The sequence below is a fragment of the Theropithecus gelada genome, chromosome 17 (genome assembly GCF_003255815.1).
Source record: "Theropithecus gelada isolate Dixy chromosome 17, Tgel_1.0, whole genome shotgun sequence".
Lineage (NCBI taxonomy): Eukaryota > Metazoa > Chordata > Mammalia > Primates > Cercopithecidae > Theropithecus > Theropithecus gelada.
This window is the reverse complement of record NC_037685.1, coordinates 32,216,555-32,288,643: the sequence shown is the minus strand read 5'-3', so window position 1 is coordinate 32,288,643 and position 72,089 is coordinate 32,216,555. Positions and strand designations below refer to the sequence as shown.

Here is a 72,089-nt window from a genome sequence, read left to right as displayed (position 1 = left end):
TTGTCAACAGTGGTTATTTTCATTTATTGTAATAGCCACTCTAATGGATGTGAGGGGATATCTCCTTGCTCATTGTGGTTTTGTTTTGCACATCACGAATGATTAGTGATGCTGAGCATATTTATGTGTGCTTGTTGGTCATTCATAGATCTTCTTTGAAGAAATGTCTGTTCAAGTCTCTTGCCCATTTTTTAAATTGTGTCATCTGTTTTTTGTTGTTGTTGAGTTGCAAGAGTTCTTTATATGTTGTAGATACTGACTCCATTTCAGATGTATGATTTGCAAATATTTTCCCACCTTCCACAGGTTGCCTTGTTGCTCTGTTGTTTCCTTTGATGCCCAGAAGTTTTAAATGTTGATATAGTCTCATTTATCAAGTTTTAATTTGTTGTCTGTGCTTTTGCTGTCAGATTCAAGAAATCATTGCCAAATCCAATGTCTTAAAGGACATCTATTAAATTTACCTTTTTTACAGAATCTAGAACTCATGAAATACTTGCTTGTTGAGCGACTGAATGATTTCAAAATTAACCACCAACGAAATCTTCATAGTTTCCCTACTACAATTCCATAATCTCTATGCACATTTTTTTTATTGTAAAAACTGGGGGAGTCCTTTTCTTCTCCTTCTCAAAAGATCTTTCACTCTCTGCTTAGCTATTGTGTTCTTTCACAAGGTACATACTCTTTATTTTCATTTAATCTTACAAAACTAGTGCAGCTATTTTGATTAAGGTGTCTCTTTATGCCAGAAAAATGCACCTGATACTATCGTGTAGATGTTAATAACTCAGTCGAGTTTGAATCCAAAATCTGTCACTATGTTAGGACAAGGACTATGTCTGTCTTTTTCACTGCCTGGCACAAATCAAGAGCTTAATAAATATCTGTTGAATTAATAAAGGTGTAAAATGGATAAGATGCTTAACTCATCTAAATCTTAACCTGTGAAGGGACTAAAACTATCAATCTTATGGGTAAAAACAAGTTAATTATACTTATCACCTAAAATTTTGTGAGGATTAAATGGAGAACAAAATGTATTTGTAGGTTTAGCAATGTTTGACAATAGTGATTCCCCAAGAATTATGTTGATCAATTACTGCTTAATAAGAAAGTAGACTTGCAGGACCCAGAGAGTCCTTAAAAGTTGCAAAACTGATGCTAAATATATGCATGACACTGTTAAAAAGAAACCATGTAAGGACGTTACACTCTTCTTGGGAAGACAAGGTTAGATAAAAATATGTACATAAAAAGAAACATGATCATTGGTGAGTGAAGCAAATATTCATGCCTATTGGAATTCCAAAAGAGATTACAATGGAACTGAATAGCCAGATAAAGCTTCCTAGAGATGATGAGCTTGAGTTGTTTCTTGATAGACAGCTGAATTTAGATGACTGCACAGGAAAATAAGGACATGCCAGGACAGGGAACATTTGAAGTGTAGTTTGTCCATCAATTTGTCTTCAGAGTGTGAAAGCCCTTCAATGTCATGCTATGGATTTTATATGTCATCTTCTAGACCAGGGGTTGGCAAACTTGTTAACTTGTTCTGTAAAAGGCCAGACAGTAAATATTTTAGGCTCTGCATATTCCTCTTTGCTTTTTTCTTACAGCTATTTAAAAATGCAAAAACCATTTTTAGCTCCCGGGTTGTATAAAAACAAGCCACAGACTGGATTTGGCATAGTTCACCGACCACAAGGCTCTATTAAAGATTTTCTAGCATTTACTTGATATAACTAGAGGTACATTCTAGGAAAATGGCTGAGGGAAGCGAGAATCACCTTACTTATCTTTCTTTATCTGGACTTTTTTATTGTCAGAGAAAACATGTTTTACGATTTAAATACAGGGACAAAACTTCATATTTTCTTGTTGTGTATTATACAGAAGAGAATTCTATCATCACCAAGAAAATTATAGTATACAGGTTATTTAGGACAACATTTTCATTGACTTACACTCTCTTTTTGCTGGTTAGAGTTGGTATCATAATTGCTATTAATAACACTACAAATGGGTACATTGTAGACACTTAATGGCTACTTTAAGAATTGAATTTAGGAGGTGAAAAATGCTTTATGAACTCTATAATAAAGAAGTTTTATGGGAGCTAGTTAAGAAACAAATGTTATGAGAAGTGAAAATTCTTCTAGTATGCATCATAAAGTATGACAGTCTTTATGCTAGCAACTTAATTCTACAAGCCTTATGTGTTTGTGTTTAAAGATATTTCCATCAAAATCGAGATATGGAGCCAAAGATATATATTGTCCATTTACTAATCTCCTTACCAATGCTATAAAAGAGAATTGTTTAATTGTTTGTTTTTTGAGATGGAGTCTTGATCTGTCACCCAGGCTGGAGTGCAGTGGCACGATCTCAGCTCACTGCAACCTCCACCTCTCAGGTTCAAGTGATTGTCTTGCTTCAGCCTCCCTAGTATCTGGGATTACAGGTGGGTGCCACCACGCCCGGCTAATTTTTATATTTTTAGTAGAGACAGGGTTTCGCCACATTGGCCAGGTTGGTTTGTAACTCCTGACCTCAAGTGATCTGCCTGCTTTTGCCTCCCAAATTGCTGGGATTACAGGTGTCAGGCACTGCACCTGGCCTAACAAAGAGAACTGTACCAGCCTTACAGTAAGGTTGATTATGTTGTCATATGAACAAATTTAAGTTTCTTCATCTTTTAAAGCAGTATAGGAGAACCCAAATGCTGGGAGTGTATGATGGTTAATGTTATGTGTCAATATGGCTAGACCATCAAACATCAAACATTATTCTTGATGTTTGCGTCAAGATATTTTAAAGAAGAGATTAACATTTAAATGAGCAGAATTTGCATAAATCAGTTTATTCTCCATAATGTGGATGGGCTTCATCCAATCAGCTGAAGGCCTTAATAAGTAAAAGAATGACCTCCCAAGCAAGATGGAATTCTACCAGCAGACTGCCTTTGGCCTGCAACAGCAACTCCTCTCTGTGTCTGTAGCCTGCTGGTTTATCCTGAAGATTTTGGACTTGCCTCCACAATCACATAGCCAGTTCCTTAAAATCTCTCCATTTCTGTCTCTGTCTCTCTGTGTGTGTGTATATATATATATATATGCACACAAATATATGTGTCTTGTTCACCGCCTGGCACATAGTAAGAGCTTAATAAATATCTGTTGAATTAGTAGAGGTCTAAAATGGATAAGACACTTAACACACCTAAATCTTAACTTGTAAAGGGACTAATACCATCAATCTTACGAGTGAAAACGAATTAATTATACTCCCCACCTAAAATATATGCATATATATATACACACACATGCATGCAGAGACAGAAGCAGAGAGACTTTATGTATGTATACATCTATATGTATGTACATACACACATACATGCATACACATCCTGTTCTGTTTTTCTAGAGAACCCTAACACTGTGTGTGCATGTGTGTGTGTGTGATTGTGGGTGTGTGGTGTCCGTGTCTAACTTGAAATCTAAGTTGTGCGGTATGCACAAAGTTAACTTACAGCAATAGGTGAATGAGCTGGTAGGTAAGAAGGAATCTCCCAGCATGATTGAAATAAAAACCCACTGACATGCATTCTGTATATAGAAACAAATGGACAAAAAAATAACCATTTCAAATATAAGTCCTTCGAATGAAAGCCATGTGAACAGATGCGGGAGCATTACAAGCTTTGATATGACACCAGGTATTTTCTCATGGAGGGTAACTAAGCCATTTGCTCTTCAGGGAGTACTGCAAGGACTTATTCATTCATATGTTGATGGTGAATGACTCTCCAAAGCCATCTGGTAAACTTAAAATTTTTACTTTTTACATTAACTAGTCGTAATCAGGGCCAAGCATTCTCCTTCAATTATACACAACTATGGACTAAATTTGAGGTAATTTAGATAAGTTCAACTAACAGTTATTGAGTAACTACCAAGTGTTTTTATTAGGTACTGTTCAAAGATATGTAAGAGGCTGTTCCTTCAAGAAACAGTGTCATCGGGGTTAACAACAGCTCCTAAGGTCTTAAAAGAATATCAAAAGAAAGAAGGAAAGAGAAGAAGAAAGAATATGTGAATAAAGAAATAACATGATAGTGTAAATACATTATCTTTCTTGGAATAAGGGAGATGCTTATTTTGATCCCACTGTAACATAGATTTTGAAAAAGAGTGCATAAAAGAAAGTCACTCAAGGTGGAATATTACTCTCTGACATGTTCTGAGGAAACAAAATTTAGGGCAGGTACGCTTTCACGAAGAAGAGCGACAAGTAAGGATTTAACAAAATGGCATGTTCAGAATAACAGAGTGACAAGATCCATTATGGGGACACCAGGCAGATAGGAATGGAATTAAGTCCCCAGACTTGTGAAGGAGCAGAAATAGGTGAACAAAACTGCTTCTGGAGATTTTGCCTTATTTGTGGTCTTGTCTAGAGTCCTTCAAATAGTTTTAATAAGCAGCTACTTGATGAATGCCCAAAATATCTCAAGTGTAACCTAACTTAGAATATTAAAAATAGGAGGGTTTTTGTTTTCTGCTACTTGTTTCCTTCCAAACGGTCTCTGTGGTTATGATTTTCCAAGTGTTATCTATTCTTGCTTCTTAGGTTTTATAGTTTTTGTTTTTTGGTTAGAGCAACTAAATTTCACTGATAGGGTCTGGAACACTTAAGGATATTTACCCATAGAACTATCTTTTATATAATAGCCTGAAAAGAAGTAACAGCATTCTGGCATTTTACATTGTGAAAGGAGGAGCAATTTTATTTATTAGAACATCTAAGCTATTGGCTTTCACCACAATCTAAAATAAACTGTCTTGCTATTTAAACCATGGGTATGATGACCTATTTTCTACTTCTGTTCAGAGAAAATTCAGATAATTGTGAAGAAAAAATATTGAATGTCAAAGTGCATTTGCCTTTGCAGAAATAGTATGAGGTGTTATTAATGAGGATCTGCAGATAACCACAATTTTGCACTGTTCAACATTCATAAATAACTACTGGCTAAATCAAGGGAGCAATTTCTGCTCCTATTGTGTCTTGCATGTGAAGTGTACGTGTTATCTCAACATCAAAGTGTGTGTAGTACTACCAAAGGAAGGAATATGATGATAGAAACACTTTGAGCCACAAGTTATCAGCAGATCGCTTCGTGGTATGGCAGTGTTCCAACCAGGCATAGTTTCTTTTGTGATACAAACAAAGGCTGTTCTTTTGCCTGTGTTTGAAATCCAACCTGATATACATGATTTGTTCCACTAGACTACTGGCTGATTTAAGTAGGTACATATTTCTTTTAATTAATATTGTGAATACATAAATTACAAATATATTATACATTTGTATATATTACCATATATTACTGGGAAAAAATATATATAATGGTCTAAAAGTTTGTGCTGCCCCAAATTCATGTATTGATATTCTAACTCCCAAGGTGATGGTATTAGGGATAAGGTCTTTGGGCGGTGCTGTGTTCTGAACGTTTGTGTTTCTCCAGAATTCATATGCTGAAATCTAATCCCCAATGAGTTGGTATTAAGAGGTGAAGGCCTTGGGACGTGACAAGGTCATGGGGGTGGAGCCCTCATTAATTGGATTTGTGCTCTTAAAAAGAGACCCAAGAGAGCTTATTTGCCGCTTTCACCATGTGAGCAAGAAGCACCATCTTAGAAGCAGAGTGGGCCCTCACTAGACACTGAATCTGCTGACACCTTGATCTTGGACTTCCCAACCTTGAGAACACAGAGAAATAAATTAATAAATTCCTGTTGTGTATAAATTACCCAGTCCAAGGTATTTTGTTCTAGGAGCCTGAATGGACTAAAATACACACACACACACACACACACACACTTACTTGTTTTTTTAAACCAATGACTTGGAGATAACGGTACTTTTCTGACTGTATTCAGAAATCTAGTTGGTGAGTGGTTGGGGATAGATTTCTTTGTATTAATCAAATATTGATGATTACTTGTTAAATTATCCTTTTTTCATATTTATATTTCGATGTTTCAAGCTGGAAATTAGCAAACACTAGCTGCCATTAGTTAAAATGTTCCTGCTGATGGCCTAGGTGACATCAGTTTAACTCTCCAGCAAATATACTCAGCCCAAAATGGTTTAAGCACATACTTTTTTGGATGGATTCTTGATAGGACCAACATTTGAACTTGAGTGAGATCTCAGATGCTGAAACTGTAATTTTTCTAATCTGAAGTCCCTTTACAAACAATGGTTTTTACTTCTGATTTATTTTTCTCTGTTTTAATTTGTACACATTGTTTTCCAGCTTTCACCGCCACTACTAATGTGGTGAGAAGTTGCTCGAGGCACAGGCTGTAGATCATTGAATAATGTAATTATAGTCTGTTGGCTGGGCTCTTAACTCCCACTGAACAGAGTCTCCCAAAAGTGATGACTCACAGCTATAGCGCAGTACAGCGGACTGTAGAAGGGTGACAATTTGCTCTTAGTATTTGTAAAATACTAAATATTTTACTTCCTAGTATTGTTAGTATTTGAGCTAAGGCGTCTTATTCTCCAGTAAAAATTCTTAATATTTGAACTTAGATTTGTGATGAAACTCAAATTTGATAAGTTCTATAAATAAGAATTACAGAAGAATTGAAAAATTGTAGAGCTACAATGTGATGTCTCATATTCTAGTATAATTGTTTAGATAATTATAAAGCACCAACGAATATTTTGATAATGAAAGATATGATATTTTGGATAAAAATATATTCTCTAGAAATTCTTGGTAAATTTTTTGGAAGTCATAAATGTTCTTTAGTAGTAGCTTGGATATATACTGGCAACAGTGATTCTGAATTCTACTCCCTTCCTTTTCTGCTTCTTAGGGATGAACTAAGCTTTATATGATTTTCCAACTGCTTTTTCCAATCATCATCTATTTATGAAACTATACGGAATAAACTGTAAACTATAAACCAAGAAAGGTATCCATGTAAGAAGTTGAATTGGGTAGCCTTTAGGGAGAGTAAACTACAATATTTTTAAGTATATAAATACACATAAGTTACATTGTAAGTGGCCTACTTTCAAGTAAGTCCCATGTAAGCATGCATAAGTGTCCTGTAAGGAGAACTCAGCTACAGGGACTAGTCAATATTAATGACTGTAATAAAACTAAATCTAATTACCAGAGAATCAAGAGTTTAACTTTGATTTAAATGACGTTTTTCCTGTTATTCAGTGCCATAGATATTTTAATCTCCAACCCAACACACTACCTACTAGCACACAAAAGTAGGAATCAGAAGGGCCATGCTATTTGTACCACTTCTTCAGTGTTCCTTAGGTGTCCTACTGTTTGGTGGAAAACTTTTTTTTTTACTGATCTTCCACAATACATTTCTGTGGAGATACGTTTGTATATACATATCAACATTTATACTATAGTCTTTTTATCAGTTACCTTTCTAGTCCTTTTTATTGGTTCTTCATTTCTTCCTGTGCTGGAAGCATGCACTGTGATGTTTAGTGTGCCACTGATATGAATCTAGTCTGATACTTGTCCATTAATAACAATACTTTAAGGATAGTAAATTGACTGAAAAGAGACAAAAAACAGCATGAATAGGAATCTCAAAATATTCTTAACTTAAAAAAATATTGATATAGTTTGGATTACTTATGCAGGCCAATGGATTTACATGTGATAACTTCTAAGAAATCCTTTGATTCAAACTACCCAATGAGTTGCTAATTGTGTGCTTTAAAAAAGCATAGCATAATCTAGAAATTATTGGGCTGAGTGAATATGGCTAGAATAGCTTCAGAGTTGATTTTAACACCTAAGTTACACTTCTAGGGTTGTAATAGAAAAAGGCGAATTGAGAACATTTAAAGAGCATGATTTGAATGAGATCATCTAAGAATGGCTCAAAGAAAATCAGAGAGCATTGCGTGGTGATTGTAGAGAGAAAGAATGAAATAAAGTTTAGACTATAAAATAGACCTTGAAGTGGATAGCGACTGTACCCCTTAGTAATTTGAGGTTGAAATCTAATGGACTTTAAAATTTGGAGGTCTGCTTTAATAGCATCAGTCTAATATAATTTAAAGGAAAGGGAATAGATAAAATTTGTAAATCTTTTTTATTTTTATTTTTAATAATCAGGACGTTAGACTAGAATAGGCAATGCATGAGTCTTCTTTGCATCCTTGTTTAGGTGCACGATATGCCAATCAGGAGGGAAGAGTGTGAGATTCAGGAAAGAATTAGGTCTTCTCAGGAAGCTTGTGTATCTTTTTTTTTTTTTTTTTGAGACAGAGTCTCGCTCTGTCACCCAGGATGGAGTGCAGCGATTTCGGTTCACTGAAACCTCTGCCTCCCGGGTTCAAGAGATTCCCCTGCTTCAGTCTCCCACGTAGCTGGACTACAGGCACGTGCCACCATGCCCAGCTAATTTTTTGTGTTTTTAGTAGAGACGGGTTTTCACCATGTTAGCCGGGATGGTCTCAATCTCCTGACCTCATGATCCACCTGCCTCGGCCTCCCAAAGTGCTGGGATTACAGGCATGAGCTACCGCGCCCAGCCATCTTATTTTCTTAAAATGAGACAAGTAAATGTCCTTGGGGAAAGTTTTTCTATCTTAAAGATCATTATTCATCATTATAATCTCTGCCTGCATGGCTCAGTACATAAAATTGGTTTTTGTTTTTTTTGGTTTTTTTAAAAATTTATTTCAGTTCTTTCATCTCTGAGAACATTCCTTCTTTCAGGGATTCACAGATTCTGATTCTCTGTGACATATATCATCATCTATGCTAGTTTCATGTGTTTGCATGCTTTGGCAGCGAGAAGTCATCACCAGCTTCTCAGAGGTATCCATGGGCCCCTTACAGAACTCTGCTGTATAGGACACAGATATCTCTGAGATTATCGAAGCTAACATAACTAATTACTTTCCTTAATTGGCGTCCTGCTTTTATCTGTTTCTTAAGAAATTCAAGAAAGCTTTATTATGGCTTCTCAATCTTTGGTAACCAACTATCTCATAGAATAATTATTCTCAATCAATAGACACATTTGAATTGCCCTGAAGACTTAAAAAAAAATATTCCCTGGGTCCCATGCCCAGAAATTCTGAATGAAGTTGTATGTGGGGAGGTGGCAAGTGAGGGACAATATTGAATATTTTTAAAAAGCTTCCCTAGATGATTCTAAAGTTCAGCCAGGGTGGAGAACCACTGGCTGAAAATGTTATGGAGCTTCACATTTTAATTAGTTATGGTAAATTGACAGCAATTTCAAAAATTAGCATGAAAATGTCTTTCTATGCTACATGTAGTGCTCAGATTTGACTGGGCAGATAAAGAGGAAAAAAAGTGAATGAACCAGGTTATTGTATATATCTGAATGGTTAATACCTACCTAAGTCATCTCCAAAGTCATGGTAAAGCTCAGGAAATATAAGGAACTGTAACTTTTCTTTAGTAAATCCTTTGTAAGTAATTAAATTACTGACTACAGGACAATTAAATACTGACTATAGAAATTTGATTGTTTAGAAGAACCCAATCTAAGCACAAGCATTGAATCATGTATGTTGTTCACGAAATATTCATCACTAAAACACAAGCTTCCCATCCCTTTCTAAGGAATCTGACCTGTTTTAAAATTAGGTCACTGATGCCTCTACTACAGTTATTTTGAGATTTTAAAATAATATATTTTAAACATAAGTTTCTTGAAATGTAAATATATTCTTTAATTTCTCTAGTTTTAGTCTAAATTCCCCTCCTTCCAGACCTTATGCAAAATCTATATTCATTTTTAAAATTTAATTAACAAGGATTCCTGCATTATATGAAGGATATTTTTTCCTCTACCTCATCCCATTTCCATTTTCCTTTGATTTTTAAATCAAGATTCAAACCAAGTCTTACTCATTGATGAGCTAAATAAACTGTTCTCTAGCAAAGAGGATGCTTTCTAATTAGCTATAGGATACAATTAACACATGCTCTGGGCCAGTAAGAATTGGATTTGCCAGATGCCAGCATCTGATAATCCAAGCAATATTAATGGTAACAGGCAGAAGAGTGAATGAAGAATAGGAAAAAGAGAAGAATGTCCTTACTTCAAGGGGATGAGGCTGTCAGCATTTAAGTGTGAAACTTTCTGACAACTTAGTCACTTGTGCTATTAAATATGTTAAAGCTTCCATTTTCAATATGCAAGTCTGTTAGAGCAAAAGGAATCGTGGAGGATTCTGCATCAATAACCATGTATTATGGCAATTAGTCCATGAAGTGCAAAGCTGCCATAGATATAAAGCATCTTGGCTGAAAACCAGAATCTTGGCTCTACGTCAAAGTTTAATTTTTGATAAAAGCCTACAGTTGGCTTCAGAATTTGTCTAGCACCAGGGCACCATGATAAAATTATATTATTTCTTATTAAGAAACCAGACCATGAAATACTTTAACTCTATCTCATTTTCATGAAGTTCCAATTTATCTAATCCAATTGCAGACACATGTACATGGACCCCAATGAAGATCTAAGAGCTTTTTGTGCTATTTGTAAGGTCCAAAAATAGAAAGCAGCATATTAGATTTGATTCTGAAATAAAAATACATTACTTACAAATAGAACAAAAAGTTTCATGTTTGACTAAATCCTTTCAGAAATCTCTTGGGAGCGGAAATGTGATATAAAAAGGGGCATTGCAATTTTATGTGAAACAATCCCTAAGGCCCTTCACATCCATTTTACTTGATCTTTGTATCACAAATGGGGAAGTAATAGTTACTATGAATCCTTCAAAATATTCAGAGTTGCCTAGCATTCAAAGTAGAATAGCAGTATCAAAATGTGTAGGAAGCTTTATTAACTCTACCCCTACTAATGTGAAATCTATAAAAATGAATTTATTCAATTCACATCATGTCATTTGTGAATTCTGGATAATCATGAGGTTTTGTCCATATATATATAAACTTCAGTTAGGAGCACTGTAATGTAGGCAGTTATAATTCCAGTATTCTGCATAATGAACTAAGGATTATTCAAATTGAAAGATTTGAAAGTGATTCAATGTAAAAAATGATTGAAAGAACTTACAATGTTTGTCTTGAGGAAGAAAAGACTAGTTAGACCATAATAGCCATCTTCAAATATTTGAAGGACTTTCGCATGGAAGGAACAGTGAGTGCTTAGGCACAGCTAAGAACAGTGGTGAAAGTTTGAAGCAAGGATCTGAGACTCAGGATGAACTATCCAATCTAATCAAGATGGGGTTGAAATATAGATTGCTTGAATATGTTTCCCAACATCTTCATTTGCTAGTTGTGTGAGCTTGGAAAAACTGCTTTACCTCTCTATGCCTCAAGTATGTAACCATAAAATGGGGCTGGACTTGCTAGCTAGTGGAGGCTTTGTGAGGCTCAGAGTTATTACTGCACGGTGGACAGAACTTTTGCCTACCATATGATCAGTCCACAGTAGGTGTTCCTATCTTTTATTATCATGCAATTTCATTTGACTACCTTAAAAATGAGAAAACCCCATCCTAGAGAATTTAGGGATTGTCCAAAGAACACCCTCCACTTTCTACAACTGTGTCCCGTTATCTTGTATAGTAGTGTTATGGTGTGAATTATGTCCCTCAAAAGATACACAAAGTCCTGACTCTCAATATCTAGGAATGTGTTCTTATCAGAAATAAGGTCTTTGCAGCTGAGCTCAAATTGAGATGAGGCTGGTGATTAGGGTGAACCCTAACTCAATATGACTGGTGTCTTTTTAAGTAGAAGGAAATTTCGACACAGACGCAGGAGGGGTAAATATCACATAAAGACACACACATAAGGAGAAGGATGGCATGTGACCATGAAGGCAGAGATTGAAGTGCTGCAGCTGTGAGCTGAAGAATGCAGAAGAATGACTAGCCAACCACCAAAGCTAGGAAAAGGAAAGATTCTCTCCTATGCAGAGGGAGTGTGTCCAATATCAATACCTTGATATTGGACTTTTGGCCTCTAGAACAGTGAGAGAATAAATTTCTGTTGTTTTAAGCCATTCAGATTGGGTAGTTGGTAATAGCAACCTTAGAAAACGAACACAGGGATATTTAATAAACACCTGAAAAATGAGAACCTTGTTACCGGAAGGATTTGTATAGAGACTAATACATCCATCAGTCAGGAAGGTTATGGGAAAAGCCCCACACCCGATGGGAAAATAGACTAAATCTATTCAGTGCAATGCTTTTTTGTTGAATGCCCAAAATTAGGGATACAATGATGAAGTCATTGGACTTGCCCATAATTATTTCATAGTTTAGATGATTTCTAAGGTTCTTATAAATCTAAAACACTTTCATTATTTTATGGTGATTAAAGTGTATTAAATGTAGAAAATCAAACAGTTTGTCCAAGTGCAAATACATTTAACAATAAAACAATACAAAAAAGTGCCCAGTAGAATTAGTTTGCTTATCAAGATAGAATTATTGATCCTAAAATAAAATACTAGGTTATTAAAATTGAATCTATAAATGTAACTTTTCTATATCAGAACAAGGTCCCTTCCAATACAAAATTTGATACATGTCATTTTATAAGGTAACATTTACAATATAGTAAACAGTGTTTACAATGCACAGTTTATACCTATGCAAACATATTGTTTTACTGTTCATCCTTGTTTAAAGAAAAGATTTGTGTTTTCAAACTCTGTTAACTGGAAAATTGTACATACAGTATGCAGTAAAGTTCAGAATGTAAGTTTTAGAAAACTAATCATTGTAAATTAAACATGCTTTAACCTGTTTCATGTAGATTATTTTACTTTTCAATTTTTATCATGAAAATTTCAAAATATGCACAAAATTAGAAGGAATAATGGAATCAGTCCCCATGTACCCATCACCCAACCTCAACAATTATCAACATTGTAAAATATTTTAAATGGCCACTTTGATTATTCAGCTATGGGCCCAACATCAAAATGATAAAACAAATTTTAATAAATTTGTTAATACTTCAGTATTCCCTTACAAAGAACAATGATGGACTCATGGTAGACTCCATATTTTCAAATTAATAATATTGATATAATTCAAGTGAGGTTTTTATTTGCTTATATTATTTATCTATTTATTTTAGAGATATGACCTCTCGCTCTGTCCCCCAACCTAGAGTGCAGGGGTGTCATCATAGCTCACTGCAGCCTCGAGCTCCTGGCCTCAAGCAATCTTCCTGATCCTCCTGCTTCAGCCTCCCGAGTAGCTGGGACTGCAGGCATGAGACACCACACCCAGCTAATACTTTTTTTTTTTTTCTTCAGCTATGGGTCTTGCTATGTTGCCTAGGATTGTCTCAAACTCCTGAGCTCAAGTGATCCTCCTGCCTCCGCCTCTCAGGTAGCTGAGACTATAGGTGTGCATCATTGCACCTTGTTTATTTTTGCATTTTAACACTGTAATGTAGAAAGTTAGGACAGACTGTAGAAAAGCTGGCATTGTGATTACATTCAAAGATCACTCACAAATATAATGCAGTTTTTCATCTTAGCAAAATGAAAGACTGTCTTTTTTAGGCAGGCACTTATTCAAAGTATGTTAAAATTATGTGGAACTTTTAAAAAAAATACCTTTATTTTAGGTGCAGGGGTACATGTGCATGTTTGTTATATAGGTAAGTTATACGTCATGTGGGTTTGGTGTACAGGTTGCTTCATCACCCAGGTAATAAGCATAGTACCCAATAGGTAGTTTTTTGATCCTGTCCCTCCTCCCATCCTCCACTGTAGAGTAAATCCTGATGCCTGTTTTTCCCTTGTGTTCTTACCTACTCAATGTTTAGCTTCCACTTACAAGTGAGAACATGTAACACTTGGTTTTCTCTCCCTGCATTAGTCGGCTTAGGATAATGACCTCCAGCTCCATCCATGTTGCTGCAGAGGGCACCATCTTATTCTTGTTATGTGGCTGCATAGTATTCCATGGTGTACGTGTACCATAGTTCTTTATCCAGTCTGCTGTTGCCGGAAATTTAGGTTGATTCCATGTCTTCGCTATTGCAAGCAGTGCTGTGATAATCATACGTGTGCATGTGTCTTTATGGTAGAATGTTCTATATTCCTCAGATATATACCCAATAATGAGATTACTGGACTGAATGGTAGTTCTGTTCTAAGTTCTTTGAGAGGTCTTCAAACTGCTTTCCACAGTGGTTGAGCTAACTTACATTCCCACCACCAGCATATGTGTTCCCTTTTCTCCCGCCAGCATCTGTTATTTTTTTTACTTTTCAGTAATAGCCATTCTGACTAGTGTAAGATGGTATCTCACTGTTGTTTTGATTTGCATTTCTCTAATTATTAGTGATGACGAGCATTTTTTCATATGCTTGTTGGCTGTGTGTATGTCTTCTTTTGAAAATTGTCTACGTCTTTTGCCAACTTTTTTAGTAAGTTTTTTTTTGCTTGCAAATTTAAGTTCCTTATAGATTCTATATATTAGACCTTTGTCAGATACATAGTTTGCAAAGATTTTCTCTCATTCTGTAGGCTGTCTGTTCACTCTGATGATAGTTTCTTTTGCTGTGCAAAAGCTTTTTAGTTTAAGTCCTATTTGTCAATTTTTGTTTTGTTGCAATTGCTTTTGGCATCTGTCATGAACACTTCACCAGGGTCTATGCATAGAATGGTATTTCCTAGGTTATCTTCCTGGGTAGTCATTGGTAATTTGATAGGAATAGCATTGCATCTATAAGTTGCTTTGAGCAGTATGGCCATTTTAATGATATTGATTATTCATATCCATGAGCATGGAATAATTTTCTACTTGTTTGTGTTTTCTCTGATTTCCTTGAGCAGTGTTTTGTAGTTCTTGAAACAAGACACTCTCATCATTCCTATTCAACATAGTACAGGAAGTCCTAGCCAGAGCAATCAGGCAAGAGAAACAAATAAAAACCATCCAAATAGAAGAGACAAAGTCAAACTATCTCTCTTCACAAACAATAAGATTTTATACCACAGTCTGCCCAAAAGCTCCTGGATCTGTTAGACAACTTCAACAAAGTTTCAGAACACAAAATCAATGTATAAAAATCAGTAACATTTTATACAGTAACAACATCCAAGTTGACAGCCAAATCAATAATCCAATCCCATTCAGAATAACTACACAAATAATTAAAATACTTAGGAATAGGCTGGGCACGGGGGCTCACTCCTGTAATCCCAGTGCTTTGGGAGGCCGAGGTGGGTGGATCTCCTGAGGTCAGGAGTTTGAGACCAGCCTCAACATGGAGAAACCCTGTCTCTACTAAAAATACAAAATTAGCCAGGCATGGTGGTGCAAACCTGTAATCCCAGCTACTTGGGAGGCTGAGGCAGGAGAATTGCTTGAACCTGGGAGACGGAGGTTGTGGTGAGCCGAGATCGCGCCATTGCACTCCAGCCTGGGCAACAAGAGCGAAACTTTGTCTCAAAAAAAAAAAAAAAAAAAAAAAAAAAAATAGGAATACAGCTGACCAGGGAGGTGAAGGATCTCTGTAAGTGGAACTTTCAAAAGGGCCATTATTTAAAAAAATCCCTCTTCCCTTCAAAAAATTGTTCATTAACTTTTTAGAAAAAAGTATGTGAGTTTCTATGTTTAAAAAAAATTATATTGAAAATTTTTCTCTATTATCAAAATTATTTTCAGGTTGCATAGTTTTCCATTGTATGAATCAATCCTTATTTGAGGATGTCCCTGTTGTTGGCTGTTAATTGTCTTTTCAGATTTTATCTACTATGTAGAAAACTGTATTAGTCCATTTTCATACTGCTATAAAGAACTGCTTGAGACTGGGTAATTTATAAAGGAAAGAGGTTTAATTGACTCACAGTTCACCACGGCTGGGGAGGCCTCAGGAAACTGACAATCACGGCAGAAGGCAAAGGGGAAGCAAGCACCTTCTTCGCAAACCATCAGGAAGGAGAAGGAATGCAGAAGGACCTACCACACACTTATAAAACCATTGGATCTCGTGAGAACTCACTCACTATCGTGAGAACAGCATGGGGGAAACCGCCCCTATGATTCAATTACCTCCACCTGGCCTGTCACTTGACGTGTGGGGATTATGGGAATTATGGGGACACAATTCAAGGTGAGATTTTGGGTGAGGATGAAGCCAAACCATATCAAACACTGCTATGAAAGTCTTTATACATAGATCTTTCATTGTACTGCTTATTATTTTCTTAAGATACGTTCCTGGAGGTGTAATTATAGGACCATTGACCATTATAAGGCTCCTAAAGCATTATGCTAAATTTCTTTTCAGAAGTGTTACAATACTTTCTCCTCTAACTACCACGACTCAATAGGTATTATTTTTAAAAAATTTAAGGGAAAAATCTATACTTTTTAATGTTTTAGTTCACAGTTTTAGAATACTAGTAAGATAGAACATTTTTTCGTGTAAATAGAACATTTGTATTTATAATATGTATTTGTTTTTAAGTTTCTAGGCTACTTTTCTCTGGATGTTTTTTAAAATTATTGATTTATAAACAACATTTAGATAATAAAGACATTCACTCAAAGTGTTATTCTAAAGATATTTTATGAGTTTTTATTTTATTTATTTGCAAATCATGAAGTCATTGTATTGCCATCAAATTAGTATTCTATGGAATTACCTGTTCATGTGACTCCTCTGGAGTTCCTATAGTGGGTGGACCCTGAAGTTGCCTACTCAATGTCTATCTCACTCCCTCGCCTTCCAGCCCCACTACCCCTGCCCCAAGTGTGACATCTGAGTGATTAAGTGCCACCTCCCACTCCTGGGACAGCCCTGAAGTGTCTAACTCGATCACAGTTGTCTCATCCTCCTTTCCAGTGATTGCTTCAGGAATCTAGATCTGAGTCAATAAGGACATTGATCTGATAGGAAGAGTTAGTTGTGGAAAGAAAAGTCTCAGGTGAATTAATTTGAGCAAGTGAGATGTGAGTGGGAGTTCCCTGGAGGCACTTGGAATTGATTCCTGAGTCTTAAGAGTGACATACACACTTTGGGAGGCCAAGGCAGGCAGATTGCCTGAGGTCAGGAGTTCACGACGAGCCTGGGCAACATGGTGAAACACTATCTCTACTAAAATACAAAAAATTAACTGGGTGTGGCAGCGTGCACCTGTAGTCCCAGCCACTCAGGAGGCTGAGGCAGGAGAATTGCTTGAACCCAGGAGGCAGAGGTTGCAGTGAGCTGAGATCGTGCACTTCAGCTTGGGTAACAGAGTGAGACCCCGTCTCAAAAAAGAAAAAAAAAAAAAACAGTTGCATACAGGGAGACCATTTCCTTTGCCCTGCATGCTGGACTCTGTGGTTGTGAAATCTGCAACAGCAGAAGCTCCTTAACGTCCAGTATGAGGATAGAGCCAGGATATAGCAAGGAGCCAGGATGGAGCTTCACGCAGCATTGTCATCCCCATAGTCCATCTGATAGTTGGACCTCCAGGTACTAATACATTCCTCAGTGTTTAAGCTTGAGTTGGATTTTCTATTACTTACAAAAAAGTCTTCTAAATAATATTAATATTACCCATTAAATATCATTCATATATTTACCTCAGTATTCAAGGCCAGTCTTATTTCTACTATTATACTTCCTGATTTATTTCCTGTATACTAGCCATGTTATGTTAGAATACTTACTACACCTTCATGTTTTGATTGTCTAAAATGTGGTTCCTCAATTATATGTTACAAAAGATTAATTATTCTTGAAGTTCCCATTCCAATCTTACCTCTTTTATAGAGTGGCCCATGATTACTTTAGCTGGAACTAATCACATGCACCTTTAAATTATGATACCATTAATTATATTTTTTTCATTCATTCATTTTCTTTTTTATTCAATGCCTGTTGTTTGTTCCTTGAGGACAATAGTATCCTTTTATTTTCACATCTCATATAACGTTTAGCAACAAGTAACCTATATATTATTTTCTACTTGTCAAGGATTTCCATACATTTTAAAAACTTTCTGTGATATGAGTGTAGCTGCTTTCTAGCTTCTGCTCTAGTTCTTAACATCACAATTCCTTTCAATTAGTTAACTCATTCATTCATTCATTCATTCAATAAATAGTTACCAATAGGCCATGATGTACTAGCTACTTAGCTGTGTGCTAAGTGTCCAAAATGAATAAGGCACCATTTCTTCTCTTTAGGAGCTCACAGTGTAATAAGTGAGGCAAATGTGTCAACTGCTAATGTAAGAAACCCTGAAGTCTATGCTATTCTGCCTCACTGCTAAGGGCCACTAATCTCTCATAAATTACCTCTTTAACCTATTGGTTTTTCTTTCCCTTTCCTCCCAATATATTTATGTCAGTAACTATTAAACTTACATCTATAGCCCCGACCTCTCTCCTGAACTCCAGACACAAACTGTGTATTCAACATTTCCAACTGGATGTCCAATAGACACTGACCATTTCCAATTAGAACTCCTGAATCTTCATTCTCCCAACCCCAAACCTGCCCCTTTCTAGTCTTTTGTATCTCAGCAAATGGTAATTTTACTAATTTAGTTGCTAAGGCCAAATATCAAGCCAATTTTGACTTCTCTCTTTCTTATATGCGTTATATCTAGGAAGCAAATCATGTTGACTTTACTTTCAGAGTATATTATGGTTTTTATCGCCACAACGCTCATCCAGTCCTGGACTGAGAATAAAGCACCCCACATGTTTCCTGCTTCAACTCCTGATGCCCATGGTCTTTTCTCTACCCAAAGACCAAAGAAGTTCATAAAAAAATAAAAAGGTCAAATTACTTTTCATCTTGAAATGGTTTAACTGCTTTCTATATCCCTCAAAATATAATCCAAGATCCTTAACTTGCTTGAAAGGTCCTCATCTGACCTCACGTTATCATCAGATCTCATTTTCTTACTGTTTGCATGCTGCTTTGGCTCCAGCAACCAGCCTCCTTGCTCATCCTTGAACAGAGCAAGCCCGAGCCTTTGCTGGGGCCATCTTCCTGGAATAATTTCCTGACATCCTTGCAACTTACTTTCTAGCTTTATTCAGGTCTCAGCACAAATATCAGCTGATTACATATGTCCATGATCATTCTGTCTAAAACAGCATCTCTCCTCCCTCCTGATCAATATGTTCTGCTTTATCCTGCTTAGCAGTTATCATCAATAGAAGGGTATATATAATTTTTAAATTTTTCTGTATTCTCTTATAAAAAATATAAGCTCTGTAAGAATAGAGACTGTGACTGTGAAACCATCCTTATAAACTTTATAAAATTGATCAGGAGGAAGGGAGGGGAAAAAAGAAAATAAGCCAAGCTTGCAGCACACTCAGCATTGATCTTTAGGCAGCTGGCTCTCTGACCTGCGTCCTCCTAGCTGTTTGGTCCTCATAGCTGTTTGATTCTATTGCCTCGGAGTCATGTAGCCCTGTTACAAGATTAGAGTTCTCCATAACTGTTTTGCAGGTGACAACTTGAATGTTATAAATTATGAAGTTTTCCATTTGAGATATTCTTTCAAGACCTGTGTACCAGTGAAACTACTGACGTCAGCTGGTCTGAAGGACGCCATGAGAATCTGACTCACTAAAGAATGAAGTTTCCACATCCTGATGATTTCATCCCTCTTTCCCCAACCAATGACCTCAATTTACCAGACTTTCATCCTCTATGATTACCCCAGCCCCTCTGGGAGATGGATTTGAGGGTCTCCTCCCATCTCCTTGGTTGACTCCTGTGATCATTCAACTCTACCTCTGATGCACCCCTGCTGTCTGAGGGTGTTGGTCTGTTCCTGAGCAGTGGGCGTATGGACCTGTTGGTCCTATAGCAATGACAACTTCTATGAGTCAACTTGGCTAGGCTATGGCAAGCAGTTTTTTAATTAAACATGAGTCTATGTATTACTATGAAGATTTTTTTAAAGATCTTGTTAACGTCTATATTTAATTCACTTTAAGTAACAGAGACTATTCTTGATAATCTGTGCAGGCCTCATCTAATCTGCTGCAAGTTCTTAAGAACAAAACTGGGGTTTCCTTGAGGAGGAAGAAATTCTACATGTGGACTTCAGCATCAGATTCTCCTCCAGAGTTTCCAGTCTGTAAGTTTATTATAAATAAATTGTATTTATATTAATTTATACTTATATAAATACACTTAAATTACATATGAATATCAATTATATATATTTATATAAATCTGTGTGTGTGTCACCATCCTACTGCTTGTTTCTCTGCTGGATCCCTGACTGATACACACACTGTGCAGCTCTTCACTATATGCTATGCCCCAGCACTGACCTGCAGTGACTGTATCAAACTGGCCCTGTTGCCTTCTAGTTGGAGTTAGCTAGTGGCAAACATTAACAGGAAATTAAGAGACTGCGGCAGGGGCCTATTTATTCACCGGATTTCCTCCTGGCTGGTTACTACAAGTTGACTGTGACTTTCTGCTGAAGGCTTCATCTCTTGTGAGGCAGCTCTTTTCCTGCATCTACTCCCTGTGAGTTTCAGTAACTTCTCCCGCCCACTGTCCCTTCAAATCTAATCTAGAAATATTAACTGCTTTCCACTATTGCTAGCCATACAGCATTATACTATCCTTTGCTGGTTTCCCTAAAACCCACTACCATCTTTGTAAACAAACCTTTTTATTATTATACTCTCCTCTTACTCTGTTTAGGTATGCCATGTGCTTCCTGCTGGGGCCATATATAAAATAGGAATTTTGTCTTTCTCTTTCTTTCCTTCTTTCTTTCCTTTCTTTCTGTGCTGTATCTAGCATAGTAGGATTTCTGTAAATATTTGCTGAATTGATAACCAAATGAGCATGTAGACTTCATTTTGCTCACTAGCTTATAGCTATCTTGTACTACCTCAGAAACAGCCTATGCTTAGTCCTGCATACCCCACCTACAACGTCTCTCCTCCTTCCCTCAAATTGTTTCCCAACCACTGAGATCTAGTTTAACTTTGAACTTATTTAAGAAACATTCCCAATTACTCTCAGCAGCAGTTATTCTTCCATCTCTTCTGATTTCTCATTGAAAGCAGAGTCAGTCCATAAAACAGAAGTTAGTGCTTAATCATGCCTAGTCTTGCACTATTAGTTTTTGTTTGCAGGGAATTGTTCTATCCTCCCTAAATGACTGTAAGTTCGTTGAGGGCAATAACCAGTTCTCATTCGTGTATTTTATAAAACTTGAATAATGCTGATTGTTCTTTCAAAATGGATTAGATTAACACACCGGGATGTCATTTCTAAGTACATGAAAATGTTGAAATTTTCCCTGATCATTTTGTCAAAGTAATTTATTTTCTCTTGTATTGAGAATTTAAAAACCTTCTATCTCTTGAATATACATTTTCCTAATTTATATTCAAGAACTAAATTTTATATTAGAATCTAATACTGCATTACACATTTTTATTGAGGTCAACTGAAGTCTTACCTGGACTTACACATCTTTCTGTAGTAATCAAACAACAAAACAAGGAGGAATGAATAGAGTGAGTTGAGGGCATTGACTAACAGTGAAGATAAATCGCACTGTCTCTCCTTTACCATGTGAACTATTATTTTATGAACATAAGAGACTACATGGCCTGAAGCTTAAAGGGCTGTAATCTAGATTTCTGATTTGAACTGAGCCACTCAATTTTGATGTGATCCTCAAAAAGTCATTTAATCTTTTCTGTGTTTCCATTAATTTAGCAAGAGAGCATAAATATCTCTCAAAGCAAGAATCTGTTATACAAAGAAAAAAACCTACTATGAGTTAACAAATCTATTTCATTAATCTTTTAATAAAATTAAAGCCTTTAACAGCTAACCATTATGGCATTAAAATGGTGGTGTCAGAATTTAACAGATAAACAAAATAGGCATTCTTAAATGTAAGCTCATATTCACACTGAGTAAATAAGGCTAGGAAAAAAATGCCCTTCTTGTTGATAGTCTAATTTTTTCCACTGTGAATAATAAAATCCCTTCTCCCTCGAAATCATCAGAAGGACTAAGTGCTATGGGCTGATTTGTTCTTTGCAACATGCTTCGAAGGAGAGCAAATGTGCTTTGTCAATTAGCTAGTTACTGCCTCTTTCCTTTTAAGAAGATCATCTTGGTCTGATTAGAAAACTAGAGAAAAGAAACTTTAATGGCAAGATGAGGACATGAACACCAATGTTGCAGAGAACCAAATGGAAAGCATTAGAATGCATTACTGATTGCTCAATCTGGAAAAAATATGGTAATTACTATGAGAATAGCAGAAAAAACAGACCGAAATGTCTACTGTGTCTCCTCAAGTTCTTATCTAAGTCTCTCAGATCTTATCTAACTCTCTCAGAGTAATAAAAATGTGAGTGATACTTTCAGGTAAAATTGGAGGCATCCATATCTATGATGCTTGAATCACCGAGGCTGTCAGAAAACAGCACACAAACTCTCTACCTTGGCCACGTAGCTTACACACTTCACACATCTGGTCTCACAACTTACAATTTAATGCACAACTAAGTTGAACCTAGTGAAAATCTAAATTATGCATTTGAATACTGATATAGCTGTTTGAAAGTACACTCAAATCAGTTATATTTCTACCTGACAGTCTAACTTGATACAAATATTTCCACATCCATCCTATTTCTTTTTCCCTGTTTGTCACCAATATAAGGATTTTAAAACTTTCAGAAAAATACTGTATATTTCTGAACACTGCATTTCTATTTCAAGGACTTGAAATGTCTTTCTGAAGATCTTACATCATTATCCTGTTAGATGTCATTTAACTAAATGGATGTACCACTAACATGTATTGCAACATTTCCACTTGCAAAATATTTAAGATGTCCAAAGAAGACATTATCAAGGGCTAAACTTCAAATGCAAATTTCTCCTTGTAGTTTCTTCCATAGAAAGCAATCTTTTTCAATAGTTTGTTAGCACATTTTTCTATATGAAGATGAAAAGCTAAATTGTTGGAAACTAACTGATGTTGGGAAAAACGGGGAGTGCATCTTACTGGGATAAGAGAAAACATTATTTAAATTTTAGTAAAAGAGATCACCAAATTCACTGCAAGCTATCCAAAATAACAATATCCATAGTTTGAGAGAGAGGTTGACTTTGGAATGAAAGGTAAGAAAAGAGAAGAGGAAGAAAACAAACAGATAAGTCCCATAATCTTGGCAGGTCCACAGAGTGATATGGAAAATTCTCCTGAGCTGTAGGGCTTTTAGCCTGACAGCCCTGATATGTCATCCTTCTGAGTATACACATCCTAATTGGAAATGTGGCATTTTATGCATACGCACGCATGCAGTCAGCATAAAAGGGCAATTCATGTCTTAGAAAAGATTCATCTTACAGAGATAATAAGCGTAGGGACGAAGTTGAGAAAATCACACCACAAATCACCTCTTTGTAGTTCTATGAGTGAGAAAGAAAATCTTCTAATATTGTCTACTGAGACTGAAGAATTTTTGTCCCCTCCCCCATTATTCACCTTTAACACCCATCACTTTATTAAATGAACAAATATACTTTTGAAAAATATGTAAAATTAGTTTTATTGTAAAATGGTTCTTGTCCACTGACATATTGTGCTATCTTTTCAGTACAGCATATCTTACTTCCCATTCCTTTTCCATATTGTTTTGCACAAAGAAAGCTGCAATGTGCTGTGAAAGAACAAAGTTAACACCCTATCCCGGTGACTTTGTTCACTGTCCAGAATGGCATCTGGACATCTGGAGTAGGTGACTGTGTTAGGCTGTTTTTGTGTTACTATAAAGAAATACCCAAGACTGGGTAATTTAAAAAGAAAAGAGGTTTAATTGGCTTATGGTTCTGCGGGTTGTACAAGCAAGGCACCAACATCCGCTTGACTTCTGGTGAGGGCTTCAGGAAGCTTACAACCATGGCAGAAGGTGAAAGAGAACACGTGAGTCACATAGCGAGAGCAAGAAAGAGGGATTGAGGGGAGGTCCCAGACTTTTGAACAATTAGATTTCATGTGGACTAACTAGGCAAGAACTGACTTATCACCAAGGGGATGGTGCAAAGCCATTCCTGAGGGATCCACCCCCATGATCCAATCACCTCCCACCAGGTCCTACCTCTAACATTAGGAATCACATTTCAGCATGAGAGCTGGAGGCGACACATATTCAAACTTTATCAGTAACCAAGGGGCTGGATGGTGAAGTCCTAACATTTTACCAGAATCTTCTTGTACAAATGTAGTTATGGCAAAAACCTTGAGGAGGTTTTCTTTTATCTAAGTTACATTGCCCCACATAAAGGGTCCAATTATGGTAGGAGGAATAGGGCTTTTGGTTGTAATGCATGCCTGTTCCAATGGTCTTTCCCTCAACACCAATGCTGTCACCAGTAATTCACTTTAAATAATTTGAGAATCATTCCATTAAGACTTAGTTTCAATTGAATTGAAGATGTGCCCTTAAAGTAGAATACTTTTAAGAAATGTGATTTTAGTATTATGTTCTGGGCTCTGGTCATGAGTGTTGTTTTATGAGAAAAGATAAGGTGGGAGTTTAAAAATAAAACAATTACTCTAAAAGCAAAATTATGAACCATCTGGAGAAAGTTTAGTAATATAGGAAAACAATGATTCAAATTACACTGAAAAAATATGTTTCAGGCAAATTAGCATTTTTGCTTTTGTCTGAATATCTGGATACTTGTCATACTCTAGCCAGAATTAATCACTAAAAACACAGTCAGCTTGTATTTTCGTGATTAAAACTTTCACTATAATAGTTGCTTGTCAAATGTCAAAATCAATCTGGCTTATTTGCTGACTTTCTACTTTTATGTACCACTCTTCTTTTGTTATATTAATTTTTAGACATGCTCATTTAGATCCACAAATTCATTCCAATGTTAATTCATTCCAATGTTACACTCCTGAGATTATTTTCTCTGAGCCTTGTAAAAGGTCTTCTTTCTGCTAATTCAATCTCCCAAAAGCATTTTCACAATCAACAAATATGAATCATGCTATAACATTTTGCTAAATCTAATAATCTACATTTTCTCAGTCTTGGATATCACTCACCTGCAATTACCCCACTGAAATGGACTTTTGTAATTTTTACAGAACAAGATAACCAGATTATGTTAATTAAAGTTGGAAGGCAGGGGCCATGTGTTGTGAGCTACAGAACTTGGCTATCTAGAAGATAATATGTTAGGGGTTGATTATACTGAGGCTTCCTCGAAACCTTCATAAAATGTGGAAATACTATTTTCCCACCCTGTGAATTTTGTGATAAAGCTGAAAAAGTCCTGACCTCAGAATACTAGACTTCTTTCCTCGTGGATTTTTTTTTTAACTTATGTCTATTTTCCCCAGTTGTTATTTTAAGGTATCATAACTTATTTTATTGAGTAGATTAGGTCTTGGAAGCCATTGGTAATTTTTCTATGTGAAATAATTATCCTCACTAATCTTCATTTATTTAAAAAGTCTTTTCTAGGATATTTTGTTCATAAAATATAGAGAAATTCATTTTGTAGATCTAAATATTTAATAGTTACATATTTAATGAGAAAAAAACCTTCAATATATTTTCCTCACAAATAAAGGTAATGCTATAATAAATCACAAAATACCAAAAAAAAGCAACTTGGATTTTGATTTGGAATTATATCTTACATTTTTGAAGGGTGAACACTGACAACTTAAACAAAACATTATCTTTCACTGCTTGAATTCTGCTTCCTGGGATTTTGTTAAGGCTGATGGCTTTTTGTGTTGAAAAGCTTGATCTGGGCTTTGTATTGAAAAGCTTGATCTATAAAGAAATGCAGAAACATAACAATTCAAAGATAACAATTCAAAATATTCCAGTAAAGGATAAATTTGCCAGTGTTTTGCTAGAAACAAACAACAAATGAAGGTGGTGTGTATTTTTAGAAATATAGTTTGCATGCATTCAACATTACACATTTTCTATACAATATGTGCTAGGTAGGCACTGGGGATAAAAAGATTAACAAAAATCGGCTTCTGCTCTTATGGAGTTCAGACTTTAACTCTGTGTACTTGAAAGGGCAGGACCTTTGCGTTAGTCTCACCTGAAGTGTTTGGTAAAAATGCATTCTGTATTTGAATCTCTGACAGTAAAGCCCTGAAATATGCATCATTGATATGTTGTAACAAACTTTTTTTTTTTTTTTTTTTTTTTGAGACGGAGTCTCGCTCTGTCGCCCAGGCTGGAGTGCAGTGGCCGGATCTCAGCTCATTGCAAGCTCCTCCTCCTGGGTTTACGCCATTCCCCTGCCTCAGCCTCCCGAGTAGCTGGGACTACAGGCGCCAGCCACCACGCCCGGCTAGTTTTTTGTATTTTTAGTAGAGACGGGGTTTCACCGTGTCAGCCAGGATGGTCTCGATCTCCTGACCTCGTGATCCGCCCGTCTCGGCCTCCCAAAGTGCTGGGATTACAGGCTTGAGCCACCGCGCCCGGCCAACAAACTTCTTTGGCAATTCTTTAGTGCCCCAGATTAAAGAAATATTGAAGAGATCTGAAATACTGCTGAGGCTGGGGTTAAAAGTGCAATCCACAGGCCGGGTGCGGTGGTTCACACCTGGAATCCCAGCACTCTGGGAGGCCAAGGCAGGCAGATCATGAGGTCAGGAGTTCAAGACCAGCCTGACAAATATGGTGGTCTCTACTAAAAATACAAAAACATAGCTGGGCATGGTGTCACGCGCCTGTAGTCCCAGCTACTGTGAAGGCTGAGGCAGGAGAATCGCTTGAACCCAGGAGGCAGAGGTTGCAATGAGCTGAGATCGCACCACTGCACTCCAGCCTGGGCAACAGAGCGAGACTTCATCTCAAAAAAAAAAAAAAAAAAAAAAAAGCTGCAGCCCATAATTCCAACTGACCAGGATAATGTTGAGAGCATCACTCTGCCTTTCTTAGCATCAATTTTCTACTCCATAAAAAGAGGGTGAAGGAACTTGACAGAGATAGTATCTAAGGTCCCTTGCCACTGAGGCCTCTCTCAACTAAGGGATGTTGTTTTATTATGGCACTCAATGCTGGGCACAATAATACCTGGTTTCCCCTTTTTCTATCAGCATTTTATCTTCCTGTTATTACCTCTGGGAAGAGATGGTACATCAAAAATACAAAGATAATTAAAAGAATCAAATACTTAATATCTGAGCTTCAAAAGTCAACATCCAGGCAGAAAACACTATATTTAGAATATTTAATGAATTAGAGCTACTATTTTCTTGAACTCCCTAAATCAAATGAACATTTCATGGGCCATAGGATAGAGACCAACTTACTCAGATTAAACCACAGTACCAGGGTCAAAAGAGATACATTTGGTTACAGAAAAATGATACTAAGTTTTATATATCTTGCATTTGTATCCTGGGATTCACGATTGCTTGTACATTACAAACATACTTGCTTGCAATGTCTTACTCATCCTTCCAGACCCAGGTTAAGAGTTCACATTCTTGTGGAGTCTTCTAGTTCTCCTCTAACAAAACACAGATATTGTCCGTCTCTATTCCCACTGCAACTTGTATCTATTTCTGTTACACTATGTACTTCATTTTCTGACACACTATGTACTTCATTTTCTGACAATTGTAGCTTGGATGTCTGACTTGCTGTGAGTCTCCAAGAGCCTCCATCAGGATCTTGAATCTGACTTTCGTTCTCATTCAGTGCCACGGATGACCACATCATAACTGCTTAGCAAACATGCCTGGGATTTATTGCCTTCAAGTTTGTAAAGTGTTTTGTCATGTTGGAGAGATAAAGTGAATTTTTGTAAAATGAAAACAAGGGCAAAATGACAAGAGATGGGAAGCAGAGAAGGCTAATGAAGTTATGGCCATAAAAATCACTTAGCTTCCTGGCAGCCAGAGTGAAAAGACAACGGTGCTGAGCTCAGTAATTATCGTTTGATATAGAATGCTAAATTACTAGAAATGGCCAATATGTCCTAGTTCTGAACTCAGAAGAATTTCTCACATGGCAGGATAGAAGTTCATAATAAACTCTCTTGATATATTAACAAGAAATGAAGCAAAATGTCTAAGGTAACATTATTTCACACACTTCTCCAGATACAAGGCAAAGTACATTTAAAAAAAATAAATAAATAGAGATGAGGTCTCACTATATTGCCCAGGCTGCTCTTGAACTCCTGGCCTCAAGTGATCCTCTTGCCTTGGCCTCCCAAAGTGCTGGGATCACCAGGTAAAATATTTAATTGTAGTTCTGACAACACATTGCTACAATGGAAGAATTAATGTAATATAGCATGTGCGTATCTTTTTCTTATGATCAGAATGAAAAAAGGTGAAAGAGAATCTCAGGAAATAAATGACTAGCCTGTTCTGATTCTTCTGGAGAAGAAATTGTCTCCATAGGTTTTTCTAATGGGGATCTGTGAGGTGTAGATGGTTCTGTCTTGTTGATTGAAAGGCAACTGACTTGCTTTAGAATTTAGGCATTTAGGCAGTGAGGCTGACATCTGATAAAATAATTAGAGCTGAGCAAGTGTTTCTTATCCCTGGAGGTCTGCCATAGTTAATACCTTCAGGCAGGGCCAAGACTTTTCTAAAAGAGGCCTTTTAGAAAGGCACACATGCTTTAACACAAAGTAAAATAAATCTTAGTGTTTCCTATCATTAAGAATGGACAAGATGAATTTAGCCGAGGGGACCGGGGTATCACAGGTTACCAGAAGGCTGCCATTAGCAATACTGTGACCTCGGTAGAATGTTTCATTCTTCACCACAATTGCATCACTTATGAGTCTATGAATCAGCCTTCTCAAAGATAAACTTAGTATGCAGTAAATTTGTGTATGTCCACGTTTTTACATAAAAGTTCATGTCGTTTGTTCTCAAGCAACCTCTTTGCCATCAAATCTGTATCTCATTTCTACAATCACAAGATTTTATTCCAAATATTTGGCCCATTAAAATGACACAACATTCACAGGCTTATTGGGTCACAGAATAGTGAGGATGTTTTTATTCTTACATTTAGTCACTGAGGAAGAAGTTAAATAGGTTTAACTGCAACAAAGATCCTGACCACAGACATTTAGGCAAACAAAAAGATACAGAAAATATTTTCAATATTATTCTTAAAAACTTCCCAATTTTTAATATTTAGTGGGCAAGCAAAAATAAAAATGTATTTACTGGGAATGAGGATTTAAAGAAAGATTTTTCATGAAAATATAGAAAATCTTTTATTAAAATAGAACAAGTTGGTGGGGCATGGTGGCTCATGCCTATAATCCCAGCACTTTGGGAGGCCAAGGCGGGCAGATCACTTGAGGTCAGGAGTTTAAGACCAGCCTAGCCAACATGGCGAAACCCTGTCTCTACTAAAAATACAAAAAATTAGCCAGGTATAGTGGCAGGCATCCGTAATCCCAGCTACTCAGGAGGTTGAGGCAGGAGAATTGCTTGAACTCAGGAGGTAGAGGTTGCAGTGAGCCAAGATCATGCCTTGCACTCCAGCCTGGGCGACAGAGCAAGACTCCATCTCAAAAAAAAAAAAAAAAAAGGTACAAGTGGCATTTAGTGATTTCTACTAGTTTGCTGTGAGTCTTACAACTAGTTCTTATTTTATTCCTCAAGCTTATATCTGCCCTAATTTTAAAATTTTTGCCCTTTTAAATATATTTTATTTTTGGAGCAGTGTTACGTTCACAGCAAAATGGAGCAGAAAGTATAGAGTCCCCGTATACTCCCAGAACCCCCTCCACGGGCAGGCCCAGCCTCCCTCACGATCAACATGCTGCACCACAGTGGTACATTTGTTGCAAACGGTGAACCTACGCTGACAGTCATGATCACCCCAAGTCCATCATTATCACCCCAAGTCCATAGTTTATACCCCCGTGTTCACTCCTAGTGTGCCAGGCCAATTCTCCCTGACAATCACACACACAGGCCTGCATAGCACTTCAGTTACACAGACAAATTTCCACAGCACTGCCTTAATGTTGAGCAAATAGTTAAACCTAGGAAATCAGTGCCCAGACATCAAAGCTACAAATAAAATATTTAGTCAGTAGGAGCCTTGAATGGGCTTCTCCCTAACCAGGAGCAAGCCAAAATAATAGAGAGTCTTATATTCACAGTGCCAGGACCCTTCTTGGGTGGACAAAATCTGAGACGAGTCAAGGTAACAGAGGCAGCTGTTTGAATAGATTCATTGTGGAGTCTAAGGCAGCTCTCCGGACCAAGCTGTAAAGAAGATGAATTAGAAATAATCACTCCGGTACCACAGTAGACAGGCCTTGAAGGTACTGGGCCTCACAGCTTAATCCGACTTAGCAACCATTTTTTGGCCTATGACCTTCTAGTTAAAGCAAAATTAGTTACCTATAGACAGGCGAATGCTATACTACAGGTAGGCACATAACGCCAACCTATATAAGCACTAAGAAAATTGTAACACTTTGAGTTGGTCTGGTGGAATTATCTCCAGCCTTCTGCCTGTATCCGGTTACAGCAATAAATTCCCTTCTTTCCTAGTTTGTCTGCTTCTCATTATTGGGCCTGGAGAAAATGCGGCTGGACCCGGCTTGGTTCTCGGCATACTAGTGTTGTATATTTTATCGGCCTTGAAAATGTCTAATGACATATATCCACCATTGTGTATCATATAGAATAGTTTCAATGTACTGAAAACTTTATGTTCTATTTAATCATTCCTCCCTCCCCTCTATCCCCTGGCAACCACTGACCTTTTTACTGTCCTCATAGTGTTTTGTTTTTTTTTTTCCTAGAATGCCACATAGTTGGAACCATACCTTTTCCAATCAGCTTCCTTCACTCAGCAATACGGATTTCTGTTTCCTCCATGCCTATTAATGGCTTGATAGCTCATTTCTTTTTGGCACTGAATAGTATTCCGTTGTCTGGATGTACCAGTTTACTGATCCACTCACCTACCAAAGGATATCTTGGTTGCTTCCCTGTTTTGACAATGATGAATAAAGCTGCTCCAAAGATCTTTGTGCAGGTTTTTGTGTGGACATAATTTTTCAGCTCACTTGGGTACATACTGAAGAGCAGGATTCCTGTGTCATAAGACTAAGTTTAGTTTTATAAGAAACTGCTAAAGTGTCTTCCAAAGTGTCTGTACCATTTTGCATTTCTACCAGCAACAAATGAGAATTTTTACGGCTCCACATCCTCCCCAGCATTGGTGTTGTCAATGTTTTGGATTTTGGCCACGCTAACAGGCATGTAGTGGTATCCTGCCCCATTGTCGTTTGTATTTGCCTAATGATGCATGATGTGGAGCATCTTTTCAGATGCTTATTTGCCTTCTATATATTTTCTTTGGTGATATATATGTTTAGGCCTTTTGCTTATTTAAAAAATCAGGTTGTTTATTTTCTTATTGTTGACTTCTAAGATTTCTTTGTATATTCTGAAGAACAGTCCTTTATCAGTCATGTCTTGTGCAAATATGTTCCCCTAGTCTCTGGCTTTTCTTCCTATTCTCCTGACAGTGTCTTTCACAACATAGAAGTTTTTAATTTGAATGAAGTCCAGCTTTTTTTTTTTTTTTTAACAGGTTGTGCACTTGGTGTTTTATCTGAAACATCATAGCCATAAACGAGGCCATACAGCTTTTTGCCCATCATCTTCTAGTTTTGTGTTTTACATTTAAATCTATAACCCATTTTGAGTTCATTTTTGTGAAGGGTGTAAGGTCTGTTTCTAGATCCATTTTTTTTCATGTGGATGTCCAATTGGTCCATCACCACTTGTTGAAAAGATTTTTCTTCACCGTATTGCCTTTGCCCCTTTGTCATATACCAGTTACTTATATATTATGTGGGTCTATTTATTAGCTGTCTATTATGTTCCATTGATCTATGTTTCTTTACTTTTGCCAGTACCACTCTGTCTTTATTACCATGGTGGAATATTTTTAAATGAAAGGAAAAAAGTTATGAGGACACCATAAAACAAAAGCCACTTCTGAGGTAGAATGTTTTCCAAGTGTTTGCAAATGTTAATATGTAGTTGAAGTTATAGATGTGTATGTAAATAACCTGCTTGGTTTTTTGTTTTTGTTTTTTTGAGACAGGATCTCACTTTGCCACACAAGCTGGAGTGAAGTGGCATGATCTCGGCTCACTGCAAACTCCATCTCCTGGGTTCAAATGATTCTCCTGCCTCAGCCTCCCGAGTAACTGGCATTACAGGTGTACACCACCACACCCAGCTAATTTTTGTATTTTTTGTAGAGACAGGGTTTCTCTACGTTGGCCAGGCTTTTCCCAAACTACTGGCCTCAAGTGATCCACCCCCATCGGCCTCCCAAAGTGTTGGGATTACTGGTGTGAGCCACTGGGCCCAGACTAGAGTTTTTTTTTTATTTTTTTACATAAAGAGCAAGAAATTATACAATTCCCTTCTGTCTTATTCACAATTCTAATTCTTCCCTCTGTCATACCAAAATTCCATAAAAGGCACATGTCTATACTGTCGACTTCCAATTCAGCTCTTCCATTCTTTTTTGCTTTCCCAACAGTTTATTTTAAAAAATGACAAAATAAAAAAGCTGGAAAAATTGTGCTCTCTTGCTCTCTCTCTTTTTTAAGACGGGTTCTCTCTCGCTCTCTCTCTTTTTTAAGACGGGTTCTCACTCCGTCGCCCAGGCTGGAGTGCAGTGGCACGATCTGGGCTCACTGCAAGCTCTGCCTCCCGGGTTCATGCCATTCTCTTGCCTCAGCCTCCCGAGTAGCTGGGAGTGCAGGCTCCCGCCACCACGCCCAGCTGTTTTTTCTTTTTCTTTTGTATTTTTAGTAGAGACAGGGTTTCACCGTGATAGCCAGGATGGCCTCGATCTCCTGACCTCGTGATCTGCTGGCCTTGGCCTCCCAAAGTGCTGGGATTACAGGCGTGAGCCACCGCACCCGCCCCGAGTTGTTCCAATATTTTCTTTTTTAGGGGACTGGGGTGGGAGACGGACTCCTGCTCTGTCACTCAGGCTGGAGTGCAATGGCACCATCTCAGCTCACTGCAACATCCGCCTCCCAGGTTTAAGCCATTCTCCTGCCTCAGCCTCCCGAGTAGCTGGGACTACAGGCGTGCACCACCACACCAGGCTATTTTTTTTTTTATTTTAGTAGAGATGGGGTTTCACCGTGTTGCCCAGGCTGGACTCCAACTCCTGAGCTCAGGTAATCTGCCTGCCTTGGCCTCCCGAATTACTAGGATTACAGGTATGAGCCACCACGCTCGGCCGCGTTGTGCCAATATTTCTAAGAGAAGGGGTGATCAAAGAATCCAACTGATCAAGATAAGGAAGGAAGAGATAATCACCTGGGACTATAACAGCAAAGTTTAAAAAATGATGTGCCTCCAAGAAATCACAAGGAACACCCAAGACTGATTTGAGATTCAAGAGAACGGGGCCCCCGAAAGAAATTAATTTAATATATAGGAAAATAAATTTATATTTGTTGATCATGGGACCTTATGGACTAAGATTTTTATCAGCTACCTTTATCACAATTAAAGTATCAGTTTATTAAGGAAAGTAGATACAAGTTTTAAAAATTGATAGTCAAACATCCCAATAATAAAGGAACTTTTAACAGAACTCATGTCTCAAAATCTCACTATTCTGCTCTGATTTATGTTTTTCAGATTGTTTCCAGTTCTTGAAGACGTCCACATATAATTTGACAAAGATGTAAACATCGTGCAGATACTGCATTGAAACCTGATTTTTATCTTAGCTTTATATTGTAAACATTCTACATGATATACCGTTTTTAGATTTATATTTTAATCATTGTATGCCAGTCTGTCACATATCAAAATCTACTTCAATCGCATTTTCCAATTTTTGGATGTTTGGAATTTTTTTGTTTATCTTATAATAAAGAATGTTGCAAAGTACATTTAGGGCTCTAAAACATTCATATGGCTTATCCTTTAGGAATTATCTTCAGCTTAAATTCCCAGAAAAGAACATTCTCCTGATGCTGATTGACTAATGTTACGGTTACTGATTTGTAAAATACTTGGCTTTATTTTTGTCATTGATATCGTTAGGGTAGTTATGTTTGCACTGAAAAAACGTCAATAGTAAGCATTATTGTTTTAAATGTTTCCATGTTAAGTGAAAATCTTTAAACTTTGAAGAAGCTTAAAATCATGCTACACAAAGATGCCGTATTGGTCACAGTAAAATAAAAAGAAGGGTGTAGATGAAAAAGCAATGGGTGAACAATATTTTAAGGTAAGGAAAAAGATTAAGGCAAGACAAAATAAAATGAATTCAAATGTATGTATTTGTTTTCTACATGACAATATAAGAATACCTCCTGCAGGTCACAGTGAAGATTTTTGTTGCCTTTTAAAAACAAGTGTTTGCCAAAGACTTCAAGGAATATGGGATTATGTAAAGTGACCAAACCTTTGACTTATTGGCATTCCTGAGAGAAGTAAAAGTAAACAACTATTTGAGGGAATAATTATTTGAGGGAATAATTTAGATAAATCTCCCTAATCTTGCTAGAGAAGCCCAAAATCAATGCTAAAGAAAACAATCTTAAAGACAGCTGGAGAAAACGGTCAAATCACCTATAAAGGAAAACCAAGCAGGCTAACAGCAGACTTTTCAGCAGAAGTCCTACAAGTCAGAAGATTGGTGGCCTACTTTTGCCCCTTTAAAGAAAAAAACATGCCAAAATTTTAGAACGTTATATCCTGCCAAAGTAAGCTTCATAAATGAAGGAGAAATAAAGTCTTTCTCAGACAAGGAAATGCTGAGAGAATTTGTCATCACGAAACTGGACCTGTAAGAAATGATCAAAGGAGTTCTAAATATGGAAACAAAAGGACAATTTTTACCATCAGAAAAGCTTACATATGATGGCCAAGTGTAGTGGCTCATGCCTGTAATCCCAGCACTTCGGGAGGCTGAAGGGCAGGCGGATCACTTGAGGTCAGGAGTTTGAGACCAGTCTGGCCAACATGGTGAATCCCTATCTCTACTAAAAATACAAAGGTCAGAGATGCTATAAAGCAATGAAAAACTCCAAACACAATCAAAACTACAGAACAACACTACGACAGTAACAGAACCTCACATATCAACATGGACCTTGAATATAAAGGGCCTAAATGCCCAGTTTAAAAGATAAAGTGACAAATTGGATTAAAAAGACAAGATCAAACCATCTGCTATCTATAAGAGACGCATGTACTGGCTAAAGATACATACAGATTCAAAGGAAAAGGATAGAAAAAGATGTATGATACAAATAAAAAACAAAAGTGAGTAGGAGTAGCCATTCACTTATCAGATAAAACAGACTTCAAACTAACAACAGTACAAGGACAAAGAAAAGCTTTATATAATGATAAAGCATTCAATACAACAAAATTTAGCTATCCTAAATATATATGCACCAAACACCAGAGCACCTAGATCCATAAAACAAATACTATTAGACCAAAGAAAACAGATTGATAGCAATCCAGTAATAGTGGGGTACAATCAATATTTGGGTGATGGGTATACTAGAAGCCCAATCCCCAGCATGATGTATGTAATACCCATGTAACAAATACATGTACCCCACTGAATTCAAAATACAATTAAAAAAATATAAACAAGTGTTTTTATCTTACCTCAAAAGTCATTTGGCTCTTGCATCTGTAGAAACAAGGAAAATCCAGTCAGTTGTTTTTTTCCTTATTTCTAGGAAGAAAGGTTTATCTTTTATAGTATTTCTCAAGAAAAACAACTCAATAAACAGACAAGAAATAACAATGCTGTCTCCAAAATTCCTCACTCTGAAATTAACTAATGCCCAAAGATTAGAAATAGACATTGTATGTATGTTATACATACATATCATATCTATACATATTTTGCACACAAAAATGTGCAAGTTTAAAAATTTCCCAATCTTGCATATTAGTTGATTCATATTTTTCAATATTTTTTCTTGAAGTGACATTACTCCATTACCATATTAGAACATTTTGAAAGATAATCATATTTTTTTCCTTGAAGATCTGAGACCATGAAAATTATGGACCTTATCAGTTTAAATGGTTCTTTAATGAATTAGTGATTCAAAAGAAGATTGCCTAAGAAGAAATCAATACCATTGTTGATCATTATTTGATTTTCAGTTATAAAATAGACACTTTTAATGATGTGGATGCTTCCAAATATGTATGTGATAAATTGTTTGCAATTTCCTCAGCATTTCAAAAGTGAGTGTCTTCAGATTACAGTTTCTAAATATATCCCTGTTCAAGGGGGGAAAAAAACCCAAGATGTCTCAATTTTCTGATTTTGGTCCATATCTGTTGGATAATATAAAGGGAAGTGCACCTGCTGCCATGTGGCTATAAGTTTTTATAGCATATTAGAGAGTCAAGCAGTTTGGTGTGGCAAGCTCACACAACCTCGTGGCAATAACTCAGCAAGTGTGATCAGAAAGGCAAGAGGGTGCGCTTAGCATCAGTGAGGAGAGTCATAAATAACCCAATGCCAATCCTTTGAACACTGACCCAATGCTTTAATTTTGAACAGTAAAATGCAACTACATATCTACTAGACGTACCATCCAGTCTGGAACCCTGATTCTTTCTTCTCCTCAGAAGGAAGCCACATTTCTTCTGTGAATCACTGACCCATGTTGCTAAAGTAAAACATAAGAAAAGCTGTTCCTGCATCGAATCCCTGTTGGCCACATCATAACCCATGTGATTGTGTCTATGGAAATAGGAGTAAAAGCCAGTGGAATGCTCTTTCCTATTTCAAGGAAAATGTGTTTTCTTGGGTAGTATTTTCCAAGATAGTAAGTTGAAAACAAATAATCAGCCCTCATCCCATTCTTTATTCTGAAACTGATGATACCAATAAATGTAAGAAATAGTTACTGTTGAATATACATAATCAAGTGCATTCATAGGTGAATATTGTGCTGCCACATAATCCATCACCTGCTTTACTTACTCGCCAGGACAACATATATTAAATTTGCATAATTTTTTTCCTGAGAAAATGGCAAAACATTAAGCCGTGTTGCTTTTAAAGTACATACTCATGTAAGTAACCCCTATTAAATGGTATTTTATTCTGCAGCTCTATATTATATGGGGACTAAAGAAAATATTTTGGTTTGCTTTTGCTGCATAACAAACTACTTCAAACGTTGGTGAGCTAAAATAGCAACTTTTCCCCAGTAATAGGTCAGCTGGACAGTTCTGATATGAGCCAGCTTGGTAAGACTGGATCATGTAGGAGGGCCCCACTCATGTGTCTGTTGCCTTAGCTGGTTCAGCAGACTTGGCATGCCTTGCTTACCTGGTCTGTCACATTCCAGGAGGCCAGCCTGGGCCAATTCACGCGGTGACAAAAGAATTCCCAGCAGCAAAGAAAGAGTGAGCTCCAAGGTGCAAACACTGGCCACACTCTGCTTCAGCTGCATTTGTTTAGGCCTCCCTAACCATAAAGTCACATGGCCATGCCTAGATTCAAACGGCAGAGAAGTAGGCTCCATCCCTTGATTGGAGTCAATGAAAAATACTGTGGGTGGTTTTTTGTGTTGGTTTGGTTTTTAAAAATCTATCACAGAGAAATGCCGGAAGAAAAACAAACAGCTGAGCGGATACACTTCAACTTTTCCTTAACTACTTATTTAGGCCTTTCTGAGACTAGAACTTTGCGTTGGGGTGGAGAGATGGGGGGGAATCTCCAGGTTGCAGCTATAAACAGAGATTCCTGAGAGTCTGACATCCAATAAAGAATAGAGTGTCCGCTTCGGAATTAGAGCTTCAAATTGCTGCAGTTGAGAAGAAATGTCTCTGCCCCACACATTGTCACCATGTGGAAATTACATCTTCCAAGACATAAAGTTACCCTTTGGAGAAAACATCGAGCGAGGCTTCCAGTGGATTCCTGTTGGGGTGATCAGACCCAACACAAGGTCATGGGGGCAACGAAGTCCGGTGGTGTCAAAGGATTGAGAGAAAGACAGTTTGAGAAGTAAAGTGGGACCAGGAGGCCATCGTATTGCAGAGGCTACAAAGGCCCAGAGCGCTGGGAGCCCACACTATTTATTGGTAATCCAACAGAGAAACAGGTGGTGAGAATATGGCGGTCAAAAGGGCAGGTTCTTGATCTACAGCTGTGACTGTTTAGCGTTTATATGGAACGAGTTCTGCTACTTGAGATAATGGGAATACAATTGATCTAGGAGCCTAGGAGGGCTAGAAGCAGGGAGCCAGCAAGTCTAGACACATTCCAGAGGACATTATGCAAGCCCTGCCTCAGCTTTCTTCCCAACACTCAGCATTTTCCCAATATGCCCCCCTTCTCTTTTTTGTAAAAGAGAAGGTATCATTACTATCATTATTAGTGTAAAAGGTGGCCTCTTTTAATTGAGCAAGTCGATTGCAGGTTGTGCAGCCCATAATTGCCGGTTGGTGATCCAGCTTCATTTTTCTTAGCCCTTATTCAAACTGGAGTCGCTCTGGTTTGAATGCTTCCCACATACTTCCCCCTTTCCCTTTTACAAGAGGACCCTTAATCCTAGGGGTTGCAGGATGAAGGTCCGTCTTCTGTAACTTCTTCAAGCTGAATAGGGGCGACGATATTCCTGCCTATTAGGGTCTCTTGTATTCAGGGTAGAGAGGAGCTGAGTCAGAAATCATTGGTCCATTTAGCATCGTGACTCTGGATGGTCCTCGTTTCATCTTCTCATTCAGATTCAACTGGTTCATGGCTCCTACTGGGGGAACCCGGTCCATGGCTGGGATCCATGGATCCCTCCAGTCTCCTGTTCCATGGTTGTACACATCTTGAGGGCATCTACACGGTTCGTTCATCTCCTGCAAAAACACAAGCATACCCTCATCCCCACGGTAGTAAATCTACTGAAACAGAAGCAAAAACTTGTGGCTGAAGCCGGGAGGCATGCCATTGCTGAAGCATTTGTAACTCGGCTTGTGCCTCGTTTAATTACCGTGGGGTAAAACTTATTGTTGACAACAAGAAGCAGGCCCCCTCTAACAGAAGGCACAGAGAAAGCAAATCGAGGCTTAAAAGCAATCCTTAAACCTTCAATTTGCACTGTACAGGTGGGTCCACTAGATGCTGTGGCTTATGATAGATCTTCAGATGTTTGCTGGGCACCCACATAGGCACCTGATCGTCACCTGGAGAGACACAAGCAAATCCTCTTCCCCATAAAATTATCTTTAGGCAGGGATCGGAGGAAGTAGATTCAGAGGTAAGGAGAATTTGGGGGCCTAATGGCTTCCTGATGTTTGATAGGTGCTCCCTCGGAAGTGAGGAATTCCCTTTCTCTCCATATTGCTGCATGGGCATGGAGGACTAGGTAAGCATACTTAGAGTCTGTATATTTTTTTTTTTTTTTTTTTTTTGAGACGGAGTCTCACGCTGTCGCCCAGGTTGGAGTGCAGTGGCGCGATCTCGGCTCACTGCAAGCTCCGCCTCCTGGATTCACGCCATTCTCCTGCCTCAGCCTCCTGAGTAGCTGGGACTACAGGCGCCCGCCACCGCGCCCGGCTAGTTTTTTGTATTTTTAGTAGAGACGGGGTTTCACTGTGGTCTACGATCTCCTGACCTTGTGATCCGCCCGCCTCGGCCTCCCAAAGTGCTGGGATTACAGGCGTGAGCCACCGCGCCCGGCCTAGAGTCTGTATATTTTTACCCTTTTTCTTTCTCCTAATTGTAGTGTATAATGGCCCCTGCTTTTGCTAGACTGTCTCCCCCTAACAAAGGAGTGGGGCTTTCAGGCATAATTAGAAAGGCATGTGAAAAGAATAAAGTTCCCCAGTCACAACTTAGTGACTGGGAGCAGTATCTAGTGACTACCTGTCCTAGGACCCCTCGGATAGTGACAGATCTGGAGGACAGTTGTCCTGGATAGCAGAGTAAGACTGAGAAGCCCATGCCAGTGTCCAGGAGACAGTTAACCTCTTAGCCCTCAACGGTCAAGCATACCTGGGGCTCTGTGAGGGTGATGGCATGGGCTGGCGCTTGCCCCAGGCACCCTCAGTCCTGCTGCTAGATCATCTGGTTAAGTGGCTTCTGACTCAGAGGACTTCATCCCTTGGGGCAGTGGGCCTTCCAGTGATTCCCTTGACATAAGCAGCCTGGATGAGGGGGCAGCTTATTTCTATTCAGACTATCTTTTTTAAAGTGTCCTTGTAGACCGCACTGGAAGGAAGCCCTATTAGGCATTCGATTTGCCTAGCCTTTTCCTTTTTCAGAGCCTCCAAAGTCTGCTTGCCTGAGGGTCATGACTAAAGTGTTAGCCTTTTTTTTTTTTTTTTAATCCCGTTTATCCCATTCTGCCTGCTCCTCCTGATCTTTGTTATAAAAACCTGGGGTTGCCAAGTTCAATAGAGTTTCTAAGTTTTGTCCCGGGCCTAAGGCAGACTTCTGAAGTTTTTTCTAATGTCTGCAGCTGACTGGGTGATAAACTTATCCTTTAAGAATAGTTGGCCTTGAATAGAGTCAGGTGACAGAGAGGTATGCTTCCTCAATGCCTTCCTTAGTTTCTCCAGAAAGGCGGTAGGATTTTCTTCCTTTCCCTGTTATAGTGGACATCATCGAATAATTCATAGGCTTCTTCCTAGTTTTCCTTAGTCCTTTTAGCATGCAAGTTAGCAGATGTCTGCGGCACCAATCTCCATGTTCTGATTCTGTGTCCCAGTGAGGGCCTACACTGGGAACTGCCTGCTGGCCTGTGGGGAATCGTTCTCTTTCCTCTGTTGTCATCCTATCATTGACCTGACTGAGACACCAGAGATCACCGGACTCTCAGGCTGCAGTTACGGGGGCACTTCTCTCATTTGGGGTTAGTGTCTGATTTAGCAGTAACATCTCTCTCCATGTCAGATCAGAGGATTGTCCTAACCCTTGTAAAACATCAATATAGCCAGCAGGGTTATCTGAGAATTTACCTAGGTCTATTTTAATTTGCTTCAAGTCCAGAGGGAGAAAGGTACATACACTCTGGGGCAAATTCTCAAGAATACATCTTAAGGGCGTTTTTGCCTTGGGGGGAACATTTCCCATCTGAAAAAAACATAGGGATGCCAGCACCCCTAGTAATTTTCTGATGACCATTAGTCCTAGAGTGTCCTCTATGGTCCTAATGCTTATTCCTTTCCAGGGTGCATAACCGCCCATGGACCTCTGCTTATTCGATTAGTTACGCTCACTGATGTAGCAGTCCTGCACCTGTTTTCCCACCTTTCTTGACCACAAAGAAAGGGGTCCCGGCTGCTGGATTCTAGTGGTCCTTTACCAGCGTGCCCAACATTGCCTTTGTGCTCAGGGGTGAGTCCTAGAGCTGGGCTGGGTTCCTGAGTATTTCATAACAACCCAGCTGCCCCTTCAAGATGCACTCCCATAAACAGATATTATGCAAATTCGTTTCAGAGAGGGTGTAGGTAACCTTTTGAGTCAGGATTGAGATAAGAGTTTTTTGATTCTGTGAGCACTTTAAGGCTTGGCTGAGGGCAAACAGCTCACACGTTTGAGCAGACCAATTATTAGGCAATTTTCCTCACTCTGCTTCTAGAAGAGTTTCCCTATCAATTACTGAATACCCATTGTGTGTGTGTACGTGTGTGTTTCCCCCTCAATCACCTAGGGGGAACCATCTATTGTCCTGAAGGGAGTTTCTCCTAGGTCTGGTTGGACCTTTGTATGGTAATTAAGATTTAAATCCCTTATTAGGAAACCGGCTGGGTTAAGGGAATTTTCAGTGGTTAATGTTAAATCACCTTTTTCTAACAGAATAACCCCATGCTTTACGATTTAGTTTATAAACTACCTTTTGCTGTTTTTACTTAGGATAGTTCTGAACTGGTGAGGTGTGCTCACAATGAGGTTTCCTCTAAAGGTTATTTTTCTACTTCTGTTAGCAAAGCAGTTGCTGCTACTGATGGAATGCATTTGGGCCATCTGAGGGTTAGTGAGTTAAGGATTTTTGATAGGAAGGCTACTGGTTGGCAGTGGTCTCAGTGCTTTAGGGCTATGCCCTTGTTTACACTGAAAACAAGGTAGTATTGGAGTGTTATAGGGTCCCGGAGAAGACCTTCAATTATTATAGGTTTTAAATTTACCCTGGCTTTTAAAGGATATAGGGTACACTGTTTTTTTTAACTACTTGTATATCTTTCTCCTTTGTAGATGGATTTTGGAAACAGTGAAAGGACGTTTGCTTGTTGCCCCCATTTGCCACTATAGGAATATGTGCCTCGCTTTAATTTACTCAATTTGTTTTCACCCTGATCTGTTATGTTGTCGTAGACCAAGTTGCAGTTGTTAAAGTACTGGGTTGTCAGTTCTAAGGCCCTGGCCAAGGAGTCAAGGCTTGGAGATTGCAATGCCGGGAGGCGGGTAAGCTGGGTAGAAATTGGGGAGGAAAGCATCTTAAAAGGAAAGGTGGCCCAATTAGCTATATTCTGTCCTCCCTGCTGGATTATAGTAATGGGAAATTGCCATGCTTCAAGGTCTCCCTTGGCTCTAGCCTTTTGAATAGAATTTCGTACAGCACCACCAATTGCTCCAGGTTTTAATGTTGCAACTACAGGGGGAGTAAGTTTTTTAGCTAATTCATCTTCTCACCCATTAAAGGGAGAGAGAGGAGGTGGCTAGTCACTTAATTCAGCAGGTGGAGCCGACGGGCTGATAAAACATATTTTTCATTTCCCTTTCTTTTAATTTCCTCCATTTCTTGTTCCTCACATTCAGAACCTGAAGCTAATTTTTTTACACTTGTCCTTTTCTTCCTCATCTGAATCTGCCTCTTCATCTGTTTGAAATGGCTCAAGAGCTGCTTTTATTAGCACCCACATTGACCAAACCGAGACTGGAATTTTTGCTCCATCTTTATACGCTTTTTAAACGATCCCTTCCAATTCTCTCCCATTCATCCAACTCCATAGTCCCTTGTTCTGGGAACCATGGGCAAAACTGCTTTACTGAACTAAAGAGTGAGTGATAAGTTCTGAGTACCAACTTTCACTCCCTCTCTTTGTAATAAATGCCTTAAGAAACTTAAATAAGCAGAATGTCTGCTTTCACTTTGTCCCATTGCTACCCTCGTTCTTCCAAGCACTCAGCTTTCCCACCGAGCTTCTTTTAGACGTCCTCGGGCGTCCTTTAGACGATGTGTCCTCCTCTTTCACATGCTGTAGCATTCCTTCACCGGGGTCTTTGTCACCCCACATTAGGCAGCCAGGAATGTTGGGGTGATCAGACCCAACACCAGATCTGGGGGGAACGAAGTCCAATGGAGTCAAAGGACTGAGAAAAAGACAGTTTGAGAAGTAAAGTGGGACCAGGAGGCCATCGCGATTGTGGGGGCTGCGAAGACCCCAAGCTCTGGGAACCCACGCTATTTATTGTTAATCCAACAGAGAAACAGGTGATGAGATTGTGAGGGGTCAACAGGGCAGGGGCATGTCTACAGCTGTGACGGTTTAGCATTTATAAGGAACATATTCTGCTATTTGAGATAATGGGAACACAATTGATACAAGGAGCCTAGGAGGGCTAGAAGCAAGGAGCCAGCAAGTCTAGACACATTCCAGAGGACATTATGCAAGCCCTGCCTCAGCTTTCTTCCCAACACTCAGCTTTTTCCCAACAGATTCCCAGAGGCTCTTGCTGCAAACCACAGGAGCTCACATCCTCTGGTTTTGGCCTACTGCTAACTACACCGTCAAAGTAGCTCTGTACTGCTAAATCCATGACTAACATGGCCACAGAGATCAGGAGGTCACTGGAATGTCAGCTCTTTATAGGAAGGGGATGAGGAAGAGCTACAACATGGCCAATGACTGTTCCTTATTATGAGATCTCTCTACCCCTCAGCTTTCCCTGGGTCAGCCTATAATGGAAATTGTAAAGGAGAGAAACAAAGTGTATAGGATTCAAATTTTTGTGCTTTTTGCCTCAATATGTCTCCAAAGGATAGGTGTTTCTCAATAACCACACACACAAATATATATATATATTTGTTTGAGATGGGGTCTTGCTTTCTGGCCTAGGCTAGTCTTGAGCTCCTTTTCTGAAGCCATCCTCACACCTCAACCTCCCAAAGTACTGGGATTACAAGCAGAAGCCACCACGCCAGGCGCATGCTTTTGTGTTTTTTATAGAAGTAGTTGTTGTTACTTCTTGTTTCCACTAAAAAGTAATTCTGGATTGCCTGGGGTAGGAATTAAGTAGAAAAGAGTATAGAGAGAAACCTGACTTTAGAACTTTGAATGTGAAAGCAGTCTGGAAAATCCAGATCATGACCATAACAATGAGAGTGGGATTAGCATTCATTGTGTCTCTACTCTGGGTCAGGGGCTTTAATTACACAAGTCCATTTAATCTTCCCTATAAACCAGAGTGGAAAGAGTGATCTTCATAGCTCATATGAGGAAATAGGTTTGGATTTTAGGTGGAGTAAATTATAAAGCAGCCACATTGAGGTTTTTGCAAGTCAGCCACTGACATTGCCTGCCTGTCCTCTCGGTAGGCTCCTCTTCCCAGGGCACAGGCAATTTGACCTGTAAGTTTCAGGATCAAGGCTGTCTCACTTCCAAAGAAAACATTACTTGATATCATGTCCTTCCTAGATTTTTACCATAGTCATCATAAATTAATCACGAATTATCAATCAATTATTTAGTACAAAGACCAAGCTTCTCAATCTAGTATCTAATTTCTAGTACCTAGGGTTTTATTTTATTCCCTCCACCCTGTCTTCCTGCATTTTAATCTATATGATCCATTGTTCCCTCCATAACTCAGTTCCATTACCCTGTCAGAGATGAGTCTCTGTGTTCAAATTAAGGACGAGTTACTTGCTCTCAGACTTCCTTGATTTCTTCTGTTTGTTTGCCTGGGTTTCTGAAGAGATCTAGCTCTTCTTCATCACTGTTTTCAGAAACTCTGAGACATGTTGCATGTCAGACCACCTCTGACAGACTGTTTTCTTGAACTATCACTGTTCATTTTATTTATTTATTTATTTATTTATTTATTAGAGATAGGATCTCACTCTGTTGCCCAGGTTGGAGTGCAGTGGCACAGTTATACCTTACTTGAACTATAACCTTGAATTCCTGGGCTCAAGTCATCCTCTTATCTTAGCCTCCCAAGTAGCTAGGGTTATAGGTTCATGTCATCATGCCCAGCTCGTTTTTGTTTGTTTGTTTGTTTAAAAAATTTTTTTTGTTTGTTTCGTTTTGTTGTAGAAACACAGTCTTGCTATTTTTCCCAGGCTGCTCTTGAACTCCTGGCCTTAAAAGATCCTCCCACCTCAGCCTCCAAAAGTTCTGGGTGTTTGTAATATTTATTTATCACCTAGATGCCATCAGTACATTTTGTCTGTAGCATGGGATTCTTTCCAGCATTCACAACTTAGTTCTCCTCTTACCTGTCTCATCCAAGTGCCAGGAGACGGAGGGTGTCAAAAGAATGGGTCTGGGTCCAGTTTGCCCTGTTTGTCTGTATTTGATGCAGTTAATCTCTAAGAGAGGGGCTGCTAAGATATAGGAACACTATATTTATATCATTACTAGTTCTAAGCAGACAAATGTTGATGAAACCAGAGAAGTATATTTTGTAAAGCAGTGCTATTAATAGAAATACTCAGTATTTTAAAAAAGAGAAACACAAATAGTTTTGAATTATCAGAAAGAAAATGTTTTCTTCAAAAGTATGCAATAACCCAGCTAAGGTGTTTTTTTGTTTTTGTTTTTTTCCTTTTAAAAGCTTGGATGGAGTATTACAATGAGCCTGACCAATTAAAAAACTTTAGAAGAGTCTAGCTATTAATGAGCATATATTTTACTTCATTAATTTTGCATAAATGCCTTTTCTGACCATTCATGACCTAGAGAGTGGTCCAAGGTATTTACAAATTGGATGGATCACTTGCACACCATTAAAATGATCAACGTTGCCTTGACTTCTTTACTCGTTCCCATGACTACCATATAAATTTCCCAAAGCAATCATTTAAATGGTCACATAAAATTTTAGATGATTTCCTTTGGAAGGGTAAGAGACCTTGAATTAATAGGACTACTCTTCTGGATGTTTAGAATAAAAAAGGAATTGTTCTCTCTCTTCCTTAAAATTATGACATTAATATACATGTGTCTCAGATACAGTCTTATGAAGAAATTGCAATTGTAGTTTGTCTTTCTTAGATATTTTCTTTTTAACCTTATAAGAATGGACAAAAGTGCTGAATTCTCTAAATGTGGAGAGATCTATCACAGATTTCACTGAGAAAAAAATTATAATTATGACCTTCTACCTGGTTTTACAGTTATCGTATAGATAAATCAGCCAGCCAAATGGCACTGCAAAATTTGCTTTTCATTTTTTAGTTACTTCTGTAAAAGCTTATGTAAGCAGTTTAATGTGTCCACAATTTTCTCTAAATTGTGAATATAAAAATGAGTTTATAAATCAGAAATTCTAGTTTTGTAGTATAATGTGTCATTTTTAACCATTTGTAATACTATAAAATTCCTGCTGAACATTTAACATTAAACAATCAACATCTGTGTTGTCACGAATGTTCCAAGATTTAAGTAAAAACTTAGGTACTCACAGATTTTTAGAATACGAAAAAGCATTCTTGTAATGAACACATATATTAATACAGACATTTATTATGTACATGAAACCTCTTCAGAAAAACTTTTCAAAAATATTTTCCAAACGTTAGGTGGACTACATTTTAAAAATAGGACAAAAAACCATATGACAATAAAAATGATACCATTCAATACAGGACTAGATGATGCAAATCATGCTTGGCCTTCTAATTCTAATTATTTTAGAACAAACTCACTTCAAACCTTAACGTTTTTGAAAAAAGTTACTGATCTTAAAATTTCTCAAGCTGTAAATATTTAGGCAATAAACAATGTCTGATTTACTCAATTTTATTTTACATAACAGCCCAGGAGATATATCACTATGTGTCCATATATTTCCTGAGGCGGTCAGCTGCAAATCCTAGGCAACATAGAATATTAATTCAGTTTAGCCTCCTGAATTTCAGGAAGTTTTGATGCAAACCACATATTATATTTACTTTCTGTTTATGGGTTTAAAGATTAAATGATTTATTTCTTAAATAGCTGTTCACCTTTTTTTCTTTTAAAAACTAACATTTTATGCTCTAGTTATATAGCAAATGATGCAAAGTCAACCCGTCTACAGATTTATAGAATCATGTTACTCGCTACTGACATTACTATAGGGTATAACTTACTGCCCTCTATAAGAAAAAAGTGAGATATTTGTTTAATTTGAATAAATTATCTTTATCATTTTGAGAGAAGCAAGAATATTTTGTGATTTGGCATATATTTTTACAAAAATAAACCTAAGAAAACTGACCATATTTTAAAAACGAAGACACTAAATTAATTGTTCTCTTTTTTCCTAACTAATAGGAGATTAGTTTTGATAATACAGTTCAAACGTTTTACTCATTGATTTCTGTTTGCGTTAAGGAAATATGTATTTTCTGATCCTGAGATTGAGTCATATACTGTGCTCGAGCTGTTCCGATTTGAGAGAGAAGGTGTGAATAATTAGAAAATAACTGGAAAGGTAGCCCACAAAACTATCCTGGCCTATATTCAGATTCGACCATCAGAAACGTATTTATCATCAATGGCCTTCCTGTAGGATACTTAAGACTGAATTATTTTAACAAATTATTTTCATGATGATCATTGAGACCAGTTATTTTTATTATTATTATTTTTTAACTAATGGGGAGTTCTCATTCCCATTTTAGAGAAATGGGAGGTAGTTACCAGAAAAGGGTAAATCACTATGCCTTGACAGATGTCCCAGAGTGTTTCTATGATAGGGACTGTGGCTTAGAGTAGGAAAATGACAGGAGGCCAGTGAATATAAATACTCTGTACTTGACAATTTTTCAAGAACCAATGTTTTTTTTTGCTCACCTTTTTCAGATTATCCCTATTTCCTGGGTTTTCAACCCAGCTAAGACAGGAGACCTTTGGCCCTTCAGACAGTGCCATCCCTTGACAGGGAGAATTTACCGTAAAATATTTTCTTTTCTGTTTTTAATATGCAGAAAAAGACTGACACATTGTAAGGGAGGTATAGTGTAAAGAGGTCAGGCATTGGGATTTGAAGAGCTTTATTTAAATTTGATCTATGCCACTTATTAGCTATGTTAATAGTCAAGTTATTTAGCTTTCATATTTGTCAGGATGGCTAAGTTATACACTGGTAACAAATAATTTCCAAATGTCAGATGTATTTTTCTCTCAGGTTACTTGCCATGGTATTTGGTGCCTTCTGTTTGCCTCAATCTGGAACCCACTATCTGGAATTTGTCAATAATGGAACAAAAGAAAAGAGTTCTGGAGCATCATTTGGTATCAATTAAAGCTCATAACACATTGCCTAGAAGTTATTAGGTGACCTCATCACCCCATCAGAGAGAGGCAGTACAGTTCGATTATGTACTTAGAAGGCAAGTACATAATTATGTACTCAGAAGTGCTGATCTTAGAGGATATCCATTACAGTGCAAATATCATCAGCCCTTGCCTAAATTTGTATTGCAACTGAAACTAGTGATTTTTAACTGCAAGGACTTTTAAAAGGAAATGAAACCATTGGAAATTAAGCTGGAGATGAGTGTAATGAGGCCAAAAAACGATTGAAACCATCTTTTCTCATAGCTTCAATATACTACTTCTAACTATTGCCAATAGAATTTACTCAAGAGCAAAATAAGAACAGAGAGAACAGAGCTCTATTTATAATCTCAGATAGTGCGGGAGAGACCTTAGCTCCATGCATCACGTCTCCCAATTCCTCTGATTTCAGCCTCAGTTGATGGACAGATTGTTTAAGATTGAAGAGCCCATTCATGCTTCATGGAGGGAAACGAGATTTTTTTTTCATACAACCTCAGTGAAGGAGACGATGAAGATATAAGTCCGCATAAAACAGCAACTCTTTGGTGAACAACATGAATGATGAGCACAGCATTTCTGAGTTTCAATTTCTGCATAAATAACATAAAAATGTAGAGTCAAACATGATAATATATGTAAAACACCTGCTAGAAATAATGTCTCATACATAATCATTTTAATAAAATGTAATTGTTAGTTTCACCAACTATTATCATTAGGATACTGAAGCCCGGGGAAACCAAGCATATTCTAATGCATTACAGAAATAATTTAAGTTTCATAGAGATTTGAGTATAAAATAATTTGAGTTTCATAGCAATCTATGGCCAACAGACAGCATGTGGTGCACCACTAGTTTTCATAAATATATTTTAATTAGAACATAGTCACACCCATTCATTGTGCATTGTTTATGGCCGTTTTCACTCTAAAATGGTAGAATTGAGTAGCGGTCACAAAGACCGTATGAAGCATAAACATTTACAGTCTGTCCCTTTAGAGAAAAAAAATTGCTGATCCCTGTTCTAAAGGAGTAGCAAGTTGTTAACAAAGTAACCTGTCTTAGTTTGTGTTCCCTTGAGACAAAGAGCTAGGTGTGAGTAGTTTATATTGGAGTTGATGTGAAAGTAGGGGTGAAAGGGTGGCCGAGGTGAGACAGGGATGGAAAAAAAAGCTCACAGGGAGATGTATTATTGAGTTTGTGCCTGTGCACAGCATTCACTTGATTCCACTAGGTCCTATTGACAAGTGACAGAATGTCTACTAGAATTTCCAAAATTATCACCCTGAGGACAGGAGGCAGGAGCATTTACTCACTGGCTTCTGTTTCCCAATAGGGGCTGCTGCTGGAGGTATTACTGCAGGACTTCTGGCTTTACTTGCACACAGGGCATGTGGACTTCGTAATGTTGGAGAATGTTCTTGGCAGAAAGTAGAAAGGTGTGTGGCGTATGCTTGAGGTGAGTAACTGTCAGTCAGAACTTGTATGGCACTGCCCATCAGCTGAGGCTGAAATCAGAGGAATTGGGAGACACGATGCGTGGAGCTAAGGTCTCTCCCACACTATCTGACATCATAAATAGAGTTCTGATCTCTCTGTTCTTATTTTGCTCTTCAGTAAATTATATTGGCCATAGTTATGATATACAATGGAAGAAGTAGTATATGGAGGGACTATGAAAGATGATTGTTTCAAGTCTGGCACTAGAGTCATGCCTATAATCTCAGTCTAAGGAGGTGATAAAAACAAGTGCCCAGAAGAAGTGATGGAAAAGATTATTTACCACTTATAGTGGACAGTTTTTTCTGTAAAGGATAAGGTAGCATCTATCTGATAATAACTGTTACATGCTTTGATCCTTTTAAGTCTGATAGCAATGCTGCTGCTAAAAAATTTCCTGCTAGGGATAGATATAAAGTGCTGATTTTAGAGGGTATCCATTACAGTGCAGTTATCGTCAGCCCTTGCCTAAAATTGTATTGCAACTGAAACTAATGATTTTTAACTGCAAGGGCTTAAAAAAAGCAATAAAACCATTGGAAATTAAGCTGAAGATGAGTGTAATGAGAACAACAAAACCAGACTGAAGAGCCCATTCATACTTCATGGAGGGAAACAGGAGATTTTTTCATGCAATCTCAGTGAAGGAGATGATAGAGACTTAAGTCTGGGTCAGACCATTCCAGGCATTTATCTGCTAAATATGGCTCTACTGGTGATTAAAGCAATTCTTTCATTCTCTTTTTTAAAACAAAAGGACAGATATCAAGAAAATTACATTTTTCCACACTACTAAATTTTACAAATAGGTGTCTTATAGTCATTTATTTTAAATTTTGAATTTGAAATCATAATGTAGTAGATAAACTACAATGAGAAAATGAGAATGCTTTGAATAATTTTGTTCAAAAAATAACTACTCAATTGTCTTCATGGGGGAAGGGGTGCATTAGTCTGTTCTTGCATTGTTATAAAGAAACACCTGCTGGGTGCGGTGGCTCATGCCTGGGAGGCTGAGGTGGGTGGATCACCTGAGGCCAGGAGTTCGAGACCAGCCTGGCCAACATGGTGAAACCTCCTCTCTACTAAAAATCCAAAAATTAGCTGGGCATGGGAGCGGGTGCCTGTAACCACAGCTACTCAGGAGGCTGAGGCAGGAGAATCATTTGAACTCATGAGGAGGAGGTTGCAGTGCCGAGATTGCACCCCTGCACTCCAGCCTGGGCAACAGAGAGAGACTGCGTCTAAAAAAAAAAAAGGAAATAAGGAAATTCCTAAGACTGGGTAATTTATAAAGAAAAGATGCCTGAAGGCCTCAGGAAGCTTCCAATTATGGCAGAAGGAAGAGTGGGGAGAGGCATATCACATTGTGAAAGCAGAAAGAAGGGAGTGAGTGGGGACATGCTGCACACTTTTAAACTAGCAGATCTCACAAGAACTCATTCACTATCAGGACAGTATTGTAAGGCTGAAGGTTCTTGCCTTAGCCACCTCAAAGATTTGGTGTGGCGGCAGCCCGCGGTGAGAGAGAGACACGGATCGAACAGAGAGAAAAAAAGCTGTAGGCTTTGTTGAGCAGAGTGACTGTACAAAGCTTCCATCGTGTGGAAAGGGTCCCGAGCGGGTAGCCAGCGTTAGATTTTTTTTTTTCCCCCCCTGAGACGGTGTCTCGCTCTGTCGCCCAGGCTGGAGTGCAGTGGCCGGATCTCAGCTCACTGCAAGCTCCGCCTCCCGGGTTCACGCCAATCTCCTGCCTCAGCCTCCCGAGTAGGTGGGACTACAGGCGCCCCCCACCACGCCTGGCTAATTTTTTTTGTATTTTTTAGTAGAGACTGCGTTTCACCATGTTAGCCAGGATGGTCTGGATCTCCTGACCTCGTGATCTGCCTGCCTGGGCCTCCCAAAGTGCTGGGATTACAGGAGTGAGCCACAGCGCCCCGCAGCCAGTGTTAGATTTTTTTGATCACCTTTTAAACTCTTTAAGGCGGGAAATAAGTGCCTGGGGAAATAAGTGCAGTGGGAAGATGTTACCAGAGCGAGAAAACAAAGACAATTAACATGTCTCAGATCTTGAGGAGAACCAGAATTATAACTTACATTTTATCTACTTTATAACCTTGCAGTGGCATGGCAAAGGAAACAGGATCTCACAGGATTTTACAACTTGTGTTTACAAGGAATTGGAATTGGGAGCATAGACAAGGTCTGCTGGTCACAGAAAAACGGGCTTTTAACATTCCTTTTAGTTTCAGGGGAGGGGGAAGGGAGAGAGGGAGAGAGGACACAGGGAAGCTTACAGCAAAATTTTCGCTGTTATTTATAGCTTTCTTGGGGGAGAAAACACAGGCACAAATTCTGATGTTGGGAATATTTTAAGCATGTATCTTCAATATTATTCATCCAGGACCAAAGTAAGCCCTGATGCAGGAAAGGAGTAAGTTTCACAGCTTTCTGAGCCCCTGCGACCAGGAAGCCCAGCTGGAATCTCCTTTCAGTATCAAGTGGGATGGTGCTAAAATATTCATGAGAAATATGTCCCCATGATCCAATCACCTCCCACCAGGCCCCACCTCAACATTGCAGATTACGTTTCAACATGAGATTTGGGTGGAGACACAGATGATTCAAACTGTTTCAAGGAGTAAAGAAGATTCAAGGAGTAAAGGAGACCCAGATTCAAGGAGTAAAGCTGAGTACAGATAGAATTTAAAGAAGATAATCATGCTTTCTAATCAAGCATTCTATAAAATGCTTAATAATATCAAAACTCTGTCTGTAAAAGGACTATTGCTTGCGTAAGTGAATGAATATGAGTAGACAGTCTAAGACGATATGCAACGTCAAGAAAACCCTGCGTATTTCTCCTCTCTAGTTAAGACCAAAGCTGTTAAGACTTTCTATACTACTTAAATAGATTCTCATTCCAAGCAGGCAATCTCCTCTCCAGCCGCTGGGCAACAGGCTCTCTTGCAGTGCTGTATGATCTTCTTCCCCTGCAGCATATGCACCTGACTGCGCACCTGACTGTTTCAAGGTCTAGGTCAGTACCACATCTATAGGAGGCCCTAGCATCACAGCTCCTGTCCACACTACTCCAATTGTTTTGGAAATTAAGTAACTAGTCACAAATTAACACACTGCACAAAAACTTTACTTTTACCTAGAGTTTTACCTAATGTGTACATATGCTTTATTCCATTACATTGTTCTAAGCCCCTAGAAGGGAGCAACAATTTTTTTTTTTTTTTTTTTTTTTTTTGAGACAGGGTCTTGCTCTTTAACCCAGGCTAAAGTACAGTGGCATGATCATAGCTGACTGCAGCCTTGCCCTCCCTGCAGCCTTGACCTCCTGAGGTTCAAGCAAACCGCTCACCCCAGCCTCCCAAGTAGCTGGGACTACAGGTGCACACCACCATACCTGGCTAATTTTTGTTTTGGTTTGTTTTGTTTTTTTAAGAGACAGGCTTTTGCTGTATTTCCAGGAGGTTGGTCTTGAATTCCTGGGCTCAAGGGATTAGCCCGCCTGGGTCTCCCAAAGTGTAGGGAATGACAGGCATGAGCAACTATGCCTGGCCTGGAGCAATGATTTCTGTAACTCCTTTTGTATCTTCTGATTCAACTTGTTGCTATGTTGAATGCTTATTTTGGCTTCACATATATTGTGTTTATGCTAGATAGTCAAAAGTTATGAATGAATTGGTCATCTCTGAATTGCTACTGTTGCCATGTTAACAGAAGCTTACAGTAAAGTTGTCCTATATTCACATGCAATTAAACAAAAACTGTGGTTTCCGTTCTTTCACTGATAAAAGAACAATTTTTTCTTCTAAAACAGACAAATATACACAGTTGTTTTCTTTCCGTTTATCTTGACTGTCTTTTAAACTCAGGATCTGCTCAACTCTTTCACAAGGCAACTTGTGGTGGAAAGCAGCTTTCCGCAAAGTGGCTGCTTGTGAAAGAATCACTACAGAGGCTTGTTTACAAAATAGATTGCCAATCTCCACCCCAGACCTACTGAATTAGAGACTTTAGAGAGGAGACCTGGAATCTGGATTTTTATCATGTACTCAGCTTAGTTCTTATATGCCCACAAGTTTGAAATACACTTACACAAAAAACTCTTTGAGTATCCCTTTCTAAACACTAAAAGGGACACAAAAATACTCCATGTATAGAATTACACTGGATATTGAATGGCATAAATATGATGAAATAATATACCTAGGGAAAACCCAAGGATCATAGAAAATAATTGATAAACTGCATTTGAGATTTTTCTATTCTCTTTTATCATTTTATAAAATTTTATTTTGAAAATAAAAAAAAAATCAACTCAATAAGCATCCCTTTAAGAAAGTCCTAACTTTATGGTTGTTCTATTACTGTGTCAGCTTATTGACTCATTCCAATGTCTACTTTATTTTTTGGCGAAGCTAGTCTTAGTCGGTTTAAGGCAAAGATCGGTGGTTTAAGATAGAGGTCAGTTCCAGAGGAGACCTGTGGCTGTGCCATGTCTTTTCTTCTGGGATTTTTAACACCCAATTTTCTAATAAGTCAAGAAGATATTAACTAGTATTAGTCTGTCAATACTACAAATTATGACATTTTGGGCTGAGTGATTAAAAAATACTGTAAGTTAAATTTTTCATCTACTTTCACCATTTCTATATCTTGAAAATTCCTTTTAATGTGTTCATCTGGGAATTTTCACAATGATCATTTTCCTATCTATATCTATCTATCTATCTATCTATCTATCTTATCTATCTATCTATATCTGTCTACCGTCTACCTACCTGTCTAGTTAGCTAGCTAGAGTGATTTTTTTTTCACCTCTCAGGGACCTCTGATACTAATAGATTAATAACCTAATTAGAATTACATTATTTCCCAATCTATTTTATATACAAATATTTACTGAAGATAATTCAGTTGTTTATTGATTTTTCTGTGAAATCTCAAAAAGTTCTGGCCTCCATCTTTTTTCCTGCAGAAAGCAAGACTGTTTTTATTTTTGTTAGATTTCCTGATGAGCATTTTATTTTGAATTCTCTAAATAAAGACATGGAGTTTAATATTACACCTGGACTTTGGTAGATACCTTAATTAACCATGATGAATTGAATGATCTAAATATTCTTGGTCCCCTATGAAACTCAAGTTGATTTAGTCAATGTAATTCAGACATATAAAGTAGAACTTTAAGAAGTTATATGAATATCTCACTTGCCAACAGCCAACAAATACATTTGTTCATCTATGTTCCTATGTATCTATTTATTTATCACTTATCTATGCTTAGGATATTCAAGAATGCCAAAGAAAAGGAATAAACCATAATGATAATACATTTGCTGTTTTTAAAACATTAACTTTTCATTGCATATGTTCTCTAGAAATCATTTAACTCTAAATTCCTTGAGTAAAAATTTAAGCTTCTTTTACAGTTATATAAGTACTCAACTAAAAATACAAAACCAATTTCCTAATTATACCAAAGTTTGCTTGTGAAATACATGATTGTTTTTCCTCTACAGTTTATCTGGTCAAACTGTCAAAATGAATTATTCAAGTTCCAAATGGGCATTGTTTTTCATTTTAAAGTATTTAGAATTTAGCAAGTTTCCCCAGGGTTCAAGGATTCTGATCCAATGACATGGATAGAACTAACAATTTGCCCGATAGTGTCTTGGAAGCTTGCTCTCAAGTAACTACTACTAACCTTGGGTACCGTAGGCATCCATGACTTAGTTCATGTGGAAACTGATGTGAATGCTGTGATATTGACTTGGTATTTGAACAATTATCTTTGAATTATCAGTAAAGTCTTTGAACTATAGGAAATCGTGAGTGACAAAAGTAGAATCCTGTTCAGCTTTGGAAGGCTCAATAGATGATGTCATCTGCAATGCTAAGAAATTTTCTAAAACTTCGTATGCTCTCTCTGTCATCAGCTTTGTAAATTATGATTTTATTACTGAACAAAGATAAAAATAAATGTATTTTGGAAAAAAATTTAGTGAGAAAAATAAAGTCATACGGGTTTCAGGAATACTCAAAGCTATGTAGAAAAAATTTTGCTTGGTTAATCTACTCATAGTAAATAAAATATTATAATTGCTTACAGCTTTGGTAAGTTTAAGCTTGAGCAAGTTTCTTAACTTTTCTGATCGTAGTTTTGTCATAGCTTAAATTTTTGCAGAAATACCTACCTTTCAGGCTTGATGTAAGGTCTAAATGAGATAATGTGTAAGTCTAACTTTCAGTACACTGCTTCCCGCATGGTAATGAATGGATACTGTTGTATAATAGCAGTGCTTATTCTTTTTAACAACACTTTACCCAAGAGAAAAAAATAGAGCATATTAAAAGAAATGCTTTTTGGAAATATTTTGTTGAATATACACAGTTTTTATTTCTTTTAAGATAATGCTACAAGTTCTAGTCCCCAAATGATTTGTTGTCATTGTGTAGAACTAGCCTCTTTAGTCATTTTTACTCATGTGTCTTAATGAAATGTCATGGATGTTCTCTAAGCCTCACAAAAAGATCTCTAGAGGGACCTTATTGCACCCAGGCTTTTCAGCTAAGTGAGGACAAAAGAAAAATGGATAAACATGAAGAGAGGTGTGACAATTATTGTAGCATTGAAGACGGTTTAATGTAGACCACCGTATTATTTTAAATCAATATACTATTATACATCTTGATAAATGTTAGAATGTAATCAAAGTAATAAAATTTGTAAAACTTCAGCGCATTCACATATTGGTTATTATAAGCTTATATGTTTTGTCAAAATTTTGTACCAGTACAAATAGATTTTTTATTATGAATAGTTAAGAAAAATAAAATCACCATTAAGTTGGCATCATTTCTGATGACAAAGAAGAGTAATAAAAGTTAGTATCACAATTCTTGTATTCTGGAAAACTTTCCAAATAACATACATGACATCAACATACTTTTTTTCACATCTCAAGTAGTTTTTACACTAGTGATTACATAATTTATTGCATTTTAAGTTGTGATGAAAATAAAAGCCTTATCTTTAAAATTTGATGATAACCACATTACCTTTTAAATCTCTTCTGAGTAGAAAAATTTTACATGTAGCACATAACTGGTAAACAAAAATTCCTTTACTGACTAAATTATATTTTTTATCTCAAGAAAAAGTAAATCTCACACAGTTAGCATAAATGCTAAGAAACAATTTTGAATCAATAATATTCAGAAGAGGTTATTTTTATGTTTTTATTTCACATTTCTCTTCATTTTCCCCTTTGACTATTGTTTTTCCTTGCAGCCAGACACCACATAAAATAACTCAAGCTGTTTTCAGTGTGTTGCCACACAAAAGGAACAAAGTTAAACCTTAAAGAATTTTTATAATAATTTTCTGAATTACTTATTCTATAATCATTGTAGTCATTGTGTAAATGTTTAGTTCATGTTCTCTTAGTTTCAATAACATAAAGTATCACAGAGGGCACCTAAAATATTTTACGGTTTGATCATGGGAAGAAGGTGGAGACAGGGATTCTACAATGCCATGGAAACCTTGTGGGATAGGAAGTATTTTCATGCTATAGAGCAGGAAAATATTAAGTGAATAAATTTACTAGAAAATAGAAACACCTGAAGCTACTAATATGAATTTACATGTCACTGTCGTGTCAGGACTACCCCTAAATATAACTCAACAGGAATTTCTATACCCCTTATACAGTAATTTCAAGAAAGATGCCATATAACTCCAAAGAAGAGGAAATAAAGATTTTTTTTTTAAACTTACTACTAGTATGTAGAAGTAGGGAGTAAAGAAACTAAGGAGAGGAACTGAAATTCTTCCTTTTTTATTAAATTTATGATTGAGGTGAAGCATGAAATAGCTAACCTAAAGCTGGCACTTTAGGAAGAACATTTGTGATAAAGGATAATCTATTTGGAATGAACATTTAGAAATAAAAGTAAGATAATATGAATCATTATAAGCATCTCCAAGTCACTGGTTCAATTAGCAAGTGAGAAAAATAAAAAGGGATTTTCAAGATAAGTGTTTGTTATTAGACTCTGAGTTAATAGACTATATTTTCTTAGGGCAGTTTATCCCTGCAATGAAAGTACAGATTGTGACTCTAAGTAAATTATAGGGACTGGAATACGGTTACAAGGAAACTTAAATGTGAAGTATTTACCACTAATTGTGTTTACGTAACTCCAGACCAGAACAAAATCACGCAAGCGGAATATCTTTGATATGTATGGGGGTCATTAGTGCTATTCACATCGGTTCCAGTTCTCATTCTGGGCACAAAGAATGATCGCATTTTATCTCTTCTTTTGAAGTTGGATGTGGCCATGTAATTTGCTTTGATCAATAAAATGTTTGCACAGTTATGCAAATCATTTGAAGATGGAAGCCTGAAAAACCAATGCAGGATCACCATGTTCCCTTCCCCAAGTCTAACATTGAAGAAGCACATGTAAAGATGGAATTTTTGTCATCCTGGGTACATGGGTGATTGAAGAATGGATCCTTTCACCGACCAATCATGTGAGTTTTAATTTAATTTTATTTTTTTAGAGACAGGGTCTCACTCTGTCGCCCAGGTAGGAGTACAGTGGTGCGATGACAGTAACTTACTATAGTTTCAAACTCCTGGGCTCAAGTGATCCTCTCCTCTCAGCCTTCCAAGTAGCTGGGACTACTGGCATGCACTACTACATTCAGGTAGTTTTTTACTTTTTTCAGAGAGAGGGTCTTGCTGTGTTTTTCAGTCTGGGAAACTCCTGTGCCCAAGTGATCCTCCACCTTGGGCTTCCAAAGTGCTGGGATTATAGGCATGCACCGCCACACCCAGCCTGAGGTTTTTGTTTTTGGAGTCAGGGTCTTGCTCTGTCACCCAGGCTGGAGTGCAGTGGCATAATTATGGCTCACTGCAGCCTCGACCTCCTCAGCTCACATGATCCTCCCAATTCAGCCTCCTGAGTAGCTGGGACTACAGTCACATGCCACTATGTCCAGCTAATTTTTGTATTTTTTGTAGAGATGGGGGTCTTACTAGGTTGCCCAGGCTGGTCTTGAACTCCTGGGCTCAAGCAGGCTTCCTGCCTTGGCCTCCCAAAGTGCTGGGATTACAGACGTGAACCACTGCACCGGGCCCAGCCCGAGTTTTTAAATGTGCTTTATCTCTAAGTCTCAGAAGAGCTGTAAAGTTGATGTAATCATAGTACTTACATTACAGAATTATTGTGAGAATCAAAGATGATTTATCTTTGGGGCTTGATACGCTGCCCAACAAGTGGTAACTTTTAGCATCATTGTTAAAACTTTAAAAAAAATTGGTAAAATGCTTAAAGCTGTCTCTAGTTTTGTATTTTTGCTTCTGATACTTTATAAAGTGAACTTTGACCATTTTAATTTTGAGATATTTTCTTTTCCTTACATTGTTACTTGCTTCTGAAAACATGTTGGCATGCAGAAGTCACTGCATCTCTACAGTATGCTTAACACAGAAATCACATTAATAATCTGGCTAGACAGGAAACTACATAAAGCAAAAAGTACACGCCTCCACAGTTCACCCAGGAATGAATGGCGAAAAGCGCAGAGAAGAGGTATAGTGGATTAGCCTTTGCCTGCCCAAGGGGTTTATGGTGTTCTAGGAAACTAGAAGTGAGTCCTTGAGAATCATGTTTCCATACTACGAAAAAAGCAAGGGAGTTATTTTCTAATAACTTGTAGTTCAAATCTACTTGTACCTTGAAATCACTCAAAAATATGTTAAAATAGACAAGGTCATCACCCTAGAATAATTTTTGACTGTGAACTTTACAATGGATAAGAGTTAACAACTCCTGGAAAGAAGGAGCTCACCTAATAGGTTAGGGAATAAGTTCAAAAGGGCAAGTTCCTTTCCCCTAATAAGTAATTTCGGTCTACAGTGTACATGTCTGACCAGGCTCTAGGATTTTCTGTAGAATATATTGAGTTCTGAAGCCACTTAAATAAAGTCTTTCTACCAGGTTTTGTTGTATTTGTTGTTGACTAGGTTTTGGCAATGCAAAAAGGGGCCACTTAAATAATTAATTGGTATTATCACTGATTAACCGAGACAATATAACTATTACATAAATTAAAATATTAAAATGAAGCAAGGAAGCTATTTTCATATCGCTTTTAAAGTAAGGTTTTCTGTTAAAGTGCAGGCTACTCACAAGTTATTTTCCAAGTCAACTCTGCCTTAATACTTAGAACAGCCTTGTAACTTTGTCTCAGATTTTTCCAATCCACACAAACATTTTATCAACCCACCCTTCTAGTAAGGTCAATCTATTGAAATGAATGAAGTCAATATTTAATTGTATTTATTGCACATATAGTTTTTCTTATCTCCCTGATCTGAGAAGAAAAGAGGACCTAATTCACTTTGGCAGTTAACCCAAGATCTCAATGCCTCCTACTTTGCTTAGTTTTTCGTCCAGTTCACTAACTAATAAGGTAAATTTACATGGATTACGGCGCATAGCTTTATATTGTTAAAGGCAACCACTAGGGTTACCAAAAATATTAAAGAACCAGTCTTCTCCCTGAGAATCAGCATTTTGGACCCGTGCTGTAAAATAGCCTCTTACCATTCTGGAAACTTCACTGTGTACAGTTTTACAATTTAAAACCAATGTTGTCATTCATAGTGATTAAATAGAAGCGTGATTCTTTCTAAGCCTTCATTTAGCTTACCATTTAAAGGTACACTGGACTAAGAACAAAAGCATTTAAAAATAGCTGGCACCTTCCTAGTACTTTGAAGCTTTCTAAAGGAAGGTATTTTAATTAAAGCCTTACAACAATCTCGTAAGTGTAACACTATTACCTCAATTTACATAAAAGAACAGAGAAGTTAAGTGAATTGTTCATGATCACACAGGTTACACAGAAGGGGCTCAGGCTTAAATGTGACTCAATTCCAAATTTGCTCTCTGTAACAGCACTGTCCCACAGAAATACAATGCCAGCCACAAATGACACTTCAACTTTTCTTGTGATCACAATACAAACAGTAAAAAAAGAATAAGTGCAATGAATTTTAATAATTAAAATAATTACTTAATTAAAATAATTACTTAATTAAAAATATTGTCATTTCAACATGTGATCAACTTAAAAATGATTACAGTAATGAGATATTGTTTGATTGTACCAAGACTTTGATACCCAGTTTATTCTAAAGTACATCTCAATTTGGATTCAAATTTTTCATCAGAAATACTTAATTTGTATTTACATTGTATAAAACTTAAAAGTTGAAAAGTATATTCACACAATTACATTATTCCAAACATACTTAAATGTTTTCTAATAATGAAGTTAGTTCAGATTAATTTTCAAAGTGAAGTTAAATTAAAATAGTTCTTTCATAGTGCCATTCATGTGTTCAGTGGCTAGGTTGCCAAAACAAGAGTCATTGTATAGTGTCTGATTGTAAATTAGGCATTAGAGTTTAGAGTCAGTTTCACATTGTTTCTTTCATCTTTCACATAATCAATTATTAAGAAAGAAACAAAAGTAAGCAATTACGTATTCAGATTGACTGATTTTTCTTTCTTGTTTTCTAGGAATATTTTAACAGGGCAAGTTGATCAAAGACTGGGCTTTTCAGGGAGACATGTTGACCTAAAAGAAAAAAAAAAGCATTCATTCACAGGTCTATTAGATACACAATATTTAAGAAAGCATAACTCATTTTCCTCATCTTTTAATCAAAGTCCTGGCTGTGGGCAGTCACTTCATGGGTTTTTGTTGAAGATGAAAGTAGTTTTCCTCTCCCCGGGCACTGCAGCACTGGTTTGTAGCTGTTTCTTCCATGAAATGTATAGTTTATAAGGATCTTTGTGATATATTGGAATGTGGTAAAATAGTGATAGAGATGAAATTTGTCTCACAAGCTCACATGGATTGGATATTTGTTCCACCCAAATCTCATCCTGAAATGTATTCCCCACTGTTGGAGGTGGGGCCTGGTGGGAGCTGTTTGGGTTATGGGGGCAAATCCCTCATGGCTTGGTGCCATCCTTGTGACCATGAGTTCTTACAAGATCTGGTTTTTGACATGTGTGGCACCCTGCCCCACCATGCTCTCTCTTGCCCTTGCTATGAGATGTGAGATGCCTGCTCCCCATCACCTTCTGCCATGATTGGAAGCTTCCTGAAGCCTCCCTAGAAGCCAAGCAAATGTGATGCCATGCTCCCTGTACAGCCTGCAGAACCATAAGCCAATTACACCTCTTTTCTTGTAAGTTACCCAGCCTCAGGCATTTATTTATGGGAACGCAAGAACAGCCTAATACACAAGTGTTATTAAAGTTTTCCTCAATTCGTTCTTCACTCTGTCACAGCTTCTTCACTACTCAGGCAAACTAGCTTCCATGCTGTCCTTTTTCATGAATTCAGATGATTTTGGACTAGATAATTCTTCCTTTTTCTTCTGCTCAGTTTTAAATTTTCACTTCTTTATTTTTGAGACAGGACCTTGCTGTCACCTAGTCTGGGGTGCAGTGGCAATCACAGCTCACTGTACCCTCAACCTCTTGGGCTCAAGCAATCATCCCACCTCAGCCTCCGTAGTAGCTGACGTCATAGGTACACACTACTGTGCCTCAGCTAATTTAAAAAAAAAATGTTTTTGTAGAGATAAAGTCTTGGTATGTTGACCAGGCTGGTCTTCAAACTCCTAAGCTCAAGAGATCCTCCTGCCTTGGCCTCCCAGAATTCTGGGATTACAAGTGTGAGCCACCCTGCCTGTCCTCTTCTGCTCACTGACTTTCCTATGACTAAATTCTTTCAGGAAAGAATGCTATAAACTCTTTCACTCTAAGGGATCTTAGTGCACCATCTTTAGTAGTGCCATCTTTACTAGAGATACGAAATATGGCATGATAATTTCAGTAGCAGCAGGCTATGAAGAACATTTTGGGGTACAAGAGAGGTATGAAGTCATACCACTTCATCAAGAACTCACTCTACCTGACTTTCACAAAAGGCCTTCTCCCAACTTCTTGTGCAGAAACTTTAATACAGAAGAGATCACTTATCTGTTTCATCTGAGTTTAAATACAACATAAAATTGAAAAATTAAGTTATATCGATTGCTAAGAAACTAGCTAAAAGGAAGTCTTTTTAGCTTATACAATTCAATTTACACACCAGTCTTGATAAGGTAGTGCTTTAATATCCCATACATGTGTGCCCTGGAGGGCATGGTTAGAATCTACTTCATGCAGAGAGGATTTTTATCGTTAAAACCAAAAATCTCTGATAATTCATGCCTAATTATTGGGTATTCCAAGACCCATCTGAGGGACTTGACAAGCAATTGTAACCTTGTGCAATATGATGTTAAATAAGGTTACAAAAGCCTGGGGTTCCCAGAAGTTGCTCTGTTCCAAATGTTATGAAATATTCTGTCCAGGCTGCAGAGCCAATGTTCCATTTCTGGGACATTATCAGCAAATTGTTAGGGCTACTTAAAGTCAGCATGAGAGGATATCTAAAGTCTTCTTGAAAACTGTCCTCATTCATTGTTAAGTAGTCACCAAGGGTTATTTATAAAATAGATGTCAGATATCAAGAAAATGGACACATTGAGCCAAGTTTAAGAAAAATAACATTACCACTATCTCTCAGTTTCCCAGTGTGTCCGTCAGAGATCATCACTACTTGGATTATACTTTTTAAAATGACTTTATACCTTGTTTCCTTTATGGTTTTACAACATAGTTTTATTCCTTAAATAATGTGTGGTTCGTTTTCTTTTTCTTTTTAACTTTATATAAATGTAATTATTGTGTTTCTTTGCAGTTTTCTTTTTTTGTTGTTCAATAGTATATTCTCCCACCAACACTAAATAAATGATTTTAGTTGTTCTTCATTCTTTCTAACACTTGAGGTAGTGGGTGTTAAGTGCTATTTAATTACGGCTTTTAAATACATTATTATATTCTCTTATTCATGTGTAGGTGTTCTTTATATATTCTAGATACTAATGTGTTGCAAAGAGCTTCTCCTAGTTTATGACTCACCTTTTCATCATATGGCGTCTTTTGATGAAGAGACATTCTTAAGTTGCCAAATTTGTCAATATTTCCCTTTCTGCTTTCTTTCTCTGTGTCTAAGAAATCTTTCTTTTGTATTTAAGAAATCTTATTTTTCTTCTGTTGATTAATACTGACTTTCAGAATTTTGCCTTTTACATTTGCTTTAGTTTATCTGGAAACAATATTTGTGGATGGTGTGAGGTGGGGGTCCAATTTTCTGTTTGTTCCCCATATGTGTACCCACATGTCCAGATATCATTTATCAAATTACTTGTTTTTCCTCACCTCAGATATCTTTAATATTTGATCCGTTACAAATGTGTAGGCTTATATCTGGGATATCTATCCCACGGTCAATATGTCCATCTTTGCATCAATATAAAAATGCCATCATTTAAAGGTGTAATCATTATACCTTTGTTATCTTGTGAGTCAGATTTTCTCACCTTGCTCTACTTATTCAGGTTGTATTGGCTGTTCACAGTTTTTTGTTCTTCAATATGCTCTGGAGACTCAGCTTTTTACATCCCTTTCACTAACCTAAAATTGTGTTTTGCTTTGATATGTCTTGATTGGAAAGATCTTTGATTATATAGATTAATATGTGGAAGAGTGTTTATAATATCAAGTCATTGAATTCTTGAATATAGTACATTTTCCAGGTTACTTAATTCTCAAATGACTTTTTAGCAATTAAATTTTTATGTAAGCACAATATGCATCTTTCATTAGCTTTATTTTAGAAACATCACATTTTTGGTGCTATTAAATATAATATGTAAGTTCAAGCTTCCTGAATCCACACCTTGATGAATTTTATATATGTAATATAATTCTAATTATATTTAATATATATAAATGCCCTCTTTATTGCTGGAAATGCTTGTTGTTTTAAAGTATCGTTTCTTATGTATATTGATTACAAATATTTTTCTAAAATCTTATATTATTATTGATCTTATTGAAGTTTACTGACATATTTACCTTTTCTGTACTCTTCATTCCTTCTGCTTCCCATGGATCATTTTCCTTTTGCCTAGAAATACCCTTTTAGTGATTTCTTTAGTTTGGGTATATTAATTAAATACTTTCCTCAGTTTTTGTTTTTAAATGTCCTTATTTTGTCTTCATTTTACTGAGTATTTTCACTAGGTTGGCATTTATATTTTACTAGGGTGTTGAAAGTATCATTATATTGACTTCTGACTTCCTTTTTTTTTCTTGTTGAGAAATCAGTTTTCAATCTTATTAAATCTGAAGGAAATATTTCTTTTTGTTCTTGACGGCTTTTAATTTATTTCTATGTTTGTTTTGCTTCAAATAGTTGTACTATGATGTATGTATTAGTCTGTTCTCATGCTGCTAATAAAACATACCTGAGTCTGGATAATTTATAAAGGGAAGAGGTTTAATTGACTCACAGTTCGGCATGGCTGGGGAGGTCTCAGGAAACTTACAATCATGGCAGAAAGGGAAGCAAACACATCCTTCTTCACATGGCCATAGCAAGGAGAAGTGCAGAGCAAAGGGGGATGGGAAAACCTCTTATGAAATCATCAGATCTTGTGAGAACTCACAGTATCATGAGAACAGCATGGAGGTACCACCCCTATGATTCAACTACCTCCTACCAGGTTCCTCCCGTGACACATGGGGATTATGGGAACTACAATTCAATATTAGATTTGGGTGGGGACACAGCCAAACTATATCAATGTACATAAATATGGGTTTTTTTTGGTTGTTTCTTATAGTGGTTTATGGAATTTCTTAAATTTATGCCTTAATGAATTTTAGCATTCTTGGCCATTATCTCTTCAGATTTTGTTTCTGTTACATTCTTCTTCGTGGATTCCAATTACATCATGGGACTGTGTCCATTATGACTTCTGTATTTCTTTTTATATATTAGTTCTTTCATTTCTCCAAGATTCATTCTGTAAAATGTCTCCTTACCTATCTTTCAGTTTATTGGTTCTCTCTTCAGTTGTTTCGAATTTGTTAACTACATCCATTAAGCTTTATTTCAACTCTGTGTATTTTTCTTCTAGAATACATATTTGATTCTTTTTTGTATCTTCTAGTTAACAAATGACATTTTCCTTCATAATATCTAATTTGTTTGATGAATTAACATGTATGTATATTGTTTGTTTTTGATAACTCTAATATCTTGGTAAACTGCAAATGTTTTTCTACTTTGTTTTTCATTTGATATTTGGCCATTTGGCCTTGTGTTTGATATTTTGGGTAATTCTTAGTGAGGATGAACATTGTATATGAAAAGCTGTGGAAACAATTTGAGTCTGCGGATGTAGTATTGTCCTGTAGAAAGGAAGTAACTGGGGACTGGACTTCAGTTTTATAATAGTTGGTCTAATTCCATTTAATCCATGGCTAGCAGGTAGCCTTTCAGGAGTCCCAGCTGAATACATTAGGTGCTTACTAGGATTTCTTCCTCCATGCAAGGTTCAGAACTCTAATTTTTGCCTATGTAGCCTTTTAAGATTACTGAAAGTTTTGCTTCAAAACAAGGATTTTGACTTCCATTGAGGAATCAGCAAACATCTTGAGGGAAAAAGTAGGAATAAATGAGGCTGAAAAGGGTTCTTTTTCCCTTCGACACAGATTTTTTTTTTTCATTAAACCTTCACTGCATTAGTATGTTTTGAATGTCTTCAAGAAGATGGTTTTTATATTTTGTCAGAGTTGGTCAACAACCAGGCAGCAGCCCAGCATTACCAGAATGGGAAATCCTTTATATAAGCTTGAAAATGCTATGTGTTCTACAATTCTGGGGTGTGTTGATGTATATGTGTGTTAGACTGTCTATTAATTTTTGTGTTTATGTCTTATATTGCAGATTTAGTTATGTCTGCTTAAAATGTGTGTCAAAATCTATCTGTATGACTATTGATTTGTCAATTTCCATTATTTGTCCTATCAAACTTTGTAAATTCAGAAATCATGTTATTCTGTCTACACTGTGTCAGAATTACTACATTTTCCTGGATATTAAATCTTTAAAAGCTTTTATCATTATTTAATATCACACTTTTATTGTTAATGGTATTTGTGCCTTAAAAATCTACTTTGCACATATATAACATATTTTCCCTACAAGACTGGTTTTAAAAATAATTCTGTATGTTATGACAATCCTTAACTAGAACATTTAATCTGTTTACATTTGTTGCAATCATAAATTTATTTCACAACAATGTTCCTTTTTCTAGCTTTTCTTGACCTGTTTTGGATTTATTAATTGCATTTTCTCACTGAATTAATCATACTCCTTAACTCATGGCATATTATTAACAACAACAGTTGTATGCAAGACCTTCTCTTGTGTTATGCAGACATTTACATATTTATTCAATCCCTTCTTCTTGTTTTCCCTTTGTAGTGCACCAAATCCATATGAGTCTTTTTGGTTTTATATGATCCTACTAAATGTGAATTGCTCTTCTGAATGCATGCATTTTTAATAAAGGTAAATATTATTGTGCTACATAGCTCCATCTTCCTTACATGTTTTTTTCACTCAGCACTGTTACTTTAATTTTCACCTTTTTGCTCACTGTACGTCTAGTCTGCTTTCTAAATGCTGCTTAGAATTTCATGTTGTGCATCCAACTATATTTTAGCTGCCTGTTCTTGTAAGAGTCTGCCACCTCAGAATATGGTTCAGTGAAGCTCATTCAAATATGTGCCCTAGAAATCTATTTGTTTTCCACATCCCTTGTCTTACATTCTCCATCAGTTTCTGTCCCAAGAGAGTGATTTGTATGAACTTCATCAATGTACACCTTTGCCATCAGTCACCTGGTAGGGATGCCTATTAATGAATATGGGGAGGACCATGATGGCAGAAAGGAGAGGGGTTTAGGGTATTTTTTACTTAAAGGTTGACTTTGTGGCCTTATCCCACTTTTACAAACCTTCTCAAGACAGCCATTTCCACAGGCTTTTCTCCTTAAAGAGTCTTGTAATCACTCCCTCACCTTACCCTTTATGGCCTAGTGGTCATAACAGCCCAATATATTGTACTCTCTTTAAGTTTTCTTATATTACACTTATCTCCTTTTGATAATTGTTTTAGTAAGTGTCTTTAAATCATTCTAGCATTCTGGGATCTTGTCTGATTTAAGCCTTATAGAACTGTAAGAGAATTGACATTATTTTACTGTTGCCATTGCTGATTTATTTAATTCCTCAAAATCTGAAGTTAATAAATTTCATCACCCTTACAAATGATACAAGAATTAAAAAACTTGTTTATCATGACCCCTGTCAATTGGTATATTATTATTTTTGTCTTTTATCTTTTGTATTTCTTTGAAATCATCAATATATCATTATTAACATTGTATACAGTGAATTTTTGTTTGATTTTATACACATGTGCCATGTTTTTTCATTTGCTCTTATGACCCCAACATTTAATGTTGAATCATTTCCCTTTTGCCTGAAGTACAGGGGTTTTTTGTTTGTTTATTTTTATTTTTTATTTTTTGCAAGATAACAAATTTGAGGTTGATGATTACTCTTTTTTCCAGTGGATTGATAATAATAGTATTTCACTGTATTTTTCCTGTTGTTATTGATAAGTTAGCTGTTAGTCTACTTATCCTGCAATGAAAACATTCTGTGTTTTCTGTTTAGCTGTTTTAAGATCTTCTCTTTGTCTTTGTGCTTTCCACTTTCACTATTGTGCGACTGGATGTGGGTTTCTTTTTATTTATTCTATTGGGAATGCATTGGCCTTCCTGAATTTGTGTATTGGTGATTTTCATTTTTGGGGAAATTTCTCAGTCATTACTCCTAAAAATGTTTCTGCTCTATTCTTTGTATCTGCAACTCGAATATGAGATGTAAGTTGCACTTTGTCACTTGTTTCAATCTTCCAAACTCTATTTTTTAATATTCTGTATCTCCATATTTATGTGCTGCTCTCTGGATTCCTTTTTTTAAAGGAAATATTATCATTTGCTGTTGCTGGCTTCAACTGCTTTAATATGCTTTTAAATTCATTTGTTGACTTAGTTATTGTCTTATTTTATTTTATTTTATTTCTAGAACTTCTATTTATTTATATTTTAAATGTACTTGGCAGTTAGAAACATTCTTGCTCTTCATTCCATTTTTATTCTACTATATCTTTACAAGTATAAAACACAATTACCTTGTATTTTAAGTCTGATGATTCCAACACTTCAAGTCTTTTGTGGGCCCGACACCTTTGTCTCTCATGGTGTCTCGTTTCCTTGTGTGTTTTGATTTTCAATTAAGTGCTGCAATTACTTGAAAATTTTTTCTATTAAATATTGATAACTTACATGAAAGTTTTTTCTCTAGTAATGATTTACAATTATTCCCGCTAGGTGCCTAAGGTACTTTAAATTCATGACCACTTTCAATAAAATTCTTAAGTTTTTTTTTTAACTATACTGGTGGCAAACTGAGGGAAGTCATACCTATGGCTACAAATTTCCAGAACAGATCAAACTCAGCTTTACAGTCTTACTTGGAGAATTTTTCTAAAATCTTAAATGTGGATATTTGGGGTCTAGGATTATTTCTAATTCACCTTTACACTGAGGGTGTAAAATTATGAGTTCCCAGAAATATCTCTGAAGCTTCCTACTTGTCTGTCTACCTTGGATGTCAATGGGCTTTTTCTCTGGGCATCAGTTTCCTTAAAGCCTATGAAAACCAGAGCTGATTTTTTCTTGATTAGCAAAGTCCTTCTCAATATGTAAATAAGCTTTCATGCTCTAAAAGTGACTTTTCTGAAATATGACTTCTACTTCTTTTCAGCCTCTTACTCTCTTTCAATGTGTTTGTCAGTTTATTAATGTGTTTTAAAAGACGAGAAAAATATTTTATTCACCTTTTTTTAAAATTCATTTTTTGAGACAGAGTCTCATTCTGTTAACCAGACTGGTATGCAGTGGTGCAATCTCAGCTCACTGCTGCCTCTGCCTCCTGGGTTCAAGTGATTCTCCTGTGTCAGCCTTCTAAATAGCTGGGATTACAGGCACCCACCACCACACCCAGCTAAGTTTTGTAGTTTTAGTAGAGATAGGGTTTCGCCATGTTGGCCAGGCTGGTCTTGAACTCCTGGCCTCAAGCAATCCTCCTCCTTCAGCCTCCCAAAGTGCTGAGATTACAGGTGTGAGCCACCACACCCAGCTTTGTTCAACATTTTTAGTTGTTTGCAATGAGATGGACAGTCAGAGTATCTAATCTACCATTTCTTCTGGAAACATAGTTTTAGTAGAATTTCAGCAACACTATATATATTTAAGTTATTCAAATATTTATGTTATTCACATGATTGATATTTCATTTGTTTAGATCAATATCAGAAAAGGATATTCTGTTTTCCCTGTTACTAAGACAATTTTCTTTCTGAATTGCAGTTGTTCCTTCATCATTGCTATGGGCAATGGATCCTCCTGAAATGTGATTTTACAAGGCAATTTTCTGTATTTGTCTTCTGTGATTCACTAACAGCTTGTTTGATTTTCATAACAGAAAATAATTCTCTCCATATGCCAAAGACAACTAATTTAAATCAGCCTGGTTCATGGTTTATCAACTTGATTACATCAGTTCTTTGAAAATACAGGAGTTTATACTATGGCTTTAGAATAAATTGCTTTCTCTAGTGTCATTTATATTTTTCTAGAAAACAAACATATAATTTGTAATGCCACACCATCATACTAATAGGACAAGGAGGGTTGATCCTTCTATTTCATCAGAAAGTCAAATGCATAACAAGTCAATGTCAATGATGAAAGTGTTTCTTGTGCATTGTAAGGATCAAAGCAAGTTAAATGGCTTCATCAAGCCAAGGACATTGTGACTGGTCATAGGAGTGAAGCAAGGTCATGATGTAGAATGAAGAGCAATTTTTGGTTTTGTATATGTCATATCTATTTATGTTGGCTATTTTCACCAAGAAAATAATACAAAGGCAATGTGGAAAACAATAACACATAATGTATGTTTATCTATATAGTTTTAATTATATATTGTTGCCATTCCTAATAACCTAATAGATACTATTAAAACTAAAGGAGATATTCTACTTTTTTCTGCAAAGAATAAGAACAATCTGAACTAAAAATCAAACACATGTAACTGGTTTGTGAGATATTGCTACAATTTTGAAATTAAAATGTTCAGAAGTCTCTGCTTCAGACTCAGATGGTTGTTACCACAGGTGACCAACATAGAAACTTAAATTCATTTTTTGGAGACAGAGTCTTGCTGTGTTGCCCAGGCTGGAATACAGTGGTGTGATCTCAGCTCACCGCAACCTCCACCTCTCAGGTTCAACGGATTCTTGTTCCTCAGCCTCCTGAGTAGCTGGAACTACAGGTGTGCGCCAGCATGCCTGGCTATGTTTTTTTTCTTTTTTTAGTAGAGATGAGGTTTCACCATGTTGGCCAGGCTGGTCTCAAACTCCTGACCTCATGTGATCCACCTGCCTTGGCCTTCCAAAGTGCTGGGATCATGGGCATAAGCCACTGTGCCCAGCCCTTAAATTCATTTCTACAGTGATCTATTCTACAGACATTCTTGATATTAAAAGCAAACAAATACCAAAGCAAAGCCAAACCAAATATTTAAAAAACAACTTACTGCAAATTCATTATAGCCTTATAACTGCTCTGTCTTTAAAAAGTGAAAGAAGTACCAAATAACTGCTCACATTCTGTGAGAGCCTTTAATTGTTTTACTTTTACTATTTTCTGTAAGAGAATTATAAAATAATAAATACATGGAGTTTATTTCGGCTATTATGCCTCTCACCACTCCTCCCACCATGCTCTGGTCCCATCACTGAAATCATTGGAATGCTT

The 72,089-nt window shown here is 37.1% G+C and overlaps 1 long non-coding RNA gene across 1 annotated transcript; it reads right to left on the bottom strand.

Moving 5' to 3' along the window:
• Window positions 1-25,713: 25,713 nt before the first annotated feature.
• On the bottom strand, window positions 25,714-37,474 carry LOC112610638. The gene is made up of 4 exons (XR_003116456.1): window positions 37,444-37,474; window positions 35,751-35,820; window positions 27,248-27,289; window positions 25,714-25,881 (listed from the first exon to the last, which is right to left on the bottom strand). It is a non-coding gene; the product is annotated as an uncharacterized LOC112610638 (long non-coding RNA).
• Window positions 37,475-72,089: the final 34,615 nt, after the last annotated feature.